Source organism: Phyllobates terribilis, unplaced genomic scaffold, assembly GCF_046119375.1.
Source record: "Phyllobates terribilis strain yellow unplaced genomic scaffold, ASM4611937v1 Scaffold_3__8_contigs__length_932513732, whole genome shotgun sequence".
NCBI classification, from domain to species: Eukaryota; Metazoa; Chordata; class Amphibia; order Anura; family Dendrobatidae; genus Phyllobates; species Phyllobates terribilis.
This window is the reverse complement of record NW_027362763.1, coordinates 101,172,125-101,244,213: the sequence shown is the minus strand read 5'-3', so window position 1 is coordinate 101,244,213 and position 72,089 is coordinate 101,172,125. Positions and strand designations below refer to the sequence as shown.

The 72,089-nt window shown below is 44.4% G+C and overlaps 1 protein-coding gene and 1 pseudogene across 1 annotated transcript; both read right to left on the bottom strand.

Annotated features, from left to right (window-relative positions):
- Positions 1 to 18,522: 18,522 nt before the first annotated feature.
- LOC141258472 (serine/threonine-protein kinase SBK1-like) lies at positions 18,523 to 22,982 on the bottom strand (annotated as a pseudogene).
- A 24,156-nt stretch (positions 22,983 to 47,138) lies between these two features.
- On the bottom strand, positions 47,139 to 49,455 carry LOC141258471 (serine/threonine-protein kinase SBK1-like). The gene is made up of 3 exons (XM_073673466.1): positions 49,341 to 49,455; positions 48,095 to 48,297; positions 47,139 to 47,744 (listed from the first exon to the last, which is right to left on the bottom strand). The coding sequence occupies exons 1-3, from the start codon at positions 49,453 to 49,455 to the stop codon at positions 47,139 to 47,141; spliced, it is 924 nt and encodes a 307-aa protein (XP_073529567.1).
- Between the last annotated feature and the right edge of the window lie 22,634 nt (positions 49,456 to 72,089).

Genomic DNA, 72,089 nt, shown 5'->3' with positions numbered 1-72,089 from the left:
ATTAATAATTATAATATATATATTTTATTTTGAATGGGGCGAAAGGGGGGTGACTTAAACTTTTATATACTTTTTTATTTTTTTTAAAAACTTTTTTTTTACACTTTCTGCTTGCTTCTATAGTCTCCAGAGGAGACTAGAAGCAGCAGTTGTCTGATTGCTTCTACTGCATACAAGCGATGAGCAGATCGCTTGTATGCAGGAGAAATGCTCACTTGCTATGAGCGCTGACCACTAGGTGGCGCTCATAGCAATTGATACATGACAACCACAGGCGTCTGCTGCAGACCCTGAGTTGTCATGCCCACCCATTGGTGACCCGCGATCACGTGACGGGGTCACTGATGGGCGGGGCTTGGGACTCCCGGAAGCGCGAGTTAAATGCCACTGTCAGAGATTTAACATGTTAACAGCCGCGGGTGGATTGCGATTCCAATAATCAGCTGACATGTGCTCGCTTCAGTGCGGGCTCACCGCCGGAGCCCCCGCTGAACCGGCCTTCCCGACCTGGTGCGTACTATTACTGACCAGGTCGGAAAGGGGTTAAGGAACATCCTTTCCAGGGTAAAGACTTGTGTATAAGGTAAAATAAATAACCAAAAACAAAAATACTCCTCCACACCTTGGGCTATGTTCACAGGTAGCATTTTTTATGCGTTTTTGCACTTTTATATTGCTTTCAACCGTGACAAATGCGTTCACCGGAAAATGTCATTTTAACATTTTACAACCTTATCTGGCCTTGTGCTGTGTGACACATGCATACAGTGCTAAAAAGACATGGGAACAGCATGGGGAAGACCCCTGGAAGCATCTCTGACACCCAGGTCACTGCCTAAAAGTGTGCCCATCAGAAGTGATCCTTGCCGCATCAGAAGATGCAGACTTGCAACTTTCCCCGTGCAAGTCCTTGTCCCAGGGCAGTGTTCAATTGTACCTCCCCCATAACTTGCAATACAAGCGCAAGTATGCAGCCTGCCACCCACCCACCCCCAGGCTGCAATACCATACTGCTAGCTTGCTTGCACTTGAAATTGGGTCTTTTAGACATGTGGAGGTGGAATCTGGCCACCACGTCATGGCTGCGTCGGTAGCCTGGTATTCATACTCGGTCCCCAGCCGCCCGGCGGCCGGGTGTCCACGCTTGGTCCCCAGCCGCCAGGGGGCGGCCCGGTGTCCATACTCGGTCCCCAGCCGCCCCGCGGCTGGGTGCCCACACAGTCCCCAGCCGCGTGGGGGTGGCCGGGTGTCCATAAACGGTCCCCAGCCGCCCCTATTTGTCCCGGTGCGCCTTATACACAAGGGCGCTTACAAAAACATTACCTGTGCCCTCCCCAGTGCATTTAGTGGGAAGGACAGCCTAACCACAAACACGTGGACAAGTGAATGTGGCGAGGATGGTCCATCTCACTGACGCCTTCCCACTGGGTTAATATTGTGGAAGCCGGGACACAGTTGGACACTGAGATGCAACACGTCCTCCAGACATAGAGGATTGCGGGTCCTGGGTCAATCAGGCTTCAACACAAAGTTCAGAAGGTAGACAGCAGCAGTGGTCGGCCTCCTACACAACGAGTAAATTATTCATGATCATGAGGCCATCCACCTCCTTAGCTTTCTGTTCCTTGGAATGCAAGTGCATGTATATAGTAGCAGCTAGGCCTGAGGTGGTCAGCATTTTGGCGCATATTCTACCTCCTTCGAGGATTGCTGGATGTTTTCCTGCTACTATCCCAGTTCTATGACTCCCCTTAAAACAAAGCTTCAGGTGATGAATGATGGATGAGGTGGTGGCAAAGGAGAAAGAGCAGGAGGAACAGGGACCATTCACATCAATATCAGGCCAGCCAACCACACATGTCTTGTAGGATATGTTTCTGTACCAAAAGGAGCGGTTCAGCTACACAGTTAAAAGGCATACAGTGAATGCAATGCCTACCAAAAATTTTCGAGGCATTCCAATGCCCCTTGGAAGTGACATGGAGGTCAGAGGGCCTTAACTAAACCGTTTTTTCCATTTATAGCAACTGGGTCTCCTGTACACTGTTGGCCTAAGCAGGGAATGGAAGGCTTTCCAAAAATTATTAGGCACTGCAATGCCCCTTGAAACAGACGTGGATTACAGCGTATTAAAAACCTTCTACCCATTATTGGGGAGTGGGTCTCCCTTAGTGTTCGCCTATGCATTGAAAAGCAAAAGCTGACAAAAATTAGGAGGAAATGCAATGCCCGTTGCAAGAGTCGTGGAGGTTAGAGGTAATTAAAAACAACATGTCAATGCCCCTTGGAAGAGCTGTGGAGTTCAGAGTGGTTTAACAAGACAGTTTTAATGCCCCTTGGAAGAGATGTGGAGGTCGCAGTGGAATAAAAAGACAATGTCAATGCCCCTTGGAAGAGTGGTGGAGGTTACAGTGGAATAAAATGACAATATTAACGACCCTTGGAAGAGACGTGGAGGTCACAGTAGCTTAACAAGACTATTTTAATGCCCCTTACAAGAGCCATGCAGGACAGCATATTAAAAACATTATTCCCATTATTGGGGAGTGGGTCTCCCATAGTCTCTGCCTATGCCTTCCAAGCAAAAGCTGCCAAAAATTAGGACAGAGGAACTTGAAATGCTGGCAACATGGACCAGGGTCACCCTGGTGGTATAGTGGTCGTGGAGGCTGAGGATAAGGAGAAGAGCAAAAAACAGCCGAAGGAAGCGTATACCCATGTGTGGGTGTGAAGCGATGCATGGGAATACACCTCCCGAAATAACACAGTGGATTTTACTTTGTTACTCTGCTGTCATTTGGTGGTGATGAGAAGTCTGGCCCAATCCAGCCCTTGTTCATTTTGATAAGGGTCAGCTTGTCAGCATTGTCAGTTGACAGGCGAGTGCGCTTATCAGTTCTAATTCCCCCAGCGGCACTAAAAACACGCTCCGATAACACGCTAGCGGCAGGGCAGGCCAGGACCTCCAAGGCGTACAGAGCGAGTAAATTCCAAGTGTCCAGCTTGGATACCCAATAATTAAAAGGCACAGAGGAATCACGGAGGACGCTGGTACTCCCTCACCATCTTTTGAAACTTTCCACTCCTTGTGAGAGTACCCTGCGCCTCAGGGCCTGTAAGCTGGGCAGGTCTCAGAAAACTGTCCTAGAACATTGAGCGTGTTCCCCTGCCTCTGCTGGATTGGAGTTGCGTCTCTCTCGCCTGTATGCCTTAGTTGGGCAGCGAACTGAGATCTCTGCCGCTACCGTGTTCAGATGGGAATTTTTTTAATAGTTCTGCAGCAAGGGCCTTCTGGTACTGCCCCATTTTTGTAGACCTCTCCAACTCAGGAATAAGAGAGTGAAAGTTCTCCTTGTAGAGGGGGTCTAAAAGTGTCATCAACCAGTAATGACTGTCACCCAACATTTTGACAATGCGAGGGTCACGGTTAAGGCAGCGTAACATAAAGTCAGCCATGGGTGCCAGACTGGAAACGGGCAAGACTTCCGTGTCCTCACCAAGATGACGACTGATAGTGTTGAGCGATCACTAAAATGCTCGGGTGCTCGAAGCTCGGGCCGAGCTTACCGTGATACTCGGGTGCTCGACCCGAGCAACGAGCCCAATGTTAGTTTATGAGAGACCCGAGCATTTTTGCGGCAGCACCCCCGGCAGTCTGTAAGCCTAAAAAGTGCCCAAAACGATAGTGACAGTGCTCAAAAAACATGGGGGCAGCATGGGGATCGCCCCTGGAAGCATTTCTGACCCCCAGGTCACTGCTGTCAACAATGTGGTCAGAGGTATTAAGCCACTTTTGCGGGCTCACAATAAAACGTTCAAAAACGAAACTGAAACGGTTTTCCTGTGAAATATGTTAAGGAATTTCCTTTCCAGGGTAAAAACTTGTGTATAAGGTAAAATAAATAACCAAAAACAAAAATACTCCTCCACACCTTGGGCTATGTTCACAAGTAGCATTTTTCATGCGTTTTTGCACTTTTTGTATTGCTTTCAACCATGACAAATGCGTTAACCGGGAAATGTCATTTTAACATTTTACAACCTTATCTGGCCATGTGCTGTGACACATGCATACAGTGCTGAAAAGACAAGGGATCAGCATGGGGAAGACCCCTGGAAGCATCTCCGACCCCCAGGTCACTGTCTAAAAGTGTGCCCATCAGAAGTGATCCTTGCCGCATCAGAAGATGCAGACTTGCAACTATCCCCGTGCAAGTCCTTGTCCCAGGGCAGTGTTCAATTGTACCTCCCCCATTCCTTGCAATGCAAGCGAAAATATGCAGCCACCCGCCCACCCGCAGGCTGCAATAACATACTGCGAGCTTTCACTTGAAATGGGGCCTTTTAGTTTGGAGGAGGCCGATGCTGGCCACTACCTCATGGCCGCTTCGGCAGCGAGGTATCCATACTCTGTCCCCAGCCGCCCGGCGGCCAGGTGTCCACGCTCGGTCCCCAGCCGCCAGGTGGCGGCCAGGTGTCCATACTCTGTCCCCAGCTGCCCTGATTTCTCCTGTCACCTTCCCCCACACTTTTCTTAGCCTGGCCTGCTTTAGGGCAGCATTGGACGAGCCCACCAGAGAACCAGACTCCTCCGGTGGGCCCTGGCTTCTCCATCAGGGGAGTTGAGAGTGCCTAGATGAGGAGGATGATGATGATGATGATGATGATAGAAGCTAGCATCTGCTTTGTTTTGTTGTAATGCAAGCGCATGTATGTAGTAGCGGCTAGGCCTGAGGTGGTCCGCATTTTGGCGCATATCCTACCTCCTCCGAGGATTGCTGGATGTTTTCCTGCTACTATCCCAGTTCTATGACTCCCGTTAAAACAAAGCTTCAGGTGATGAATGATGGATGAGGTAGTGGCAAAGGAGAAAGAGCAGGAGGAACAGGGACCATTCACATCAATATCAGGCCAGTCAACCAGATATGTCTTGTAGGATATGTTTCTGTAACAAAAGGAGCGGTTCGGCTACACAGTTATAGGGCATACAGTGAGTGCAATGCCTACCAAAAATTTCGAGCCACTCCAATGCCCCTTGGAAATGACATGGAGGTCAGAGGGCGTTAACTTAACCTTTTTTTCGATTAATAGCACCTGGGTCTCCCGTGCACAGTTGGCCTAAGCAGTGAATGGAAGGCTTTCCAAAAATTATGAGGAACTGCAATGCCCCTTACAAGAGCCATGTGTGGCACCCCAGGGGTCTGGTCACCACAGTAATAGAGATATTACGTCGGAGAGCAAGTGGGAGGTTTCCTGGTCAGGATCCCTTAAACATGCAACATCCTCTTGCCCCAGTCCTGGGAGGGGAGAATTCTGCCCTTATAAACTGGATCTGGGGCGGGGTTGAGTGAGTCGGAGAACAGTCGGTCAGAGTGAGAGCAAGGGAAAGTAACAGCAAGGAGCTCTGTAGGAGCTAGGAGCTAAAGACCAGGGGCTGGAAGCTGAGCAGAGCTCGTCCTGGCAGAAGACAATAGGAACTGGACACAGGAGTCCGAAGCTGTGAGGACTTATATATCCAGCAGCAGAAACCAGCCGGCAGGGTATTTCAGGTCCTCTGGCCATAGAAGCCCGGAGGCTCAGTCACAAGGAAGGGACCAGCACCGCCGTCGTGGAGCGGAGGCTAACAGAAGGCCCCAAGTCACCAGCCATACGGGTGAGCACTACACGGTACCCTCAGGGACGTGGGCTACTTCTACCCGCTTACAGCAAGGTAGCCAGGAAGAGTGCAGACAGACGGGGAGGCCTACAACTCCACCTGGCCAGGGGAACTCCTGCTTGCTCACAGACTGACCAGGCCTCTTATGCTAGCCAGTACTCCAGGGAGGATCTACCTTATAATCATCAGTAAAGACCCTGAACTGCACTGCAAAGACTGAGTCGTTCCTGCTGCGCTCGTGCACCATCACCTCCATCATCCACACTCACTGCCCTGAGGCTATACTCCTCCCGAGGGGAGTTATCCCATTCTATGCTGCGCACACAACACCAGCCTCAGCGGTCTGCCTCGCAGCGGTGGTACTCCCTTACCGCAATCCACGGGTGGCGCAGTAGGACAATTAACCTCAAAACCTAAGAAAGACTGCCACTGGTTTGACCAGTCTGAGCCACGGGACCGGGTCACCGCCACGGAGACTACAGACCCCAGAGACCCGGCACCGGGTATCCCACACACGTGTACACACGGCCCAGGGGGCCCATCACATGCAGTACAGCATATTACAAACATAAGTCCCATTATTGGGGAGTAGTATTTGCTTATGCCTTGCAAGCAAAAGCTGCCAAAAATTAGGACGGAGCAACTTGCAATGCCCCTTACAAGAGCCATGCAGTACAGCATATTACACACACAAGTCCCATTATTGGGGAGTGGGTCTCCCATAGTATTTGCTTATGCTTTCCCAGCAAAAGCTGCCAAAAATTAGGACGGAGCAACTTGCAATGCTGGCACCCTGGTGGTATAGTGGTGGTGGAGGCTGAGGATAAGGAGAAGATTAAACAGCCAAAACGAGGAAGCGTATACCCATGTGTGGGTGTGAAGCGGTGCATGTGAATACACCTCCCGAAATAACACAGTGGATTTGACTTTGTTACTCTGCTGTCATTTGGTGGTGATGAGAAGTCTGGCCCAATCCAGCCCTTGTTCATTTTGATAAGGGTCAGCTTGTCAGCATTGTCAGTTGACAGGCGAGTGCGCTTATCAGTTCTAATTCCCCCAGCGGCACTAAAAACACGCTCCGATAACACGCTAGCGGCAGGGCAGGCCAGGACCTCCAAGGCGTACAGAGCGAGTAAATTCCAAGTGTCCAGCTTGGATACCCAATAATTAAAAGGCACAGAGGAATCACGGAGGACGCTGGTACGATCGGCAAGGTACTCCCTCACCATCTTTTGAAACTTTCCACTCCTTGTGAGAGTACCCCGTGCCTCAGGGCCTGTTTGCTGGGCGGGTGTCAGAAAACTGTCCCAGAACGTTGACAGTGTTCCCCTGCCTCTGCTGGATTGGAGTTGCATCTCTCTCGCCTGTACGCCTTGGTTGGGCAACGAACTGTGACCTCTGCCGCTAGCGTGTTCAGATGGGAATTTTTTTAAGAGTTCTGCAGCAAGGGCCTTCTGGTATTGCCCCATTTTTGTAGACCTCTCCACCTCAGGAATAAGAAAGTGAAAGTTCTCCTTGTAGCGGGGGTCTACAAGTGTCACCAACCAGTAATGACTGTCACCCAACATTTTGACAACGCGAGGGTCACGGTTAAGGCAGCGTAACATAAAGTCAGCCATGCGTGCCAGACTGGTAACGGGCAAGATTTCCGTGTCCTCACCAAGATAACGACTGACCATGCTCTCCTCCCTTCCTTCCTTCCTTCCCCCCCTCTTCCCAATGCACGTTGGGATGAGATGAGGCTGGGCTGTGTGTAATCGCCCGCTACGGCTTCTTGATCCATCTCCTCATACTCTGGCTGCAATGCCTCCTCTTTAATTCTCTGCAGAGAGCATTGCAAAAGACAGACAAGTGGGATGCTGACACTAATGATGGCGTCATCGCCACTCACCATTACTGTTGAGCCACCCCCGTAGTGTTCGAGTTCGGTTCGTCGAACACCGTTAAAACCAATGGCAGGCAAACAAAAACACATAGAAACACATAGAAAACACCTTCAAAGGTGTCCAAAAGAAGACACAACTAACACATGGAAAAGTGACAAGTACATATAGTCATGCGAAAAGAAAAGGGGTGGAGGAGTAAAAGGAGGGGGAGACACAGATATAGGCATGTCATGCCCTTCTAAAATCCAAAAAGTGAGAAGCCGACACGTTCAGTCCGCTCCTGCTCGTGCCACCTCCGTGTCGCCGGGTTTGTGCAAGAGCCGCGGTGAACCCTGACGGCCAGCCCCCCTCTCCCAATACTGGTGCCTGCCCGCTGGTGGGTCGAGCGAGCCCCCCTGTGGTGGAGGCAGCTCTAAGCTTTTTAATTTAAATTGTCTCTCTAATTTGAATGAATACACTTTAAATCCATTTACAAGGATCAATTGGAGGGCAAGTCTCATGCCAGCAGCCGCGTAATTCCAGCTCCAGTAGCGTCCACTAAAGCTGCTGCAGTTAAAAAGCTTTTATAAGGATTGAGCTCGGCTGTCCACCGCAAGGCATCCTACTGCCAGTCCCAGCCCCTATGCCTTGGGGTGCCTCCTGATGCTCTTCACTGAGTATCCCGTGGTCCCGAAGCATTTCCTTTGAAAAAATTAAGTGTCCAAACTACAGGTGGTGTAGCATGCTTAACAGCCGGGATAATCCGCTGACTAGCAGACACTGCTGCTAGGCACAAAGTATTTCCTGGGCTAGATGCAGTTAAAAATTTGTAATTAGATACTCTCGTTGGATGCTGAGAAAGCATTCCATAGAGTCTCCTGGCACGCCATATATGATTCTATTAAAAAGCTTGGGGTAGGGGTCTAGGGGACCCTTTTATAGCCAAAATCACGGCCCTGTATCACAATACGTCACCTAGGCTGAAGATAAATGGAACTGTAGCACCCTGAGGGCTCGGTTGCTACAGAGCTATTGCACCTCACCCAGAGGTGTGATATCTCACTCTCAGGTAAGGATGGAGTGTGGATCAGGACCTGACACCTGCATGCATTACACCACATTGCCGTGGGGCTGGGCGACCAATATGCCTCTGAGATGGGCACGACAGTCCCTGTCCCTGGCTGGAGTGGGGGGAGGGAACACTGAGGAAGGGGAACCCTGTAGTGCAGGAGCAGGGAGGAAGCAGTTCCTGGGTGCATTGAGAAGGGAGTATAAAAGGTGGGCACCATCTTAGTTCAGTGCAGAGAAGTCTGAGCAGAAGTGGCAGGTAGCAGGGGCTCTGCATGAGCTCTGCTCCGGAGGCGGGCCTAGTAACAGAGGCCCAGGCCTGGAAGAGGGAGAAGGAAGGAAGAGGAGCGGAGAAGGCTCCAGGAACGAGGAATGAAGGGATCCCAGGGGTGCGGACAGGCGAGTCGCCACCGCATGCCCGAATCCACCTGCGTGGAGGGGTCAGGCCAAAGGGGGAGACTGGTCCCCGAAACTAGTGGAGGCAGGAAACGACCCTCAGCTAGAAACCGGAGGCTGTGACATTTTATGTGGCGCAGCCCCTTGCTACACCCGCTAGGAAGGCACCACATAGGGTCAGGGAAACTGGCGCCAAGTTTACCAAGAGGAGGCCCGAGGCAGCCGGACAGAAGGGTTGGTAAGAAAGGCCAGACAAAGGACACACAAAGGGGGTCCTGTGAAGCGCTCCAAAGTTATCTGGGAGTTGTCTGAGCCCCTCACCTGGTGAGCACAGTACGACGGGGGCAGCCTTTACTTGCAGACGTGGTCTGGATAATAAGAACTGTGAGTAAAGGCCCTGAACTGCATCACTGACTCCGTGTCGTTACTGCTGCTGCCCTGCACCATGACCCCCATCCTCCGCATACACTGCCCTGAGGCTATACTCCTCCCGTGGGGAGTTATGCTACGCTCTGCTGCACCCACAACACCAGCCTCAGCGGTCTGCCCTGCAGCGGCGGTTCACTCTGACCGCAATCCACGGGTGGCGTAGTCGGACATTTTAAACATCAAAACCACATAAATAGTTCCGCCACTGGTTTGACCACCCTGAGCCACGGAACCGGGTCGCCGCCACGAAGACTACAACCACCAGCATCCACCAAAAAGGGTCCGGCTCCGGGTGTCCCAAGGCCCAGGGGGTGCATCAGAACATTTTCATCACCTTTCACAATCACCAATGGGACAAGGCAGGGATGTCCTCTGTCCCCTCTCTTATACATCCTAGTGACGGAGCACCTGCTCTCATCTATTCGCCATAACCCCAATATTAGGTGGATTGAGGCGGGAGGCACCGAGTACAAGTGCTCTCTATTTGCTGATGATGTCCTAGTATATATCACTCAATCACATATATCCATCCATGCTGTTATGGCTGAAATAGATCACTTTGTTACATGGTAAAATTTTAAAATCAATGCAGCGAAGTCTGAGGCCCTCGATGTCTCCCTCCCCAAATCCATATAGGATTCCATCCAGTCCAACTTTCCCTTTGCCTGGCCCTCACAGGGTATCAAATACTTAGGAATTCCTATTCATAGAGACCTCTCCCATCTATGTTATCTTAATTTTGGGCCCTTTATTGAACAACTCCATACAGACCACGGTTAGCAAGTTAGAACTGTAAGATTCACTACGTGAACCACTGGTGTTTTGTGGAAAAGCACATGTACACTGTGTTCCAAATTATTATGCAAAAAGTGTTTAGGAGTGATAAGGGAAGAATTTGTTTGTTTGTCAGTTAAACTCATTGATGGTGATGTGTGTCAGGGCTCTTTATATCACTGTAAGCAATTGCAGACACCTGTGCTAATTAGTTTGGCAGGTGTGTCCAATGAAAGGCAAGACTACTTAAGAAGGCTGTCTCACATTATTAAGCAGCCTACATTTTCTGCCAAAATGGGAAAGAAAAAGGATGTGTCGGCTGCTGAGAAGCAACAAATTGTGGAGTGTTTAGGTCAAGGCATGACTACAATCAACATTGTGCGATGATCAGGATGAAGTGTCTTGGCAATCAAGAAGTATGTAGCTGATTCACAGTACACACGTGTGCGTGCTGATAAGAGCAAATTGAGGACTCTTTCCTACAGGCAATTACGTCAGGTTAAAAGGGCAGCGGCAAAAAAGCCTTGTCATAGCAGCAGACAAGTTTTTGAAGCTGCTGGTGCCTCCAACGTCCCCCGAACAACAAGATGCAGGGTCCTTCAGAGGTTTGCAGCTGTGCATACGCCATCCTGTCGACCTCCTCTATCCACTTCACACAAGCAGAAACGGCTCCAGTGGGCCAAACATTACATGAAGACTGATTTCAAAACTGTTTTGTTCACGGATGAGTGCCGTGCAGCGCTCGATGGTCCAGATGGATGGAGTGGAGGATGGCTGGTTGATGGACACCCCACGCAAACACGGCTACAGCGCCAACAAGGATGAGGTGGAGTAATGTTTTAGGCTGGAATCATGGGGAGAGAGATTGTCGGCCCCTTTAGGATCCCTGAAGGCGCTAAAGATGAACTCCATAATGTATGTGGATTTTCTCAAACAGCACTTCCTGCCATGGTTCAAGAAGAAGAACCGTGTATTTCACAGCAAGATCATTTTTCTGCATGATAATGCACCATCTCATGCTGCACATAAAACATCTGCATCTCTGGCTGATATGGGCATAAAAGGGGACAAACTTATGGTGTGACCCCCATGCTCCCCTGACCTCTACCCCATTCAGAACCTTTGGAGCATCATTAAAAGGAGTGTCTATGATGGCGGGAGGCAGTTCACATCTAAGCAACAGCTCTGGGAGGGTATTCTGTCCTCATGCAAAACAATTGAAGCAGAAACCATCCAAAACCTGACAAATTCAATGGACGAGAGAGTTCAGAAGCTCCTTTCGAACAAGGGGTCCTATGTGAAAATGTAACATCACCTACAATAAAGTTTTGAGTTGAAAACTGTTTGATTTCCGTTTCTAACAACCTGCTAATGCTTATAATTTCAAAAATGAACATTTTTTTGGTCTTTATTAAAATGAAAAGGTTGATCGAAAAGTTTGGGGGATCTAAGAGTGTGGCAACCCAGTAGTCATGATTACTTCGAATTCTGACAATATGAGGGTCATGCTGCAGGTAGTGCAGCAAGAAGGCACTTATGTGTCTTGCGCATCTCGGAGCCCCAAAATTATTTTCCGGGCTAGATGCAGCTAAAAATTATTATTAATTTTAAATCTGGTGAAGCTTTAGTATAGATGGGCTAATAGGATCAGTGCTGCACACTGCTGCAAAGCCCAAATTATTTTCCAGTCAAGATACAGATAAACATGATTAGTAATTTGTAAGCTTAAAACGGTTGGTAGGGTGATTTTAACCAATCATCAAGCTTTTACTCTCCCCAGGATGACACAGGGGTAGAAAAGTCGTTTCGGATCCATGATTTGTTCATCTTTATGAACGTGAGTCTGTCTACATTATCAGTGGAGAGCCGCGTGCGCTTATCTGTCAGCACACCACCAGCAGCGCTGAACACACGTTCAGACAGAACGCTGGCTGCGGGGCATGACAAGATCTCCAAGGCATAAGTGGCTAGCTCCGGCCATTTATCCAGATTGGAAGCCCAAAAAGAGCAAGGGTCCAGTGACACAGTCATGGCTTCAATGTTTACTTGGAGATACTCCTGTACCATCGTCTCTAGGCGTTGACTATGTGTCAGACTTGTTGTCTCCTGTGGCCTTGCAAAGGATGGGCTAAAAAAGTGGTGAAATGATTCCGCAAAATTGATGTTACCAGCAGATACTGTGGTTCTGTTACGGTTTGAGTGCTGAACACTTGACGGTCCCACGGTTGGCAAGTTGGAACTGTGAGATTCACTACGTGCACCACTGGTATTTTGTGGAAAAGCACATGTAAGATTCTGCAACAGTCTCTGCTGATACTCCTGCATGCGTGCATCCCTTTCTATGGCAGGAATAATTTCTGCAAATTTACTTTTGTACCGGGGATGTAACAGTGTGGCAACCCAGTAGTCAGGATTATTTCTAATTCTCACAATTCGAGGGTCATGTTGCAGGTAGTGCAGCAAGAAGGCACTCATGTGTGTTGCGCATCCAGGAGCACCAAGTCCCTGTTGTGTTGGTGGCGAGGTAACAATCATGCTTCCTTCCTCTGTCCTCTCCCCCCAACCTCGCACAACAGAAATGTGATCAAGGTCTCCCTCATCTGATGAGTCTTCCATCAGTTTGTCCTCCACTTCTTCCTGGGCTCCTGCACCTTCCTCACTAGTTTGGCTGCTACCATGCGCCCTGGTAAAATCATCTCCCCCACCCTCACATGCCTGCCGCCTTGGTGCTGCCGACCGTCTGGACCTTGCAGATGTTAGCCCTTCCGCATACAACTCCTCCTCCTCTACTTCCTCCACCTCCTCTTGTGCCACCACCTGACTCCGAATTCTGTTTAACATGTGCTCCAGCATGTAAATCACCGGAATAGTCATGCTGATAATGGCATCGTCAGCACTAAACATCTTCGTCGCCATTTCAAAACTGTGCAGAAGGGTGCATAGGTCCCTGATCTGAGACCACTCCTCCAGCGTGATTTGCCCCACCTCTGGATCTCGTTGGCCCAGGCTATACGTCAGAACAAATTGCACCAGGGCTTGTCGGTGCTGCCACAGTCGCTGCAACATGTGCAGAGTTGAATTCCACCGGGTAGGCACATCACATTTTAGCCGGTGAAGTGGCAGGCCCAACGACTTCTGTAGAGATGTAAGTCGCTGAGCTGCGGGATGCGAACGGCGAAAGTGAGCACACAGCGACCGTGCCCTCTGCAGAAGGCCATCTAGTCTGGGATAGTGGGCTAAAAATTGCTGGACAACCATGTTCAACACGTGAGCCATACAAGGCACGTGTGTGACATTGCCCCGGCGAAGGGCCACACCCAGGTTTGCAGCATTGTCGCACACGGCCTTCCCTGGTTTCAGGTCCAGTGGAGACAACCATTCATGAAATTGGTTCTCCAGAGCTGACCACAACTCCTCAGCTGTGTGACTCACATTTCCCAGACATTTCAATGTAAAAACCGCCTGATGACGTTGAGCCCTACTGCCAGCATAGTAAGGAGGTGTGCAGGATCCCTTCTGCGCAGTTAGAAAGCTTGTGGCATGACCAGACAGGCTTTGGGTGCAGGTGGAAGACCGAGAGGAGGTTGAGGAGGCAGAAGCAGTGGAGGAACTTTGACATAAAGAGGATTGACGCACAACTCGTGGGGACGGCAAGACTTGGACAGCAGCCCCTTGTCCTGCTGTCACCATAGTTACCCAGTGCCCAGTCAGCGACATGTAACGCCCTTGTCCATGCCTACTCGTCCAAGTTTCTGTGGTGAAATGCACCCTGTCACACACAGAGTTTCTCAAAGAAGCGGTGATGTTGTGTGCGACATGCTGGCGGAGCGCAGGCACACCTTTCTTTGAGAAGTAGTGCCGACTGGGCATCTGGTACTGGGGCACTGCGACGGACATAAGGTCTCGAAAATCCTCTGTGTCCACCAGGCTGAAAGGCAGCATTTCTGTAGCCAAGAACTTGCAGATGGTGAAATTCAACCTCTTAGCTTTCTCATGGCTAGGAGGAAATGGTCTTTTACTTGTCCACATCTGAGGGACCGAGGGCTGGCTATTGTGCTTAGACGGGGTTGATAAGGGTGTCCCCGGCAAACTGACTGTCTGTGAGGAAGATGCAGGCGGACATGTTAGGTTGCCTTGATCCAAAGGTGGTGCTATCGATGTCGGACAGCGCTCAACACCAGCTGGTTTTACCACCTCCAAAGAAAATGATGACCTGCCAATCACGCTGGCTGTTGCGGGTAAAGAGGTGGCAGGTCTGCGCCCCAAAACAGGTGTGATTGCTGTCCCCCCAGTCACAGAGGATGAAGAGGCCGCGGATGCACAAGATATGGCAGACGGTGGTTGGCCCGGCCGGCTAGGCCGCATTGTAGCACACTGAGCTTCCCACTGCAACTTTATGCTTCATGTCCATGTGCCGGTTCATGCATGAAGTACTCAAACTATGTATTTTTTGGCCTCTACTTAGCTTTTGCTGACAAATGTTACAGATAACACGAGTTGGGTCATCTTTATCGATCTGAAAAAATGCCCAGGCTATGCAAGGCTTAGCACCCATGCGACCTGAAGAGCCACCACGACTTGTGGTGAGAGGCAGAGTTGTGTTTGAGGATGCAGTTGTTGACGTGCTTCCAGTACTACGTCTCTGTCCAGTAAGGCGCAACCTGACCTCGTCGTCACTAGCATCTTCCTCCACCTCCTTTGCTGACCTCATCTCTTGGCTGACTGTGGGTTGACAGTAAGTGGGATCTCCAACCTCATCATCATCACCCTGTGCGTTATCACACCCGTCGTCCTCAGAGCCAACCTGTTCCTGCCCTGACAAAAAACTAAAGTTGTCGCTCCAATCAGGTATTTGAGTCTTATCATCGTCTTCCTCATTGTCTCCACCAACAGGAGTTACAGTTTGGGAATGAGGGTCTACATTATGGTCAGAACCTTCTGCGTCTGGTCCTGGATCCAACTCATAAAGATTCTGGGCATCAGTGCAGATCATTTCCTCGTCTGGATTCACAGAAGCGCTGGAGTCGACCTCTGATTCCCAGGCTATAGTATGAGTAAACAGCTCTGCAGACTCAACCATCTGTTCTACCTCATACTCAGACGGGCAGCTGGAGATTTGGGAGCTGTGAGGAAGCAAGTGCGATTGGGGTGACACCTTTGAGGACTGGAGTATTTGTGATGTTGAAGTTGATGTGGAGGAGAGCCCACTTAAAGGAGCACTTGATATCCGTTGAAGCACCTGCTGTTTTTGTGCCTCATCTGGAATTTGTAGCGATTGGCGTGGCCGTAAGAAAGGGATCTTATCACATTGTCCGCTAAAAGAAGTAGACATTTTAGTTTGGCTGGAAGATGGTCTTTCTTCTGCAGATGTTACTGTTGCTTTAACACCTACCCCACGGACACAACCTTTTTTCCCCTTCCCAACACGCCTATTCCCCTTTCCACCAGCAGCAGGCCTTTTTCCACTCATTTTGGTGGTTAACTAATTCACAACTCTGGAGTTGTTTGCACAAAAAAACAATGGATGGTAACCGAGCAGAGCTGAGTTGCCAAACTGTGGTATTAGGCCAAAACTATTGGCTGGGTTAGATGCAGAAAAAAATTATATTCAATTTGCAACCTGATGGAGGTCAGTATAGATGGACTAATAGAGAAAGTCCGACACACTGCTAGAAGGCCAAATATTTTTTCAGAGCTAGATGCAGAAAAAAATTATTTTTAATTTGCAACCTGATGGAGGTCAGTATAGATGGACTAATAGAACAAGTCCCACACACTGCTAGAAGGCCAAATATTTTTTCAGAGGTAGATGCAGAAAAAAATATATTCAGTTTGCAACCTGATGGAGGTCAGTTTAGATGGACTAATACAACAAGTCCCACACACAGCTAGAAGCCCAATATTTTTTCAGAGCTAGATGCAGAAAAAAATATATTCAGTTTGCAACCTGATGGAGGTCAGTTTAGATGGACTAATACAACAAGTCCCACACACAGCTAGAAGTCCAATATTTTTTCAGAGCTAGATGCAGAAAAAAATTATATTCAATTTGCAACCTGATGGAGGTCAGTATAGATGGACTAATAGAATGAGGCTATGCCCAAAAGATTTTACTTCACTAGGTGCAGGAAAAAAATTGGTATTCTATACACAGGTAGTATATCTTGCAACACAGATAGGCTACTCCATTGACTAACACACTCTGCAATAGGCCAAAAAGGATTAGCTTTGCTAGATTCAGCCAAATGCTGTGAAAAAAACTTGCACAGCACTGACACAGACCTGCCTGGCAAAAACTGATAGGAACTGATGTAACCTAGTCCTGAAAAGGACTGCAATTACAATTAGTCTTTACTCCCACAATCTATCTATTTAAGAGCACAGACCTCCCTGATAAAAGTCGTAGGAAATGCTGTAACCTAGTCCTTAAAAGGACTGCAATCACAACTATTCCCTACTCCCAAGCTATCTGTAGATTTGTGCGAAAATTGGCTTGAAATTAACAAGGTATAGCGCACACAGCAACAGCGGTGCCGTCTAACACGCAGCTGCAGCAGTGAGAAAATGGTGGCGACGGGGAAAATGGCTTGGTCTTATAGGGCAAGGACATGTGACATACACTGCCAATGACACATGCCCTTGCTTGTGTGAAAAAAAAGCACTTCGCTCCGTGTGTGCGCTGCTGATAGGCTGAAAGATTGCACCTCCCCACTGTAAATGCGGGAAAGAGAAAAAAAAAAAAAGGAGATCTTCATTGTTCCTGCAGAGATCCATCCCTTGCCCCTCCCCCCGCCCCGCTGTACACTCAAACTGCGTATTAACATTAATTTTCATCATTACTGAGAAAAAATCCAATTATGATTTTGGTGCACGAACAGTTATCGAACATAACCTCGAACAGCCGAATTTTTCTCAAATTGTTCGTGTTCGCCGAACGGCTCGAACACCGCCCAAAACAGCTCGAATTTGAGATTGGCGAACAGTTCGAGTAGAACGCTCATCTCTATTCAAGACCTTAATTTTCCAAGGAAATTTAAGGTAATTGAAATGGAGAACTGACTGTTGAGGAGAGGGACATTGAGTGAGGAGATTGTCAAACGTGTATTGGCTTCTCTCGACATCTCCCAACAAGCAGGTGAAGTGCAGTCTGGACTGTGTCTCCAGTTAATGTAGACTTGGTACATTGGATCGTTTTCCATTGCTTCACACCAGGGGAAATATCCAGTCAAAGCAATGAAGAGAAGAACTCCAAAAGCCCAGGAATATATATATAGTAGGGCTCAAGATTAAATATTCTTTCAAGTCACACAACTCTGGAGACATGTACGGGATTATGTGACATGGATAACGCATAGGTACCCACAGGTTGGGTTGAACCAAAGTCGCTTAGCTTGATTTGGTAACAGTCTTTGTCCATGAGCAACACATTGTCCGGCTTCAGGTCCCTGTGCACCAACTCTTTATCATATAGTCGTGTATAACAGTCGAGTGCTGTCCAATGTTATATAGGATAGTGCTCTGCCCAATGTTATACAATGCGACAGTGCAGATCTGCAATGATTTTCTCGTGTCGATTCGGCATGCTGCGATTGCATCTGAGAATCTGCTGACACACACCCATACAAGTCTCTGGTTACGTGTGAAACATTCGACTGCACTCGGATGTCATCCAAGTGAAGTACAATATACGCCGAGACAGGCAATGGAGGAAACAAAGAAATTACTTTGTCTCCTCTGCACCTGTGCTGGAGATTTTCATTTGAGGATTGGAGCACAGTATTGGCGTATTATATGCAATACTCACTTGTTAACGGTTCCTCTACTTTGCATAATTGCAGACCCCTCAGATGTTTTGAATACAAAGACGTGGTAGGAATGATCACCCCACCATATCCCTCCATAAAGTCTTAATGAATTTCCACTTCGGATCCAAGAGTCAGTGCGATACTTTCTGTGTGGATCAATATAAATGGATTGCAGGCTTTGGTAATAAGACGTAATACAGAACCCGGAAAGCAGCACATTATAATAAACTCAAGCTGTTACATAACCACTATAGAGCAAACCCAGAGGCAAAAATAGTAAAAATGTGTAATTTATTAAGTTTGGCAATCAATAGAATATACAACAGAAAACATATATTATGGTGGAAAAAAAACAGTAAAAAACCAATGCCCTACCACAGAAGCAATCTATAAACTCAAACTCAAGCTGTCAATTGTCCCCTACGTCTATTACCAATTCATCTTCATCAACTGCCAAGTTGGAACCATACTCCAAGATGTTTAATTTCCAGGGAATATTTAGGGAATCTAAGACCGAGAGAACTGGATGTCAAGAAAAGGGACATGGAGTGAGGAGATTGCAAAACATGTTCATGGTGTCTCTTGAAAATCTCTCCCAATGAGCAGATGGAGGAGAACAGTCTGGACTTTGTCTCCAGTTTATGTAGACTTGGTACATTACATCAGTTTTCATTGCTTCTAGCCAGGGGAAATATCCAGTCAAAGCAACAAAAAGAACAACCCCAAAAGCCCAGATATCTATAGTAGGGCCCAAGATTAGATATTCCTCTTTTTTCAAGTCACACAACTCTGGAGACATGTACTGAATAATATGTGACATGGACGACACACAGGTTCCCACAGGTTGGGTCAAACCAAAGTCACGCAGCTTGATTTGGTAAGTCTCTGTCCATGATCCACACATTGTCCGGCTTCAGGTCCCTGTGCATCAACCCTCTACCATGCATATAGTCCAGAGCTGATGATAACTGTAATGAGCACCTCCTTGACTGCATCCTCAGGAATTCCAGCCTGCAGAAAACAGATAAGACACTGCACAAGAAAATCTCATGATATTTATCTAAAGCAAAAATACTAAACTTTGAACATTTTGCTGCTGCTGGGACAGAGGATGCTGCAGTAGGTGAAACTGCTACTGTGATGGTCATGTGGCATAAAATTGTGCCTTAGGAAATCCTCTTCCACCCTTTGACAGGGACAATGTATTCACAAAGACCCCTACACAAATTTAGTTAATTGGCTATGATTAATGGGGGGGGGTATATAGATTCTCCCCCTGACTGGTGTATTACCAGCCCTTGATGTTTCACAATAAAGTATGGGTATATTGTATGGAGCCGGCCTTACCTCACTTTGGATAAGATGATGCTAAACGCTGGATAAGATGATGCAAGGTGCCCGCCGTTGCCAACTCCTGAGTCAGTACATAGTGGTCCATTGTGCTAATAAAGATGGGATATGTGCTGATGTCAGAAAGGGTGATAGACAACGACAACTCCATCAGAAAGGTTTGCAGTGGAGTTCTGTCCTTCCTCACGAATTTTACAGTCACTGCGCCTCCTAAAGAGAAAAAAAAATTTTCATAAATTTTAAGATTTCAAACTTTATATTCGAACACATTCCCATCACCACTAGCAATAGACACGAGCTGTTTGCTGGTGGCTATCAATCCTTAATCCTCAAGCTCACTTCTGAAGCAGCCCAAATATGCTAGTTTGGGGACAGTTTGGATTTACACCATTTTAATCCCTTATTTGCCACAATAAATCTGATGCCAGATGTGTTTGGTGGTCACTAGTGTTGAGCGAGTATGTTCTGTCAGAGTATGCTCGGGCCGAGCTCTGACTATTTATAGCTGCTCGGTGATATGGTTGAATCACTCCCGTGTGCATGATTTGCAACTGTTTGACAGTTTTATTACATGTGAGGAATGTGTAAGAAATAGGCATTCCTCCCATGTAATAAAGCAGTCTAACAGTTGCAAATCATGCACACGGGAGTGATTCAACCATATCACCGAGCAGCTATAAACACTCAGAGCTCGGCCCGAGCATACTCGCGAAAGGGTTAATAGAACATACTCGCTCAACACTAGTGGTCACTTATCCCTTTTTATTTAAAAATGAAATGCACATTTGATTAAACCATGCAGTTAATTTAGAGGAAAATAAGAGAAACCGTGTGAGGCTGCTGTGCACATTAGAACTAAGTTGGCCGAACCAGCGAATTAGTGCAGGATTGACTATGTGAGGTGTTTGGCATCCTTCTGACTCTCCAGTCAGATGTTGAGGAACAAAGATCAGGAAGATAGAAACTTATTGCACAATTGTTTGTATTTTGGAGCTTAAAAATCACTATCCTAAGTAATACACATGTAATGCACACGCCCGGGCTGAGCGGCGTGTGCGTGTGATTCCACTGGACCGTGCCGGAGAGTGAATGCCTGGAGGGGCGTAACTAGGTATTCACCCGATCCGACCAGGGTCGCATGACGGCATACGACGCCAGTGCACCAAGGAGGAACCGAGCAGAGGGACCAGGTGCTACTCCAGGACAGACCCCGGACACGGCTGTTGACCCACACAGGGGAATACAGGAACAGACTGGTAGGCTGGCACACAGACTGGTGGGAATAGGCAGGCACGACTGGTATGCAGGCAGGCCTGTATGCAGGCAGGGGGGTACAGGCAAGCACGGCTAGAGTGCAGACAGGAAGGCACTAGCAGGTAGGAACACAGGCGCGATAGGACCCAGTACACACTGGGACTCTGGAACAGAACCACAGACGTGGCGGACAAACACAGCAGAGTGAGGCCGCCCAGAGAGGTGAGCGAGAGCAGGACAGGACGAGACCGCCCGGAGCGGTGAGCAAGAGCAGGGCAGGACGAGACCGCCTGGAGCGGAGAGCAAGAGCAGAGCAGGACGAGACCGCCTGGAGCGGTGAGCAAGAACAGAGCAGGACGAGACCGCCTGGAGCGGTGAGCAAAGGGTCAGAGCTGAGCGAGACTGCCGGAGCAGTGAGCAAGGAGTCAGAGCAGGACGAGGCCGCCTGGAGCAGTGAGCAAGGAGTCAGAGCAAGACGAGACCGCCTGGAGCGGTGAGCAAAAGGATAAGAGCGGAGCGAGTCTGCCGGAGCAGTGAGCAAAAGGATAAGAGCGGAGCAAGTCAAAGCAGGACGGACAGGGCTCTGTTCACACGGAACAGACAGTAAGGGAAAGGCAGAGCCAGACACCCACAGGACACCCGCAGAGAAGCAGCGAGTGGACCACAAACTCACAAACGGGAGAACAGAGACAACAAGCAGGAGTTAGGTACGAGTTCAGACTCTGCAGAAAAAGGAAAGGAACGGACATAGAGGCAAAACAGGTAAAGGATAGGAGAGAGTTCAGACTGGAACTGAGTGTACGGAAGAGACAGACACTGCAGCGGGATACAGGAGCGGGTCTGGGAATACGGCCCCTAGAAGGCGGGGGGGAACAGGCTAGGAGCGTGTTCAGACAGGACAGACAAGATACAGGAGCGGGTCTAGGTAATCGGCCCCTAGAAAGCGGGAGGAACAGGCTAGGAGCGTGTTCAGACAGGACAGACAAGATACAGGAGCGGGTCTAGGTAATCGGCCCCTAAAAGGCGGGAGGAACAGGCTAGGAGCGTGTTCAGACAGGACAGACAAGATACAGGAGCAGGTCTAGGTAATCGGCCCCTAGAAGGCGGGGGGGAACAGGATAGGAGCGTGTTCAGACAGGCCTGGAAACACAGCCTCCAGGACAGGCAGACAAGAGAAACACAGAACGGGACCTGGCACCTTCAGCGTGCAAGCACACACTGAATGAAGCACAATGCTCAGGCAGGGATTGATTGGAGCAGCTGGGTTATATACCAGGTGACAGACAGCAATAGGCTGAGGACGCACAAGGGGTGTGACCCACAGCAGGTACAAAAAGCAGGAAGTGATCGGGCGCCGCCCTTAAGCAGCAGAAACAGACACAAACAGACAGCATGGAGGGAAGCCAGAGAGACATTCTGGACTGGAGATCAAGTGCGCGCTCTTGCACAGTGGGAGATGGACCACCATGCAAGGGCGCCGCCAGGTATGTTACAACACAAAAGAACTGTCAGCCACATGATATCTCTTCTAACTAACCCGTACAAAGGAATGTCTGGCTCTGATGGGGACATAAAAATTCAGTTGTTTGGGTTCAATCTCATGATGTATTTTTCCTTCATAGAGAATTTTGACAGCGGCTATCTAACATTAAACCCAGGACCTCTCTCAAGCATTCATGTGTTCTCTATGATAGAGCCACTGCTGGAATAATCTAGTGGCCACTTATCTCCAGTGAGATAAAAAGTATTGAGAGGCTGAACTCCCAACTTTTTCATCCTTTTTGTCACCTGATGTCTTCTGTCAGGTACACATTTGATGGCGCAGCCTATAGATATATTTAGATGGCCATTTGTATGGTCTGAGAGTAAAATTGGCCACACAAATGGATATTTTTCTACAGACCTTTGGCAGATCCAGCTGAATTTGTTGTAAACTGTTGACAAGCAGATGCTCATACACAGAAGTATCAAGGTCTCCATATGCTAAAAATCGCTATCAAGCTAAGACCTATTTCTCCCGATCTCCCTATTGTCATATGATACTTATTTAACCCAGCATCATGTGTCTGGAAAGAGTTGACCATTGCTGCTATGCATATGGGCTTTTTTATATCTGAAGTAGCTAAATATAATTTGGATCTGTCTGTGATCTACATATAAATATCCCAGCTCTATGGCCAGATAAACTCATTTCATTTTTATACATAATTACCACTTTTATTTCATCAATCTACATTACTGACCATATTTTGTGTTTTGCCTTGACATACCTGTTAATTTGTTCTGTGCCAGTAGAACTTTTCCGTATGATCCCTGGCCCAGATCCTTGATGACGTTATAGCATTCAGAAATTTCCTGAATCTCCGAGATTTGGAAGGCGGCCATTGCTGCTTGGAAGTAGCTTTGGGCTAAGCAACAGAAACTCAGTAGGACTCTAAATGAAAATATAAGGAATATGATTAATAAAGCATCGTACAGTGATTACATTTGAGTTCTGTGGGCACTCATCATAATTAAGCCCCATGATCATTTAGAAACCCATCATAAAAAGATGTGCCAGTCTGGGAAAGGATGGTTGACAACCCTTGTAAGAAGTTACTTGGTGGGCATATTGGTGGTCACTAACCTTTTCATAAAGCAATTGTGATCATAGACAAAATTAGGATAAATCTAAATGGTTCTACAGTAGAACAGAAGTGTTTTGTATCTAGAGATTAGTTTTTATATTTTTGAGAATTGGAACAAGTAAGAAAATTAATCTGTGCCCGGTGTAATGTTACTAGAAATGAGAGTGGTTGGTTGTTTGATCATATGGCAAGAATACATCATCAGCATAATAAATAAGCGGATATACCTTTGAAAAGTAGTCGTACCTGGGTTGGGTTTTTGGTGAAGTTGATAATAAATTGGGTTCTGCTCCAAAAAGCTGAGTGATCTCACTTTCTTATGGTTTCGTCTGAGAGGTCCTATCTCCACAGAAAAGTTCTCAGGAATAAATGAACAAGACCTATGTACTTCTAGCTTTTATAGGGAAGCAGCTACCTGGCATTGAGGAATGTGTCACCTAGAACAAGGGCATTCATGTAGACCCTATTGTCATTTAATTAGTAAACAGTCTGTCTAAGGAGCTGGTTGTGCCACAATGTTACCAGGGAGGCGACCATCTTAGTATTGTTTGTATTTCTAGTAAATTGCAAATGTTCTGAATTTATTCCACCACCCTACATTCACGTCACACCTTCCCGATCTCCTGCTGCTTACATCAAAAGAGAAACATTACACTTCTTTTGTATTTTTGGTACTTTTAGAATAGTCTTGTCTCAACTGACCTTAACTCCTTCGCAACCCTGGGATTTTCCGTTTTTGCATTTTCATTTTTTTGCTCCCCTTGTTCCCAGAGCCATAGCGTTTTTTTATTTTCTGGTCAATATGGCCGTGTGTGAAAAAAAAATAAAAAATAGCGCCATTTTCTAAGACTTGAAGCATCTCCATTTTTCAGGTTCTGGGGCCAGGTGAGGGCTTATTTTTTGCGCACCGAGCTGAAGTTTTTATTGAAACCATTTTGGGGTAGATCCGATGTTTTGATCGCCCGTTATTGCATTTTATTGCCTAGTTGCGGCGACCACAAAACGTAATTCTGACGTTTAGAATTTTCTCTTTACGCCTTTTACCGATCGGATTAATTCTTTTTTTATATTGATAGGGAGATTCTGAATGTGGCGATGCCAAATGTGTATGTAGCTTTTTTTTTTTATATTTTATTTTGAATGGGGCGAAAGGGGAGTGATTTAAACTTTTATATTTTAATTTTTTTAATATTTTTAAAAACCTTTTTTCACTTTTTGCTTGCTTCTATTGTCTCCATAGGAGACTAGAAGCAGCACTTGTCTGATCGCCTCTGCTACATTCAGATGATCAGCAGATCACCTGTATGTAGCAGAAATGGTCCTGTGCTATGAGCGCCGACCACTAGGTGGCGCTCATAGCGACCAGCTCATGACAACCACTGGTTATGACCATGCATCGGTGACCTGCGATCACATGACGGGGTCACTGATGGGTGGGGTAAGTGACGCGCTTCTGGCGCGGCGCTGTTAAATGCCGCTGTCAGAGATTGACAGCGGCGTTTAATATGTTAACAGCCGCGGGTGGATCGCGATTCCACCCGTGGCTGTTGCGGGCACATGTCAGCTGTAATAATCGGCTGACATGTGCCCGGTTCAGTGCGGGCTCACAGCCGGAGCCCTCACTGAACCGGGGATTACAGCCTGTGCTTACTAATGCGGCACAGGCTGTAAAGTGGTTATTATTACATGGAAATAATATTACTGTCTATTTGTCTTCTAGTAAAGCTGCTAATGCAACTAAGGGTAAAGGCTCCATACACATTAGATGAAAATGTGGAAACAACCAATCGTACAGTGATTGCCCCAAACACATTATAGAATATATCAGACTATATTCATTTTTTTGCGTAGTAAAAACTCCTAATCTGCCGAAAAAAATCCAACTCTCTGAACCAGTGTGTTCAACAATTTTAAATGTTCATCTTCATTTATCGAAATCCACAATCGTTCCTTTGCACCACACAGACAAGTCGTTCATTATGGTTGAGGTCATTCTTGATAGATCTAATGTGTAGAGGCTTCCGATGTTTGTTTATCCCCCATCAGTGGTGCATCTGGTTTTCTTATCCAAAAAAAAAAAATTCCAAGCATCTTCTACCTATTAAATAGTAAAAATGGAAAGCACTTGGTGCACTCATGTTGTCCATGTCATCTGTTTTTTTTTTCTTTTACTAAACTTGTGAACGTGGCCTTACAGATGTGCTCACAATTTGGAGCTGTCTCTGATCAATGATCTCGTTGGCAGATGACTTTCACACAGAAGGGATCACCTGTGGAGACCACCATAGATCTACAGCTTCTAGAATTACATGTTGTGCAATAAAATGTTATATTGTGGTACCGTGTTAGCCAGAAAAATCGATGTAAATACTTTTATGGCCAAAAATGACAAAAGTATTATCGGACTGATCCCTTTTTTAGGATAACCAGAAAAATATATATCTTTCTGAGCTTTCAGAGCACAGGGGCTCTTTCAGGCAGGATTTTTGTAATATTGCCTGAAGGAGCCTCTGTGCTCTGAAAGCTTGCAAATATATATATTTTTCTGGTTACCCAATAAAGGTATCACTCCAAGAATTCGTTTGTCAACTTTGGGCATTAAAGAATTACATGTGGATGTTCTGAGAGGCTTTACTTGTAGCCATTAGCATCACATTAGCCCCTCATTGCTGCTCCTAAGTACAATCAGGTGTTTCCCATAGCCTCAGGTGTCTCCTTCTCCCCAGAAGCCAAGTTTCCATTTGGTACATTTATATCATTAATAAAATGTATTTAACATTATTTAAAAAAAAAAATCTAATTAAATTCTATTCATGTTTAACTAGTTTTAGACTTCTGTGGTCTGATCACAGCTGCTATCGGTGGAGATCTCATCAGTAAGTTCTCCATTATGATATTACATAACTCATTACTTAGAGAAATTAAATAATGAAAATTTGAAATACAACCAATACGATAATAGTGGATACATTCTTTTTCCACAGTATAAATTAAATTGACAAATTCTCCTATTTAAAATCTTCCTGATCGTATCACAAAATTTAAGCTTAGCAGACTTTACTCTTAATGATCTAAAAATTATTTCTGAGAAAACTTTTAACGCTGGGAAACAAGCTCCTGACATCCATCAAACGTCTCCATCTGGAACCGCAAATATACTGTCCCCATTTTCCCAATATTTCCTCTGAGATGTATGACGAAGATGTCGGGGTCTGTGAACCTATCACTCATCATGAAGGTTTGATCAATCAGGCCATCCCATCATTGACCTCGGAGCCCCAGCCAGCAGACCCTTACTCCAGCGCTGGATTTTTTGTTTCATAATTTTGTCAATAAAACATGTCAAAGAGATTTCCAAATCACCATATTCTTTTTTTACACTTTACACATTGTCTTTTGGAATTGGGGTTGCACATTATTTGTCTTTCTTACTCCACTAACAGAACAAGTTTTAATCAAATAAAGACACAAGTTTTCCCAATTGTGCTGAGGAGGAAGCAAACAACCTTACATGTGCTGTGGAGCTGTCCGGAGTTATCGGTAACAATATTTTGGGATGATAGAAAATGTGGTATATACTGTAACAGGAGATTGGGACAGAAGTGATGTTACTCTAATATGGTAGAAAATGATTATGTAAAATATGGATTATTAAGATAACCTATAATTAATGAACAAATGTTTCAGCTGAATATTGTATGAAGAAATTATCTGTATTTTATCTATCGATCTTGTATAACTATCGCATATCTACTTATAATTTTCTCCAATATCCCTAGCTAAACACATCTATAATATACAGTACAGACCAAAAGTTTGGACACACCTTATTTAAAGATTTTTCTGTATTTTCAGGACTATGAAAATTGTACATTCACACTGAAGGCATCAAAACTATGAATTAACACATCTGGAATTATATACTTAACAAAAAAGTGTGAAACAACTGAAAATAGGTCTTATATTCTAGGTTCTTCAAAGTAGCCACCTTTTGCTTTGATGACTGCATTGCACACTCTTGGCATTTTCTTGATGAGCTTCAAGAGGTAGTCACCGGAAATGGTCTTCCAATAATCTTGAAGGAGTTCCCAGAGATGCTTAGCACTTGTTGGCCCTTTTGCTTTCACTCTGCGGTCCAGCTCACCCCAAACCATCTCGATCGGGTTCAGGTCTGGTGACTATGGAGGCCAGGTCATCTGGTGTAGCACCCCATCACTCTCCTTCTTCGTCAAATAGACCTTACACAGTGCTGCTCTATTTAGTCTTTTTGCAAATAGGTAGGTGGATGGATTCATGGAAAGGTAGACACAGCGGGTGAAATAAGCATTGAACTTATCTCCAATTTTGGTTCGAAGGGTAAAAAATTTAATCAATTTTGCATTTTTACAGCAAATTTACAAAACATTTTTTTAGGGACCACATCACATATGAAGTGACTTTGAGGGACCTGTATGACAAATACCCAAAAGTGACACCATTCTAAAAACTGCACACCTAAAATTTCTCCAAACCATGTTCAAGACGTTTATTAACCTTTCAGCAATGTGGAAGAAAAAAATATAAAAAAATATAAAATTTAACGCTAAAGCAACATTTTTGTGGGAAAAAGTAAAATTTTAATTTTTGGGCATACAGCAGGGCTTGGAAGGGAAGGAGCACCATTTGACTTTTGGAAAGCAAACTTGTCTGGAACAGATAGTGGACACCATGTCATGTTTGTGGAGCCCCTGATGTGCCTAAATGGTGGAAAACTGCCACAGGAGACCCCATTTTGAAAACTATACTTCTGAAGGAACTATGAGGTGTGGTGAGCACCTTGAATCCACAGGTGTTTCACAGAATTTTATGAGCTGTGAAAATGAAAAAATAATACATTATTCCAACAAAACTAAAAATTGGGGCTGAATCAACAATTTTCACAAGGTTAACCAAAGAAAATGGAATACATTTTTTTTTTTTTATGCAATTTTTCCTGAGTACGTCGATGCCCCATAGGTGGTAGAAAATAACTAACTACTTTTCAAGCAGAGTGCAAAGCTCAAAAGGGAAGAAGCGCCATAGTGGTGCTCAGAATTAGCTGGAATGGTTTGAGGGTGCCATGTCATATTGGCAGAACCCCAAAGTTGCCAGAACAGCCGAACTCCCATAAGTGACCCCATTTTACAAACTACTCCCCCCCCCCCCCCCCCCACACACAAATGAATTCATTCAGGGGTGCAATGAGCATGTTGACACCACGGGTGGGTCACAGTATGTCATACCATTGGACAGTGAAGAAAAAATAATTAGATTTTCTTCTAAGAATGACAATACCCTATATGTAATCAGGAAATACTTTTTAGGCAAAATGGAAACCTCAGCAGGGTAGGAGCTAGCACTAAAATGCTCAAGTACTCGTTACCCAGGTCGAGTAAATCATAATGCTCGGGTATTCAACCCGAGTAACGAGTACAATGTAAGCCAATGGGAAACTCTAGCATTTTTCTGGTGCCCCCCCCCCCCCCAGAGGACTTAAGGGGGTTTAAAAATTGGTCAGATCTAGCCTGCTGTATCACTTTTGTCATAGAACAAAATAGATTTTTTACTCTGCATAAGCAGTGCATACAGCTGAATTTCACCGCCACAAAATTACAAGCGGAGATATGGCTTGGTGTATGACATTAGCAACTGAAAAAATGTAGGGTTTTTTTTTTTTTTTTCTGCAACAGCTCTGCACACAACTGAATTTCAGCATCACTATATGAAAAAGTGAGATATGGTTTGATGTATCATATTAGTCACAGAAGTTTTTTGTTTTTTTTTACTGTTCATACAGCTGAATTTCAACCCCACAAAATAACAAGGTGGACTACTATGGCTTGCTGTTCACATTAGTAGGTGAAAAAAAAGATTTTTAATGGTGTACTCGTGCATGGAGCACAACAGCGTTCTATGAAATGGGCCCTGCTGTCTTTGTGTGGACTTCAGTAATGGCACAAGAAAAAAAAATCTGCTGGAAGTTTGATTTCACAGCCACACAAGGCACTAGATTATCTGACTTAGAAGCAACCGCCTATTTAACTAGCTAAAATCTCTCAGTATACAGGAGCAGCATCAGCAGCAGCCTCTGTGACATGCTTTAATTGGGAAATGGCGCTAACACAGCATTTCCACTCTTTACATGGAGAGGACATGTGATTTCAGCAGCCAATGGCACAAGCCCTAGTGTCTGGACAGTGGGGATGCTTCCTTCACCCTGATTGGCTAGCTGCGAATTGTACACACAAAGTTAGGGAAAAAAAAAAAATTACAAGTACATCACTCCTCTGAGCTCTCACAAGCCCCTCCCTGCAACAAACAGGTCCCCCCTCACTCATCATACACCACCACTATGCTAGCCGAAGTATTAAAAATACTTCAGTTGCAACGCATTAATTTCCAGCACTTTTTCACCGAATTTTACTGATTTTTGACGATATTAATATAAAATGCTTGTTTCCGATAACGAATCTGAATGTGCCATATTCGTACCGAATTTGAAACTTGCGATTTTGTTTTTCGAACATATTCGCTCATTAGTCCTCACTTCTCAGATGTCTACAGACTGATGGTAATGACATATCCCAAAATATGTATAACCCCCCCCCCCTCTACTTTTTACACCAATTTCTAAATGCGTTAATTTTTTCAAATGAGACAAAAACCAGTCCAACATTAACCTTCTAATCTGTGTCCTATAGTATGTTGTAAAGAAATTATTTAAGAAATTTCCGACTCATTGCATACTTGTTCTCTATAAATTTTATGCAGCGTTCCAATTGATTTGGAATTGGTGTTTTATTATATAATAATGGGAGCCGTGCTGTGTCTGGCAGATAATCAATTTAAGGAATGACTTGCATATTTGTATCCATTTACAAGCCCCAAGAGAGCCAATGTTCTCACAAATCCACTGGGTGCTGTATGTATGGAAGGGAAGACAACTGAGAATGAAGATTAAATCCTAACTCTATAAATAACACAGGTTTGGGACTAAAAAGCTGTTTTATTATTTTCATATAATTTCCATGTATTTTGGTGTTTTGATAATGGAAAAAAATATTGAAAAAAATCCAAAGCATCAGGACTTGCCACAAACCTATAGGTTCTTATGCTAACTCTGGTGTGAATCATTGGCAGGCAGCTTATATTCTTTCCCCATTAACAACAATAGGAACTGCGGGATTGGCTGGTGGCAGCACTGGTTAGTGATATAATGAAAGGTCCTTGTGCTTTCAAGAAACTTGCATTGGAATTTCATTCATCAACCTTGTTTCCCCAAAAGTTATGGCTTTGCGGAAGTGTATTAATTCGTCTGACCGTTTGTTTCATTTGTGGTGAATATACAGTGTTGAATCAACAGCTGAATATTACAGACTTTGTGAAAAAAGTATACTTTGCATATGACTCGCCCCCATGGCCGTGGGGCACGCGGATCTGGGAAATAGGGAAACGGTGGGAGTAGTAGTGGCAACCCGATTCCGTGGCTCAGGGTGGTCAGACCAGTGGTAGTCCGTTATGTGCTGATGATTATGTCTGACTACGCCACCCGTGGATTGCAGTTATTAGGAACCGTCGCTGCATGCAGACCGCTGGGGCTGATGAGGTGTGCAGCTAGGGTAGTGTGACTCCCCACGGGAAGAGTGCGGCCCCAGGGCAGTATAATGGACGGTGGGAGTGATGGAGGTGAGAGTCCCAATACTGGTAGTGCTGGAGGCGCGAAGGAGCACACAGACAACAAGTTACAGTCCAGGGTCTTTACTCACAGTTCATGTGCTCCGGGTCACTTCGGCACCGGTAGTGACTGCCCGAGCCGTGCTACGTCCACCAGGTGTGGGGCTCGGTCAACTCCCAGGCAGTTCAGAAGTATGGCTCAGGACCCCCTTTTGTCCTTTCTCTGGCCTGCCTCACCAGTGACCCACTTTTGTCCAGCTGCCGCGAACTTGTGCGGGTAAACGTGGGCCCCGTCCTCCGCTGTCCTATATGGTGCCTTCCTAGCAGGTTCGATGAGGTGTCGCACCAATAAATGATTACGACGACCGGTCTTTGGCTGAGGGTAGTTTCTTCTCCACCAACTTGGGATCCAGTACCCCAAATCTGCCTGACCCTTCACCCTGGATTCTCGTGGGTTCTTAGGGTCCCTTCCACCTTCTTGTTCCTGAGCCCTTCTGTTTCTCTGTCTCTTCTTCTCCTTTTCTGTTCCTTCCTGTTCCTTCCTGTTCCTTTCTCTTGGAGCTGGGATGAGACGCAATCTCAGCTCCACTTCACCTCCTCCTCAGCCTCTCACTAGGCCCTCCTGGAGTAGAGCTCCTACAGAGCCTCTACTCCAGGTCTTCTCCTCACTGGACAGAACGAACTTCTCTCTCCTAGAACTAAGATGGTGCCCACCTTTTTATACCTCCCTCTGACCATGAGCCCAGGTGACCAGCAACCAATGGGCTCCTTCCTACGCTCAGGAACCAACCCCTATCTGCCCCTACAGCACTGGGTGTTCCACCCCCCTCCCCACTTCAGACAGGGACATAGTCGGTCGTGCCTGCACTTCTGTCTAGTGGGAGCACCGTTGAGCTGTCCCTCGGAAATGGGGTGTGTGTGCTGTATGCAGCTAACTGAGCCCTGGTCCATACTCCATCCTTACCCGGGAGTGGAATACCACACCTCTGGCAGAGGTGCAATACCCCTGTAGCGGCCGAACCCTCGGGGCGCTACACATACTTCGAACTAAAACTTGGAGATCAAGATAAAGTTTGGGCACCTCAAAGTGTGCAAATGGTGTGTTGAGAACCTCCGAAATTGGTTCAAGGGTAAGAAAAAAGCTTTCCATTATGGGATTCCTATGGTATGGTGAGAGCAACAGAACCATAGTGACAACTGTTACTTTTGTTCATGCAATGTGAAAGGGTATTATTCCAAATGCAAGCATTCCATTTCATGCCCCAATATTCACTCAGCAATTTGTCCCACCCCCATGGCACAGATATACCAGTACCCAAGGCCCCTGCTACCTTGTAAGAGATACCCAGCTCTGATGAAGGTGGAATCATACCTAAACCAGATGACTAAACAAGTTCTGCCTTTGACGATGATACAAAACCAATTTTTCAGCAGCAGAAGGGAAGGAAGGGAGACACAGATTCTCTACTTCGTGGGTAGGCGGAGCCCCATAGGATAGTCACCTCAGATTGGAAAATGACGACCGGCCCCTCCAGTATATAGGCTCCTCCTACTCCCATGTTCATCAGTCTTTTTATCTGAGGTCTCAGAGGATAGTCGCTGCTTCGGCAGCTCCTCAGAAGAGTTTATTTTATATCCAGCGAGTCCTGGACCCCCCGTGGTCTAGAGGTCTCTAGGGGTCTCGGTGCTGCTGAGACCCCTGACCCTCCCCTGGCAGCTCTGTGTACCCCTTGAGGAGGTTCCCACTTATGCCTGCCGGCCCCGGGGGATACAGGGCGCTCCCTGGCGGAGGCGCACACCACACATCTGAGAGGGTCCCTGCGTGCTCCGCCATAGGGGGGAGCAAAGGGCCATGGCGCCACACATCCCTGAGGATCCCTGTGGCGTTCAGCCGGGTAAGTGCTCTTTGGTCTAAAGAGTATCTTTGACGGCTACGGCAAGTGTACTGCCTGTGTGTTTCTTGTCTATTTCAGACGCTGCCTTGACTGGGGAGCAGAGACTGAGGCCAGTAATTTTTATTTTTTATTTGCGCATGCTTTTTCATTTTTGCTTCCTGCCTTCATTGAGGCAGGAAGCTCCCTGTATTTGCGCGCTTTTCCTTGCTTTTATTGATTAGCTTCCTGCCTTCATAGAGGTAGGAAGTTTTCTGCCCTCGTTTTTTGAATAAGCGTGGGCTTTGGCGGGGGCGTGGCCTAGTGGGGGCGTGGCTTAGCGTCTCCTGGCTTCCTGACGTCATTTCTTAGACAGGAAGTGCTTGGTTGAGCACGCGCTGGCAGTCCCTGCTTCTCCCTCCCGCATCCAGCGGCATCTCCTGCTCTCTGCTCCCCGTCCGTCCGTCCACACACTCAGGAGGAGCGGTCGCCGCAGTACCGGTGAGTCCCCTCTGCCTCTGGCAGAGGTTCGTTGTCAGTGCTGTCACTTCGGCTACCTATTAGGAGTCCTCGTGAGCACTGCCGCTTTCCCTCCTAAAGCTATTTACTCCACTGACCTTTTGTTATGTTCTGCTACCAGAGCTAAGGAAAGAGGAGATCTGTCCCTACGATAGAACTCAGCTGAATCCCTACGATGTAACAGGGAACCTGATCCTGCGATCAGACCTGCTAAAGTCCTAAGCTAGTCTGTACGGAGACCTATAGATGTGGGGAAGGAATCCCTACAAGTACTAAGGACTGGGAGGAAAATGGGACACCTCCTAACAGAATTAGTAGCAGACAGACGAACAAACAAAATATATAGAACATAGAGGTCCGTAGACCAAGCAAACTAACAGAGTTAGATACAGAGCACAGGCTAGCTAGAAAGTAGTTATACAATGAAGTCCAGCAAAGCCAGAAGGGCGGAGCAGGATTAAATAGGCCAACAAGGTCATGTGACCAGTAATAGAAAAAACCTAAGAGCAAGGTTCTAACAGTCCCCCCCCCCCCTTCTAAGAGGATCCTCCGGATCCCTTAGGACCAGGCTTATCAGGAAATCTCCTGTGAAACGCTCTGATAAGTCTGGACGCGGAAACATCATCTGACCTCACCCAAGAGTTATCCTCGGGTCCGAAACCTTTCCAGGCTACAAGATATTGCAAACTACCTCTATACCGTCTAGAGTTAAGGATGCGAGAAATTTCATATTCCCTGTCCTCCACCACCGGAGGAACAGAGGCAGAGGCGTCACCATCCGACACAACAGCTTTTTTTAATAGAGAGACATGAAATACCGGATTAATTCTCCAGGAGGTAGGAACCTCCAACCTAACAGCAGATTGGTTGACAACCTGAAGCACCTTAAAGGGCCCTACAAACTTGGGACCCAATTTCTTAGAAGGAATCCTCAACCGCAGATTCCTAAAGGACAACCAGACCATGTCACCAACAGCGAACAAAACCTCCTGTCGTTTCCTATCAAAGTAGTCTTTAGATTTTCTGTTGGCCTCCTGAAGATTACCACGCACATCCGTCCAAACTCTCTCCAAATCACCGGAAAAATTCTCCTCCTCAGGCACGGCAGATCCCATCTTGGAGAACGACCCAAACGACGGATGTCTCCCAGAACAACAAAAAAAAGGCGAACAACCAGCAGAAGATGATGTATGATTGTTCAGAGCAAATTCAGCAAGTGGCAGAAACTCAGACCACCCCTCTTGATTGTCTGCCACAAAACAACGCAAGAACTGCTCAACATCCTGGTTTTTCCTTTCTGTCTGGCCATTAGATTCAGGATGATATCCGGACGAGAACGACAAATGAACTCCCAACCTGTCACAAAAGGCACGCCAAAAACGAGCCACGAACTGAGGACCACTATCAGAAACAATGTCAGTAGGAACGCCATGAAGTCTGACAATTTCCTTGACAAAGGCCTTAGCGAGAGTTTTAGCGCAGGGCAGTTTGACGAAGGGAACCAAGTGACACATCTTGCTAAAACGGTCCACTACCACCCAGATGACGGTAAAACCCTCAGAGGGGGGAAGGTCAGTTATAAAGTCCATAGCCAAATGTGTCCAAGGAGCACTGGGAACCTCCAAAGGACAAAGCAACCCCGCAGCAGGAGTATGTGAGGACTTAGATCTAGCACATATAGTACATTGACGCACCCACTTAATGACTTCCTTCTGCCATCCAGGCCACCAAAAACTGCGACCCACCAGTCTCTTGGTCTCAGAGATTCCGGGATGACCTGCCAACCGAGATTCGTGACACTCAACAAACAAATCTCTCCTAAAGGTCCCAGGCACAAACAACCTCCCATGAGGAGTGTTAGATGGGGCATTCTCCTGTGCTTTAAGAATCTCATCTTCCAAAACGGAGTCCAAAGCAGCTATCACAACACCTTCTTGTAAAATGTTTTCCTCTTTCTCAGCACCGACTATGGGAGAAAAACTGCGAGACAAGGCATCCGCCTTAACATTCTTAGTACCAGGGATGTAAGTAACGGAGAAATTAAACCGCGAGAAAAACAGTGCCCACCTAGCCTGACGGGCATTCAGGCGCTTGGCAGCATCAAGATATATCAGATTTTTATGATCCGTAAGAACCTGAACGGGAACTTCCGCACCTTCCAAGAAGTGGCGCCAGTGTTCAAATGCGAGTTTAATAGCCAATAATTCCCGATTACCAATATCGTAATTCAGTTCAGTCTCCGAAAAATTTTTTTGAAAAAAAGGCACAGGGATGTAATCCATCCCCGTTATCCTGAGACAATACTGCGCCAACCCCCACAGAGGAAGCATCAACCTCAACCAAAAACGGCTTAGTCACATCAGGCTGCATAAGGATGGGAGCAGAGGTGAACCTCTCCTTGAGATACACAAAAGCTTCAATGGCCTCAGAAGACCACTGAACCGCATCAGCACCTTTCCTGGTGAGATCGGTCAGAGGTTTGACAATACTAGAAAAATTTTTTATGAATTTTCTGTAATTGGCGAAACCTAAAAACCTCTGTATCGATTTCAAACCAATAGGCCTAGGCCATTCCTGTACAGCTTGAACTTTAACCGGGTCCATCTCAAAACCTTCGCTGGAGATAATGTAACCCAAAAAACTAATTCTCTGTACAGCGAACTCACATTTCTCCAGCTTAGCAAAAAGCGAATTGTCCATTAACAACTGTAATACCTCACGTACGCTCCGCCAATGAGACTCCAGATCCGGCGAATAAATCAAAATGTCATCCAAATACACAACCACATTTTTGCCGATCAAAGGTCTAAGGATGTCATTAATAAGATTCTGAAAAAATGCAGGAGCATTAGTAAGACCAAAAGGCATAACCAGATTCTCAAAATGACCCACAGGAGTGTTAAAAGCAGTCTTCCATTCGTCACCCTCCTTCATGCGCAACAGATTGTATGCCCCCTTAAGGTCAATTTTAGAGAACCACTTGGCCCCCATTAACTGGTTAAACAGATCAGGAATTAATGGCAGTGGGTAAGGATTGCGTACAGTAATTTTGTTAATCTCACGAAAATCCAGACAAGGACGTAAACCGCCGTCCTTTTTTTTTTACAAAAAAAAATCCAACCGCCACAGGAGACTTAGAGGGCCTAATGTGACCGGCGGCCAAACTTGTCTGTATGTATTCCTCCAAAGCCTTCCTCTCAGGAATAGTAAAGTTAAATAAACGACTTTTAGGAAGAGTCGCTCCAGGGACAAATTCAATAGAACAATCATAGTCTCTATGGAGAGGCAAAACCTGCGATTCCTTCTCAGAAAAAACTCTCCAAAAATCCTGAATAGGAACAGGCAATTCTCCCCTATCCAAAGCTGCAATATGCCCGTTACAACACTTGTCATAACATTTATGGCTCCAGGATTTAATTTCACTGGTAGACCAATCCAGTACAGGATTGTGAAATTTTAACCAGGGCAATCCCAATATTACTGGAGAAGGCAAGTTATTCAAAACTACCAAATCCAATTTCTCATAGTGAACACCATTAATAGTGAGAGGAAATTCACAGACCTTGAGAGTAATATTCTTCAAAGGGGAACCATCCACAGAAACCACAGCAATGGGGGATGATAAAGGTTCGGGTTTTAAATTGAGTCTTTCCAAGAATCCCCCATCAATTACATTCAGAGTAGACCCACAATCAACAAACACCCGAAATTCCATTAATTTTTCCTGAGCAATCGTGGAAGCAGCTAAAAATACACCCTTGGAATTTAAACAGGCAATACGGGCATGACTGACCATTTTTTTTTCTTTCTTCATACGAAGCTCACAGCCTTGAATCAAATGACCAGATTTTCCGCAATAGAAACACAAGCCTTCAGAAAATCTACGGTCTTTTTCTTGAGAGCAAGGTGCCACCGATCCAATCTCCATCGGTTCACCACTGTTAGTACACAGATTCTCATAACCAGAAACTGACATAGCAGAGGATTTGCTCTCATTAACCCTTGCACGCAGTCTCCTATCCACCCGTATAGCTAATTGCATAACCTGTTGCAAATCTTCAGGTGTAGGATAAGCAATTAGCAGGTCTTTAACCCTTTCATTGAGCCCAGCAAGAAATAGACTTTTCAGAGCAGAATCGTTCCACCCTGTTTGAGTAGACCAACGACGGAAATGAGTACAATATTTTTCCACATTACCTGATCCCTGTTTCAAACGTCTCAACTCAGTCTCAGCTGATGCGACATGGTCAGGATCATCATATAATAGTCCCAAAGCAGAAAAAAAACTATCCACTGATCTGAAGCATGTATCACTAGGTTGCAAAGAAAAGGCCCACTCCTGAGGCTCTTTGCGCAAAAGTGACATTATGAACCCTACGCGCTGGGATTCATCCCCAGAGGACTTGGGTCTCAAACGAAAATACAATAAGCAAGCATTTTTAAATGAAAAAAATTCTCGGTGTTCACCAAAAAATAAATCCGGCAAACATACCTTAGGCTCCAAGAAATGTGCTCCAGGACAGTTACTCACGTGCTGACGGAGCTCGGCCACCTCCAGAGAGAGTCCCTGCAGGCGATGAGCCAAATCCTGAACCGACACCATGATGGAACAGAAAAATCTTTCCTTAGTGAATTTGCAGGCTGGACTTACTGTTATGTTCTGCTACCAGAGCTAAGGAAAGAGAGGAGATCTGTCCCTACGATAGAACTCGGCTGAATCCCTACGATGTAACAGGGAACCTGATCCTGCGATCAGACCTGCTAAAGTCCTAAGCTAGTCTGTACGGAGACCTATAGATGTGGGGAAGGAATCCCTACAAGTACTAAGGACTGGGAGGAAAATGGGACACCTCCTAACAGAAATAGTAGCAGACAGACGAACAAACAAAATATATAGAACATAGAGGTCCGTAGACCAAGCAAACTAACAGAGTTAGATACAGAGCACAGGCTAGCTAGAAAGTAGTTATACAATGAAGTCCAGCAAAGCCAGAAGGGCGGAGCAGGATTAAATAGGCCAACAAGGTCATGTGACCAGTAATAGAAAAAACCTAAGAGCAAGGTTCTAACACCTTTTTAGGCAGCGTAGTATTATAGTTGCTGTGATGTTAACCCCTTCTGAACAAGTGGAGCTTTAGGGGAAACACATGGTGTTTAAGGGAATTTCTTCCTTTGATTTTTTGCTCGGCATTTCTGGGGTAGCTCTTTTCTAAGAGTGAGCTTTAACCCTTCAGAGCCTGACGCATATATATATATAAAAAAAAAAAAAAAGTGAAGCGACACACTTAGGAGGAGCGGTCGCCGCAGTACCCCCTCTGCCTCTGGCAGGGGTTCTTTGTCAGTGCTGTGACTTCGGCTACATATTAGGAGTCCTCGTGAGCACTGCCGCTTTCTCTCCTAAAGCTATTTACTTCACTGACCTTTTAGGCAGCGTAGTATTATAGTTGCTGTGATGTTAACCCCTTCTGAAAAAGTGGAACATTAGGGGAAACACATGGTGTTTAAGGGAGTTTCCCCCTATTGATTTTTGCTCGGCTTTCTGGGGTAGCTCTTTTCTAAGGGTGAGCTTTAACCCCTCAGAGCCTGACGTATAAAAAAAAAAAAGAGTGAGTTTTGAAAACAGGCTGTGCAGCTTTTACACTTTTTTGCCATCCTTGTTGTACATCCTGGCATCTGGTGTGGGTGGCATGTCAGATCAGGGGCCTGGGAGTGCGGATCGGTCTCCTGATCCGTTTCAGGTTCAGTCGCACGCCTCTGATACACTCAGGCCTTCTACTACATCAAGTTCAACGCTCAGTGATGTTAAAGTGGAGGTGCTCACTCGCTCCATTGATAGTCTCTCTAGTCTCCTGGGACAGTGGGTGTCAGCTAGATCACACCCAATGCCACGAGGTAAAAAGCGCCACAAGACTATGGTGGCGTTGTCTCCCTCGCAGAGCGCATCAGAGGCTTCGGATTCACCAACAGATTCGGTTGATGAAATTTCTGAGTCCGAAGAGGAGGATCAACAGGATCGCTCTGTTTCTCTTTCAGGTCATGTAGATGGGCTTATTAAGGACATGCGGGAAGTATTAGAGCTGTCTGAAGAGCCGACAAGACCGTCTAGGTCGGCCCGTCTGTATCAGAAGACGCGCCGTGTTCGTTCTACATTACCTGCGCATGAGGAACTTAACGAAGCGGTGGAGAAGGAGCGTCAGTGTCCGGATAAACGCTTCTGAGGAACGCGTTTTTTTTTATGCCCTATATCCCTGTGCCAAGGAGATGGTTATTAATTGGGTTCCCTCTCCTGAGGTGGATATATCTCGGTCTCAGCTGACCAAGTCTTCCCTGCTTCCTGTTAAAGGGAGAGCCAATCTTCAGGATCCTTTGGACAGAAGATCGGAGTCAGCGGCGAAATCCATCTATGAAGCCGCAGGTCATGGTTTCCAAGCGGCCTTGGGGGCCATGTGGGCCGGTGAGGCTTCTCTGCGGTGGTTGGATCAGCTGCGTGCGGCGTGGCAGGATGGGACTTCGCGTTCAGAAGTGGAAAAGCTTTTTCAGCGAATGGAAGAAGCTATGTGTTATGGCAGAGATGCAGTACTGGACACTGCTTCAATTCTATCCAGGGCTCAGGCTTTGGCAGTCACGATTAGAAGAGCTCTGTGGCTTAAACAGTGGACCGGAGATGCGGTATCTAAACAGGGATTGCTTAGTCTGGCATATAAGGGCGGTCAGCTCTTTGGTTCAGATCTTTCGGAACTAATTGCCAAAGCTAAAGCTAAGGATGTTACTCTGCCTGGGAAAAAGGCAGTGGCATCCACAGCCAGCAGGACAGGGCCCGGCAGAGGTCTTCGGTCCTTTCGGGCCAGGGGACGATTCAGTCAGCCTTCTTGGAGATTGGGTCGTCCCTCATCCTCCGGCAGATCCGCCCAGAAATCTCGTACTCCCTGGAAGCAACGGTCCCGTCAGGACAGACGGGAGGTTGATAAAAAGTCCGCTAAGGCTGACGGACGCCAGGGATCCCCCCGAGGGCTGTCGGGTGGGAGGTCGTCTGTTACAATTCATGTCGATCTGGGCATCCCACATAGCAGATGCCTGGGTGACACGGGTTATGTCGGCAGGCTATTTCATAGAGTTTCATTCTCTACCTCCAGACAGGTTTCGTCTGACGGGCATTCCGTCCGTGCCAAGACTGGCTGCCGCACTGTTTCAGGAGGTCGACTCTCTCCTACAGCAGGGTGTGGTGGTTCAGGTTCCTCCGGAAGACCAGGGAAAGGGTTTTTATTCCAACCTTTTTGTGGTCCCCAAAAAGGACAAGTTTCGTCCGGTGCTGGATCTCAGGGATTTGAATATTTACGTCCAGACACGGAAGTTCCGCATGGAGTCTCTCCGATCGGTGATAGCGACCCTGTCGCAGTACGATTTCTTGGTGTCGATAGACATCCGCGACGCCTATTTGCATATCCCTATCGGCAGGGCTCACCAGCGTTTCTTGCGTTTCGCTATAGGTCAAGCCCATTACCAGTTTGTGGCCCTACCCTTCGGGTTGGCCTCAGCTCCCAGGGTTTTTACAAAAATTCTGGCTCCTCTCATGGCGCTTCTTCGAAGACAGGGGGTTACAATCCTCCCCTACCTGGACGACCTGTTCATAGTGTCACCCACAGCAGAGGAGGCAATAACGGCTCGCGATCTCTCCCTTCAGTACCTGATGGACTTCGGGTGGCTGATCAATTGGAAGAAATCGTCATTGGAGCCAGCACAGTCCATTCTTTTCCTGGGGATGCAGTTCGATACAGTTCGGGCAGTTGTGTCCCTGCCTCCTGTCAAACAGACGAACCTTCGTCTTCTGGTCCAGGCTATGAGGTCGGCGCTGTCAATGTCCCTTCGGGAATGCATGCGCCTTCTGGGTCAAATGGTGGCAACTATGGAAGCAGTACCGTTTGCACAATTTCATTCCCGGGATCTCCAAAACCTTATTCTGACCCATTGGGATCGATCGCTAACTTCTCTGGATCGCTCGGTCATTATCTCCCGCAGGGTGCGAGAGTCTCTTGGATGGTGGTTACGTCCGGAGACTCTATCCGTGGGGAAATCCTTCCTTCCCCCGAGATGGTCGGTGGTGACAACCGATGCCAGCCGGACAGGCTGGGGGGGAGTTTGGAACGACCTCTGGATTCAGGGGGTCTGGTCGCCAAAGGAGTCGTCTCTCCCGATCAACATTTTGGAGTTGAGAGCAATATTTCTCTGCCTCCAACATTGGACGGTCTTATTAAGCGGTCTACCGGTCCGGATCCAGTCGGACAACGCTACGGCTGTCGCGTACATCAACCACCAAGGCGGGACGAGGAGTTCCAGTCTCATGTCGGAGGTCTCTCGGATCCTGGTCTGGGCCGAGTCCAAAGTTCCAGCAATTTCTGCAATTCACATTCCAGGAGTGTTGAATATCTCGGCGGACTTCCTCAGTCGCGAGCAAGTGGACCCTGGGGAATGGAGTCTCCATCCAGAAGTGTTTTCTCTGCTGTGTTCCCGTTGGGGGACTCCTCAGGTGGACTTGATGGCATCCAGGCTGAACGCCAGGGTTCCGACGTTCATGTCCAGGTACAGGGACCCGGATTCGGTGGCGGTGGATGCTTTAGTGGCCCCGTGGGGTCAGTTCAAGCTGATCTATGCGTTTCCACCGATATCCTTACTGCCTCTGGTGATCCGACGGATCAAACTCGAAGGGGTATCAATAATTCTGATAGCACCAGACTGGCCGCGGAGAACATGGTATTCGACGCTGGTGTCTCTTCAGGCGGCACCTCCGTTTCCGCTGCCCCTTCGCCCGGACTTGCTCACTCAGGGGCCCATTCGTCATCCGGACCTGAGGTCCCTTCGTTTGACGGCGTGGCTCTTGAGACCGAGATCTTGACCCGTCGCGGTTTTTCGCCCGAGGTCATTGCTACCTTGCGGGCAGCCCGGAGTCCAGCTACGTCCAGGATTTATCACAGAACTTGGGAGTCTTTCTATTCATGGTGTTCTGGATCCTCAAGAAACCAGAGGGTTTTTTCCATCCCCAACTTCTTGGCCTTTCTGCAATCTAGTCTGGCCAGGGGTTTGGCAGTAAGTACGGTGCGGGGACAGGCTTCTGCTCTTTCCGCACTTATTAGGAAGGCTATTGCCTCTCGCAGGGATGTTCGTTCTTTTTTTCGCGGAGTCGCACGTCAGTTTCCGCCACGGAGGGCAGTTGTGGCTCCATGGCGGCTTAATCTAGTCCTGGAAGCTCTCAGCATAGGCCTTTTGAGCCTATGGATTCTGCTAAACTTTTACTACTTTCTTGGAAGGTGACCTTCTTTGTGGCAGTCACCTCTTTGAGAAGGGTATCGGAATTGGCAGCACTTTCTTGCTTACCTCCTTTTCTGGAATTTTTTCCGGATCGCGTGGTGCTTCGTACTCGTGAAGATTTTTTGCCTAAGGTAGTGTCACAATTCCACATTAATCAGGACATCGTGTTGCCTTCGCTTTGTCCAGGACCTAAGAATCCAAGGGAGCGGGCCTTGCACTCGTTGGACTTAGTGCGGGCATTGAAGTTCTATCTTACGATCACTCAAGGTTTTCGGAAGTCGGACTCTCTTTTTGTAATTCCGGCAGGTCGTCGGTGTGGTCAACGTGCTTCCAAAGACACGATAGCTCGGTGGATCCGTTCAGCTATCCTGGAAGCGTACCGGCTCAAGGGCGAGCCTTGTCCGGTTAAAGTTAAAGCTCATTCCACGAGAGCCATTGGCTCATCGTGGGCTTTTTGTCAGGGGGCCTCGGCAGCGCAGCTCTGCCGGGCGGCCACCTGGCACTCCGTTCACACTTTTACTAAGTTTTATAAGGTGGACGTAAGTGCTTCAGCCGATGCGGCCCTGGGACGCAGGGTCCTGCAGGCGGCGGTAATTTAAGTTATCCCTTTATTTAGTTTTTCATTATTTAGCGCGGTTTGCGCTCTTGCCTAAGTTTTGGGGTATGGAAGCTTCTGCCTCTATTTCCCACCCTTAAGTAGGTACTGCTTTAGGACGTCCCACGAAGTAGAGAATCTGTGTCTCCCTTCCTTCCCTTCTGCTGCTGAAAGACGGATTTTGGTAAGAACTTACCTGTAAAATCCTTTTCAGCGAAGGAAGGAAGGGAGACCCAGCACCCTCCCAGGGCAGAAGTGTGTTGTTGTGTTTCTAGATGCAGCGCGTCTCCTTCCTGATGTCGATCTTCTGGACTGGGTTTAGCGCTCTACGGCTCTCCTTCCAGTTTCGCCAGCTCTACACAGTTGTCAGGTCCAATGGGGTATGCCTAAGACTGTGTGTTTCTATTACATAACCTGTTTTCTCTCATTTCTGAAATTTCAGAAGGGGATATGTTGTTCTGCTGGTTGGTCTGCTCTTCCTTAGCTTGTGTACGGACTGATGAACATGGGAGTAGGAGGAGCCTATATACTGGAGGGGCCGGTCGTCATTTTCCAATCTGAGGTGACTATCCTATGGGGCTCCGCCTACCCACGAAGTAGAGAATCTGTGTCTCCCTTCCTTCCTTCGCTGAAAAGGATTTTACAGGTAAGTTCTTACCAAAATCCGTCTTTTTTTTTTTCCAGGTGGAGATGATTGATTTAGTAAGAGACTTGAATCTTCCCAAAGATGCCGCTGAGTTACTCTGATCAAGGCTCAAAAGCAGGAATTTATTGTTACCAGGAGTGTCTTTTTCATGGTTCAGATATCGTGAAAAGGAGTTTGTTCCTTACTTTTCTCAGGAAGACAAGTTAGTTTATTACATAGATTTTGAAGGTTTGATGGGTCAATTCAAAATCCAATATGATTCAGCACAATGGCATCTTTTTGTAGATTCTTCAAAAATAAGTCCCTAAGCAGTTTTACTCCACAATGGCAGTTTTTACTCTTCAATCTCTGTAGGTCATTCCGTACACTTGAAGACAACCTACAAGAACTTGGAATTGGTTCTTCGAAACATTAAATATGAAGACCCCGGTTGGCAAGTGTGTGGGTTTTTGAAGGTCTTGTGCATGCTACTCGAGCACCTAGGTGGGTATACCAAATACCCTTGTTTTCTTTGTCTATGGGACAGTAGAGACCGGCAAAATCACTGGACCAAGAAGAGTTTTCAGCTGATGGTGTTCGGTGAAAAAAATGTCCTCTGAGAAACTTTGGAACCTTCCTATAAAGATCTTCTACCACCTCTCCACACAAAATTGGGCTTGATAAAGCAATTTGTAAAATCACTTCCAAGAGATGGGGAATGCTTCAAATACTTGGTCACCAAGTTTCCAAGTCTCTCGGAGGCGAAGTTGAAGGAAGGTGTGCTGATTGGACCAGACATTAGAAGGCTTATAGCTGATAGCTTGTCAATACCGTGACGGATGCTCAAAAAGAAGGGTGGATTGCATTTAAAGAGGTTGTAGAGAAATTTTTTAGGCTATAAAAATATCCTGACTACAAAAAGATCGTCGGATGAATGCTGAAAGCATTTCAAGCTTTACGTTGCCTGATGAGTTTGAAACTGCATTTCCTCCATTCCCATCTTGACTAATTTCCTGAAAATTTGGGAGCTGTGAGTGAAGAGCAGGATGAACGATTCCACCAGGACGTTAGAGATGGAAAGAAGATACCAGGAAAAATGGAGCATTACAATGATGGCAGACTACTGTTGGATGCTTCAGAGAAACATTCCAGATGCTACTCACAAGCATAAATGTACTAAAAGGAGCCTCACAGGGAAAAAAAAACAATTTTAGTGAGTGTTGGTGAGCTCATTTCAGTTCAAAAATGATTTTCATAAAGTGTATTAAAAAAACATTTTTATAAGTCTATTTTCATTTATTTTGCTGTATTTCCTTATTTAACATACTTAACTAAATTGTCAGGGAGCGTGAAGTCCTATAACAAAAATGAGGTCCTTTTCGGATTCAGCGCACCAAAAAACAATGATTATGTGGAATAACCAGAACAGCTCTTGAAATATTTTTTGCAGACCTATCCATGCAAAATATTGAATTTTCTAGGGACCATTTTAGGGAATACAAGATAGTGTATAGAATGAAGGAGAGAAGGCAGATAGTGATTGATACAATTCTACCCAACATGGAAAGTTCCATTCTTTTCCACATTTACTTTTCTTATAAGCTCTCTCCCCCTCCCCCCAAGACCAAATATTAAACCTTATAATGTCCTCAATACAGGGTGAAACATTGATCCCCAGATATTTTAACCAAAATTCCTCAGCTACAGACGGTCTGTTAAAGGATGTTAAAGGTTTCAGCAATATTGCAAATATACAGAAAAGTAACACTCCAGGCATGTAGCCCATTGTAAACTTTAGGGGATTAGATACACAATATTGTGGAAAAGTTTTAGGCAGGTGTGAAAAAAAAAATTGCTTGATAGTAAGAAGCTTCCAAAAACAGAAATGTAAATTATTTGTTTTTATCAATTCATAAAATACAAAATGAATGAACAAAACATAAATCTGAATTGCATAAATATTTGGTGACCACCTTTTGCCTTCATCAGTTTATCTAGGTACTTGTATTTGCACAAAGTAGTTGAAGGAACTTTGCAAGGAGGTTTTTCCTAATATTTGGTAGTTGAGGAATAGATTGTCAGTTCTCAATTTATTGCTTTACTTCAAGACCTTTAATTTTCCAAGGAAATTGAAGATGGAGAACGGACTGCTGAGAAAAGGGACATTGAGTGAGGAGATTGTCAAACATGTTACGGCTTCACTCGACATCTCCCCACAAGCAGGTGAAGTGCAGTCTGGACTGTGTCTCCAGTTAATGTCTACTTGGTACATTGGATATTTCCCCTGCTTTGAAGCAATGGAAAACGATCCAGTCAAAGCAATGAAGAGAAGAACACCTAAAGCCCAGGTATCTATAGTAGGGCTCAAGACTAAATATTGTTCTTCTTTCAAGTCACACAGCTCTGAAGACATGTATGGAATAATATGTGACATGGATGACACATTGGTTTGACCCAACCTGTGGTAACCTAAGTCGCTCAGCTTGATTTGATAAGTCTTTGCCCATGAGCAACACATTGTCCGGCTTCAGGTCCCTGTGCACCAACCTTTTATCAAGCATATATTCGTGTATAACACAGCCGGGTGCTATCCGATGTTTTACTGGATAGCACTCAGCCCAATGTTATACAATGCGACAGTGCAGATCTGCAATGATTTTCTCGTGTCGATTCGGCATGCTGCGATTGCATCTGAGAATCTGCTGACACACACCCATACAAGTCTATGATTAGTTGTGAAACCTCAAACTGTACTCGGATGTCATTCAGGTGAAGTCCAATATACGTAGAGACAAGCAATAGAGGAGACGAAGAAATTACTTTGTCAGTCTCCTCTGCACTTGTGCTGTGATTTTCATATCAGAGGCTAGGAGCACAGTATTGGAGTATTACATGCAATACTCACACATGTTAAAGGTTCCTCTACTTCGCATAATTGTGGACCCCTCAGAAGTTTGGAATACCAGGACCTTGTGGGAATGATTGCCCCACCATATCTCTCCATAAAGTCTTAATGAATTTCCACTTCGGATCCAAGAGTCAGTGCGATACTTTCTGTATGGATCACTATAAATGGATTGCAGGCTTTGGTAATAAGACGTAATACAGAACCCGGAAAGCAGCACATTATAATAAACTCAAGCTGTTACATAACCACTATAGAGCAAACCCAGAAGCAAAAATAGTAAAATGTGTAATTTATTAAGTTTGGCAATCAATAGAATATACAACATAAAACATATATTATGGTGGAAAAAAACAGTAAAAAAACAATGCCCTACTACAGAAGGAATCGATAAACTCAAGCTGTTAATTGTCCCCTACAATGTCTATGACCAATTCATCTTCATCAACTGCCGAGTTGGTGCCATACTCCAAGATGTTTAATTTCCAGGGAATATTTAGATAATCGAAGACCGAGAGAACTGGATGTCGAGAAGAAGGACATGGAGTGAGGAGATTGCAAAACATGTCTATGGCGTCTCTTGATAATCTCTCCCAATGAGCAGGTGGAGGAGAACAGTCTGGACTTTGTCTCCAGTTTATGTAGACTTGGTACCTTACATCAGTTTTCATTGCTTCAAGCCAGGGAAAATATCCAGACAAAGCAACAAAAAGAAGAACCCCAAAAGCCCAGGTATCAATAGTAGGGCCCAATATTAGAAATTCCTCTTCCTTCAAGTCACACAACTCTGGAGACATGTATGGAATAATATGTGACATGGACGACACATAGGTTCCCACAGGTTGGGTCAAACCAAAGTCACTGAGCTTGATTTGGTAACAGTCTTTGTCCTTGAGCAACACGTTATCCGGCTTCAGGTCCCTGTGCACCAACCCTCTACCATGCATATAGTCCAGAGCCCAAGAAATCTGTAACGCACACCTCTTGACTGCATCCTCAGGAATTCCAACCTGTGGAAAACAGATAAATATCATGAGATTTACTTGTGTAGTGTCTTATCTAAAGCAAAAATACTAAACTTTGAACATTTTGCTGATGTTGGAACAGACGATACTGCAGTAGGTAAAACTGCTACTGTGATGGTCATGTGGCATAAAATAGTGCCTTGGGAAACCCTCTTCCACCCTTTGACAGGGTCAATGTATTCCCAAAGACCCCCACACAAATTAATTAGTTAATTGTCTATGATTTATGGGGGCTATATAGATTCTTCCCCTGACTGATCTATCACCAGCATTTGATGATTCACAATAAAGTATGGGTATATTGTAGGAGAACATATGGAGCCGGCCTTACTTACCTCACTTTGGATGAGATGATGCAGGGTTCCTGCTGTTGCCAACTCCTGAGTCAGTACATAGTGGTCCATCGTGCTAATAAAGATGGGATATGTGCTGATGATGTCAGGGTGGTCAGAAAGGGTGATTGACAACGACAACTCCATCAGAAAGGTTTTCAGTTGAGTTCTGTCCTTTCTCACCAATTTAACAGCCACTGCGCCTCCTAAAGAGAAAAAAAGATCTCAAACTTTATATTCGAACACATTCCCATCACCACTAGCAATAGACATCAGCAGTTTGCTGGTGGATATCAATCCTTAATCCTCAAGCTCACTTCTTTAAGGTAGCACAAATATGCTAGTTTGGGGACAGCTTGGATTTACAGCAGTTAAATCCCAATTTTACCACTATAAATCTGATGCCAGATGTGTTTAATGGCCACTTATCTCCTTTATAAAAAAAATAAAAATAAAAATAAAAAAATGAAATGCACATTTGATTTAAACCAAACAATTTAGATGAAAGTAGGGGAAACCGTGTGAGGCTGCTGTGCACATTAGAACAAAGTTGGCCGAACCAGCGAATATTTGCAGTATTGACTATCTGATGTGTTTGGCATCCTTCCAACTCTCCAGATAGATGTCAGGGAACAGAAAGATCAGGAAGATAGAAACTTATTGCACAATTGTTTGTTTTTTGGAGCTTTAAAAATCACTATCATAAGTAATACACAAAAGAACTGTCAGCCTCATGATATCTTGTCTGACTAACCCATACAAAGGAATGTTTGGCTCGGATGGGGATATAAAAATTCAGTGGTTTGAGTTCAATTTCTGATGCATTTTTCCTCCATAGAGATAATTTTGACAGTTGCTGTGTAACATTAAACTCAGGAACTCTCTCAAGTATTCATGTGTTCTCGGAGGGAGCCACCGATGGAATAATCTGGTGGCCACTTATCTCCAGTGAGGAAAAAAAAGTATTGGGAAACTGAACTCCAACTTTTTCATCCGTTTGTCACCTTGGGCATCCCCTATATACATTAGATGGTGATCAAGACCCCAAAAATTTGGCAGGTTTGGATGACCTTTGCTCCTGTATGGACATTTGTACAGCTGATGTAACTAAAATAATTTGGATCTGTCTATAAATATCTAGTGTCTATGGCCAGATAAACTCATTATTTCATTTTTATATATAAATTACCACTTTTATTTCATTGATTTACATAATTGACCATGTTTTGTTTTTGTCTTGTTCACATACCTGTCGATTTGTTCTGTGCCAGTAGAACTTTTCCGTATGACCCCTGGCCCAGCTCCTTGATGATGTTGTAGCATTCAGAAATTTCCTTAATCTCCAAGATTTGGAAGGTGGCCATTGCTGCTTGGAAGTAACTTTGTGCTAAGCAACAATCTCAATAGGACTCTAAAGGAAAATATAAGGAATATGATTAATACATCATCATGCAGTGATTACATTCCTGAGTTGTGGTCACTCATCATAATTAAGCCCCATGATCATTTAGAAACCAATCATAAACAGATGTGCCAGTCTGTGAAAGGATGGTTGACAACCCTTGTAAGAGGTATCTTGGTGGGCATATTGGTTGTTGTTAACCTTTTTATAGAGCTATTGTAATCCTAGACAAAATTAGGATAAATTTAAATGGTTTTACTGTAGAATATAAGTGTTTGTATCTAGAGATTAGTTTTTATAGTTTTGCGGATTAGGACAAGTATGAAAATAAGAATCTGCGCTGGGTGTAATGTTACTGGAAATGAGTGATAGTTGTATGATCATTTGGCAAGAAGACATCATATCTGATAGTAAATAACAATAATGGATATATCATTGAAAAATAGTTTTACCTGGGTTGGGTTTTTGGTGAAGTTGATGATAAATGAGGTTCTGCTCCAAAACGTTGAGTGATCTCACTTTCTTATGGTTTCGTCAGAGAGGTCCTATCTCCACAGAGAAGTTCTCAGGAATAAATGAACAAGACCCATGTACTTCTAGCTTTTATAGGGAAGCAGCTAACCAACATTGAGGTCCATCTTCCTCCTTTGCCAATTGGATGTCAAAAACCTCCACAGGATTACAGAGAAATGTGTCACCTAGAACATGGGCATTCATGTAGACCCTATTGTCATTTAATTAGTAAACAGTCTTTCTAAGGAGCTGGTTGTCCCATAGTGGTATCAGGGAGGCGCCCACCTTAGTATTGTTTGTATTGCTAGTAAATTGCAAATGTAATTAGTTCTGAATTTATTCTGCCACCTATATTCTCGTCACACCTTCCCGACCTCCTGCTGCTTTCATCAAAAGAGAAACTGGACCTTTTTTTGTTTGTCATGCGTGGTTCTTGTTCATGTATCCAGTATTCATTGCCATAAAGTGACTCAACATATCTTGTAGAACAGTCTTGCCCCAACTGACATTATTATTACATGGAAATAACAGAATTGTCTATTTGTCTTATAGTAAAGCAGGTAGTACAACAAAGGGCAAAGGCACATTAGATGAAAATAGGGCAACGATCGATCGTTCAATGATTGCCCCAAACAAATCACAGGATATATTGGCCAATATTTATTTTTCATCTGCTGAAAAAATCCAACTCTCTGAACCAGTATGTTCAACAATTATAAATGTTCATCTGTCGAAATCCACAATTGTTTCTTTCCACCACACAGACAACAGTCGCTCATTATGGTTGAGGTCAGACATTTCATTCTAGATATATCTAATGTGTAGGGGTTTCTGATGTTCCACACCCAGCTCAGAGTTGGTGGATTTGTAAGGTTTTTGTTTTTTTAACCAAATATGAGAAATATCTGCTGGAAAACTAGCAAATCACATCTGCACCAAATTGTGTGGATAATGATGGACGCAAAGAAATAATTCACTTACAAAATATTTTACTTGCAATATTTTGCATGGATTTTATTTCAAATTTCATTTAGGATTACTTCTTCCCCATTCAAACTAATTTGTTCGAATTCATTTGTAAATCCAGATTCTGCAACTGATTCTTCTCTGGAAATTTAAGTAGCATTTGGGTGAGATTTGTAAAATATCAGCCTCTTATCTGCTGCAGTAATACACTGTCGACATTACCTGCGCAGACTCAGAACATTTGAATGAGGCTTTCCTGGAAATTATTTCTTTTATTCTAATTAAAATAATGTTTTTTACCAGCGTACTTAATCTGATTTTCACCCATTTTATGTCCGTGTCCATTTTTCCCATCAGTGGTGCATCTGGTTTTCTTATGCAAAAAAAAATTCAAGCTTCTACCTATTAAATAGTAAAAATGGAAAGCACTAAGACAGCGCTCTCATGTTGTCCATGTCATCATTTTTTTTTTTTCTTTTTTTGGACCCTTTCTCTTGAATGAGCGAGTTTTAATCTGCAAAAGGGATCAAAAATGGAGAAGTCATAACTTTTTTTTTTTGCGCAATTCCACAATAAATAGACATGTGAACAGTCCCATAGCCTGATATCTATCTATTCTTGTCTCACATCTATCTCAGATCTTTCAGCTGACCATTATCTCATGTGTATGGGGGAGGCTCCACAGTATTTGGTCTTGTCTCTTAGGCCGCATTCACACATTCAGTATTTGGTCAGTATTTTACATCAGTATTTGTAAGCCTAAACCAGGAGTGCGTGAAAAATGCCGAAGTGATGCACACTGTTACGGATCCGGGTGGTGGAACCTCTGTGCTGCGGTGCAAGGAGGGACCAGAGGGGCGTAACTAGGTATCAACTCGGACCGACCAAGGTCGTACGGCGGCTCAATCGACTCCGTGACCCGGGAAGGACCGAACAGAGGGACCAGGTGCTACTCTGGGGACCGACCTTGTATGAGAGCAGGTGACTCCCATGGGTCAGAAGGCAGGGACTGACCGGTACAGCAGATGAGCACAGCAGGCAGGCTGACGGGTAATCCGGGCAGACGGACTGGCAGGCACGGCAGGTAACAAGCAGGAGCCTCCAGGTAGGCTGGCTGGTAGGCACGGCAGGTAACAGGCAGATGCTTCTAGGTAAGCGAGCTGGCAGGCATGGCAGGTAACAGGCAGGAGCCTCCTGGTTGGCTGCCTGGTAGGCACAGCAGGTAACAGGCAGGTGCTTCTAGGTAAGCGAGCTGGCAGGCATGGCAGGTAACAGGCAGGTTTTTCCAGGTAAGCAAGCGGACAGAGCCCATAGACAGACTGTCGGGCTGGAGAGAGTAGACTGGCTGGCGGACTGGACTTGTAGTCAGGCTGGCGGGCTGGACTTGTAGTCTGGCTGGCGGGCTGGACCTTAGGGCTGAAGCAGAGTAAAACACACAAAGCTACAACCTTGCACGGGCACCTCCATATTGGAGGAGGTGCCTTTTATAGGGGAAGTCCTCGGGCCATTGCCTTTTTAGGATGGCGCGCGTGGCCCCTTTAATAGGGAGGGAGAGAGCGCGCGCCCCCTAAGCACAGAGCCGGGGAGGCTGCGTGCACCAGCAGCAGCTGCAGGTAGGCCAGAAGACGCCGGAGCAGGACCGCGGCGTTAAGGGGGAGAGACGCCGATGCTACACACGTGTTTCTATTATACTTTTTCCTCTGATATTTGGCTTACAGATACTGAGGTAAAAAAAACACACACCAACTACTGAACTTGTGAATGTGCCTTACAGATGTGCTCACAATTAAGAGCCAGCTCTGATCGATTATTTTGGTGGCAGATGACTTTCACACAGAACAGATCACTTCTGGAGACCACCATAGATCTACAGCTTCTAGAATTACATGTTGCACAATGAAAAGTTATATTGCGGTACCGTGTTAGCCAGAAAAATCAATATAAATACTTTTATGGCCAAAAATGACAAAAGTATTCTCGGAATGATACCTTTATTGGCTAAACAGAAAAATTTATATCACTCCGAAAATCCTTTTGTCATTTTTGGGCATAAAAGAATTACAAGTGGATGTTCTCAGAGCCATTAGCATCACATTAGCCCCTCGGTACTGCTCCTATGTGATCACTGGTTATGCAGCTCATTAGTACAATCAGGTGTTTCACATAGCCTCAGGTGTCTCCTTCTCCCCAGTAGCCAAGTTTCCATTTGGTACATTTATATAATTAATAAAATGTATTTAACATTATTTAAAAAAAAAAAAATTATTAAATTCTATTCATGTTTAACTAGTTTCAGACTTCTGTGACCTGATCACAGCTGCAATCTGTGGAGATATCATCAGTAAGTTCTCCATTATGATATTACATAACTCATTACTTAGAGAAATTCAAATTTGAAATACAACCGATACGATAATGGTGGATAATTTTTTTTTCCCACAATATAAATTAAATTGACAAATTCTCCTATTTAAAATTTTTCTGATCTTATCATAAAATTTAAGCTCAGCAGACTTTACCCTTAATAAAACAAAAAATATATCTGAGAAAACTTTTAATGCTGGGAAACAAGCTCCGGACATCCAGTAAACTTCTCTTCATCAGGAACTGCAAATATACTGTCCCTATTTTCCCAATATTTCCTCTGAGGTTCCCAGACTCAATCGTCTTCGTCATACATCTATCGTTCATCATGAAGGTTTGATCGATCAGGCCATCCCATCATTGACCTCCGAGCCCCAGCCAGCAGACCCTTACTCGAGCGTTGGATTTTTTGTTTCATAATTTTGTGAATAAAACATGTCTGAAATTTCCAAATCATCACATTCTTCTTTACACTTTACACATTGTCTTTTGGAATTGGGGTTGCACTTTATCTTTCTTACTCCACAAACAAAACAAGTTTTAATCAAATAAAGACACAAGTTTTCCCAATTGTGGTGAGGAGGCGGCAGACAACACACATGTGCTGTGGAGCTGTCCGGGGTTATCGGTAACAATATTTTTGGATGATAGAAAATGTGGTGTATATAATGTGGTGCAGAAGATTGGGACAGAAGTGATGTTACTCTAATATGGTAAAAAATAATTATGCAAAATATGGATTATTATAATAACCTATAATTGAATGAGTACCCGAGCATTTTAATGCTCGCTCATCACTGAGTCAAACAAATTGGAATACTCGAGTGATCGGACCGAGTAACGAGCCCAATGTAAGTCTATGGGAAACTCGACCATTATTCAGGTGGCTCCCCCCGGCAGTCTGCAGAGAGCCTAAAAATTTCCCAAATCGATGGGAACATTGCTCAAATGACGTGGGATCAGCATGGGGAAGACCCCTGGAAGCATTTCTGACTCCCAGGTCACTGTTGTCAACAACGTTTTCAGAGGTATTACGCCACTTTTTTGGACTCACAATAAAACATAAAAAAAATGGATTTTCCTGGGCAATATGTTAAGGAACATCCTTTCCAGGGTAAATAAAGAGTAAGTCTGCACCGCCTTCTGAATGCATAATGACAGCACCTGAATCTTAATGGCAAATACATATCACATGCCATCTTTAAAATGCAGAAACAATAGTCCAATTGAAAGGAGATGATGAAAAAGCTGCACTCACAGTTTATGTAAAAATAGGAATCCTTTATTTCATATTTGGATAAAATGAATGGAAAACAGGGAGTGTGGGGAGGAGGTGGACGAGAGCTGTTTCGTGCTCTAACTAGCGCTTCTGCGGGTCCATGTGATTATTTCATATTCGGATAAAATTAATGGAATCAAGGACTCTTATTTTTACATAAACGGTGAGTGCAGCTTTTTCATCATCTCCTTTCAATTGGACTTTCCAGGGTAATGACTTGTATATAAGGCAAAATAAATAACCAAAAACAACCCAAGGTGTGGAGAAGCTTTTTTATGTCCACACGTAGCGTTTTTGATGCTTTTTTTACAATACTTTCAACCAAGACTTATCTGGCCATGTGGTGTGTTATACATCAGACACATCCTGTTTCAATTATGATGGAGGGACTATGAAAGTCACAAAGACTATTTTTATAGGACCATCAGGTGGCCCTTACTATTATTAAATGGCCAGCATTTGGCTATGCTTTGTTGTTCCCATTATTAACGAGTGGGTCTCCTATACTGTTATTTCATATGTAGTGATGGCAAGGGCTGCCAAAAATTTAGACGCAACCCAATACCCCTTTGAAGAGACATAGAGGAGGGTTTCAGTAAAAAAAAATGTTCCCATTAGTTGTAATGCCCATGCTGTGACTGCAAGGGCTGCCAACATTTGGAAAAAACTCCACTAACAATTTAAAGACGCATACAGCTGGGCCACAGTAATGAGTACGACATGTTCCCATTAGAAAGAGGGTCTGCTATTCAGTTTTAGGGTATGCAGTGAAGCAACAGCTGCCAAAAATTTGGAGGAACCCCCAATGCCCCTTGCAAGAGACATATATATGTATGTATGTATGTATGTATGTATGTATGTATGTATATGTGGTGGAGGAGGATGCGGAGAAGGAGGACCAGAGCAAATAGACAAAATCAGGATGCGTATACCCATGTCTGGGTATGAAGACAGAGGTGCATGGGAAAAGTTAGACTTCCCCAAAAAAAAGATACTGTATATGAGTTTGTTATGCTTCTATCATTCATTGGTGTTGAGAAGTCTGGCCCAATCCAGCCCTTGTTCATTTTTATGAGAGTCAGCCTGTCAGCATTTTCATTTGACAGGCGGATGCGCCTATTGGTTATAATTCGACCGGCGGCACCAAAAACCCGCTCTGACAAAATGCTAGTGGCAGGGCAGGCCAGGACCTCCAAGACAAAGAGAGCCAAATCATGCCACGTGTCCAGCTTGGATACCCAATAATTATAAGGCACAGATGAATCACGGAGGATGTTGGTATGGTCGGCAAGGTACTCCGTCACCATCTTCCGGAATGCTGCACTCCTTGTGAGAGTACCCCCCCCGCCTCAGGACCTGTGCTATGGGAGAGTCTGAGAACTTTGACAGTGCTCCCCATCCTCTGCTGGATTGCATTTGTTGCTCTCTCCCCTGTACTCCTTGGTTGTCCAGCAAACTCTGACCTCTGCCGCCAGCGTTTTCAGATGGCAATTTTTTAAATGGCTCTCCTTCTCCTTGGGTCTTGAAGTGTCACCTACCAGTAATGACTGTCACCCAAAATTTGGACTACGCGAGGGTCCCGGGAAACGCAGCGTAACATAAACTCAGCCATGTGTGCCAGACTACAAAGAGTCAAGACTTCCGTGTCCTCACCAAGAGGATGACTGACCATGCTCTTCTCCTCCTCATCCTCCTCCTCTTTCTCCCTGTCCTCAGGCCATTCACGCTGAACAGACGGTATGACAGTTGTGCAGGTAGTACCGACTATAGCGCAGGAAACTAGATCCTGTTCTTCCTCCTCCTCCTTATCTTCCTCATTATCACCCAATCCACGTTGGGATGAGATGAGGCTGGACTGTGTGGAATCTCCCTGTATGGTTCCTTGCTCCATCTCATCATGCAATGAATCCTCTTTAATTGTGAGCAGAGAGCGTTTTAGAAGGCAGAGAAGCGGGATGGTGATGCTAATTATGGCGTGATTCATGGTTCAGTGATTTCTCAAATCCTACCTGGAGCTGCCGGATCTGCTTGTCAAAGTACCCCTACTGTGTGCCCATTTTAGAAAGTCAGCTACAGCTTCCGCCGCCCTTGCCGTGCTTCAGCAGCGTTTGCAGCTTATGGCTCACAGACTGGTATGTGATGTCCCCACGCATTGGAACTCTACACTGCAGATGTTGGGAAGGATTTGTGAGCAGAAGAGGGCAGTTGTTAAGTACCAGCGTCAACAAGGCCATCTGTATTCAGTTCAGACTCCACACACAAGACCTCAGGAGTGGACATGGATGTCAGACATATGTACCATCCTCCAAAACTATGAGGACTCTCCCAAGATGGTGAGCGGTGATTACATCATAATTAGCATCACCATCCCGCTTCTGTCTTCTGAAACCCTCTCTGCTCACAATCAGAGGATGCATTGCAGGCAGAGCACGATAAGATGGAGCAAGGAACCATACCGGGTGATTACACACAGCCCAGCCTCATCTCATCCCAATGTGGATTGGGTGACAATGAGGAAGAGGAGGAGGAGGAAGAACAGGAGCTAGTTTCTTGTGTTATAGATGGTACTATCTGCACAACTGTCATATCGTCTGTTCAGCGTGGATGGCCTGAGGACAGAGAGGAGGAGGAGGAGAGCATGGTCACTCGTCCTCTTGGTGAGGACCCGGAATTCTTACCTGTTAGCAGTCTGGCACGCATGGCTGAGTTAGTTACTCTGCATTTCCCATGACCCTCGCGTTTTTAAAATTTTGGGTGACATTCATTACTGGTTGGTGATACTTATAGACCCAAGCTACAAGGAGAACTTTATATCTTATTCCTGAGGTGGACAGGTCTAAAAATGGGGCAGTACCAGAAAGCCCTTGTTGTGGAACTATTAAAAAAAAATTCCTATCTGAAAACCCTGGCGTCAGAGTTCATAGTTAGTTGGACAACCAAGGACTACAGGCGAGAGAGACACAACTCTAATCCAGCAGAGGCAGAGGAACACTGTCAAAGTTCTGGGAGAATTTTCTCAGCCCCTCCCATCGCACAAGCCTTGAGGTGCGGGGTACTCTCACAAGGAGTGCCAAGCTTGGGAAGATGCCGAGGGAGTTCCTTGCCGACCGTAACAACGTCCTCCGTGATTCCTCTGTGCCTTATAATTACTGGGTATCCAACAGGATACGTGGAATGAACTGGCTCTCTACACCTTGGAGGGCTTGGCCTGCCCTGCCACCAGCATTTTATCAGAGCCGGTTTTTAGTGTCTCTCAATGAAAGGGGGCGCGGTGGATGCTAGGTGTGATCATAGAATCATAGAATGGTAGAGTTGGAAGGGACCTCCTGGGTCATCTGGTCCAACCCCCTGCTCAAAGCAGGATTCACTAAATCATCTGACAGATGTCTGTCCAGCCTCTGTTTGAAGACGTCCATTGAAGGGGAACTCACCACCTCTCGTGGGAGCCTGTTCCACTCATTGATCACCCTAACTGTCAAAAAGTTTTTTCTAATATCTAATCTGTGTCTCCTCCCATTTAGTTTCATCCCATTGCTTCTAGTCTTTCCTTGTGCAAATGAGAATAAAGATGATCCTTCTACAATGTGACAGCCCTTGACATATTTGTAGACAGCTATTAAGTCTCCTCTCAGTCTTCTTTTTTGCAAGTTAAATATTCCCAAATCCTGCAACCGTTCCTCATAGGACATGGTTTGCAGACCAGTCACCATTCTGGGCACTCTTCTCTGAACTTGCTCCAGTTTGTCTATGTCTTTTTTAAAATGTGGTGCCCAAAACTGTACACAGTATTCCAGATGAGGTCTGACCAAAGAGGAGTAAAGACCGATAATGACTTCACGTGATCTAGACTGTATGCTTCTGTTAATACATCCCAGAATTGTATTTGCCTTTTTTGCTGCTGCATCACACTGTTGACTCATGTTCAGTCTATGATCTATTAGTATGCCTAAGTCTTTTTCACATGTACTGTTGCTTAGCTCTATTCCTCCCATTTTGTATATGCTTTTTTCATTTTTATTGCCCAGATGTAGTACTTTGCATTTTTCCCTGTTAAAAACCATTCTGTTAGTTGCTGCCCACTGCTCCAGTTTATTTAGGTCTTTTTGAATCCTCTCTCTCTCTTCTCTAGTATTAGCTATCCCTCCTAGCTTTGTGTCATCAGCAAATTTAATCAGTTTACCCTCAATTCCTTCATCTAAATCATAGATAAAGATGTTGAACAATACAGGTCCCAGGACGGAGCCCTGTGGTACCCCACTTGAGACATTCATCCAACTGGATGTGAAGCCATTTACAACCACCCTTTGAGTCCGATCACTAAGCCAGTTATGAATCCACCTAACAGTTGCCTGGTCCATTGCATACTTGGTCATTTTTTCAATAAGGATGGTGTGAGATACTTTGTCAAATGCTTTGCTGAAGTCAAGATATACTATATCCACAGCATTTCCCTGATCCACCCAGTCAGTAATTCTGTCATAGAAGGAAATTAAGTTAGTCTGACATGACTTGTTAGTTACAAACCCATGCTGACTCTGGTTAATCACTTCATTCTTATCCATGTACTTACATACATGTTGTTTAATAATTTGTTCAAAGATCTTTCCTGGTATAGAAGTCAGACTCACCGGCCTATAGTTCCCTGGGTCCACCTTCTTCCCCTTTTTGAAGATAGGAACAACATTTGCTCTTCTCCAGTCTTCTGGGACTTCTCCTGTTCTCCAAGAATTTTCAAAGATTATGGAGAGTGATTCTAAAATTTCTTCTACGATCTCCTTCAGTACTCTGGGGTGTAATTCATCTGGACCTGGAGACTTGAACTCATTTATGTTAGCTAAATATTCCCTCACAATCTTTCTGTTTACAGATAACTTGGATTCCTCTATTCCTTTAAAAGGACAGTAAAGATCAGTTGAGGTTACATTTTCTTTCTGAGAGAAAACAGATGCAAAATAGGAGTTAAAAAGTTCGGCCTTCTCAACATCCTCTCTTACCATTTCTCCATTTTCATCCTGTAAAAATCCTATAGCATCTTTGACTTTTCTTTTACTTTTGACATACCCCCAAAATCCTTTTTTATTGCTTTTGACATCTCTTGCAAGCCTTAATTCATTGTCAGCTTTAGCTAGCCTGATACATGCCCTGCAGGATCTGCAGACTGCATTATAATCTTCTTTAGATATGCCTCCCTCTTTCCATTTAATAAACATTAAACATGCGATGGGGGATAACCCTGCCCACAACCTGTCACTCACCGCGGAACAGGAGACCCCTGGCTGCAGCCGCAAATAGTCGCGACGTAAGCGGAAGCCAGAGCTGGCTGCAGGGGGGGGGTCACGTGCTGCCTTTGCGCGGTCAGCGATAGCGCTGTGCACAGGGAGTATTGGCAACATGAGGTATTTACGAAATTCATTAGGGGCCCCGGGGGATACTTTGGGGGCTTAATTTAAAGTAGTGGACAACCCCTTTAAACCCCGCTTTGCTGATTGGTTGTGCCCAATCAGATATTGGCGCAGAATGTAACCCCCAGTCACAGCGTGGCATAGTTCTCTCACGTTTACTGAACAAGTTCTGTCAGTCACAGTGCCACGTAGTTCACTCACGTTTACTGAACACCTTCTGTCAGTCACAGAGCGCTGAACAAATACTTCTTTACTGTACGCTATCACGATTTACGCTTCCTGTCTTCCAATTGGTCGTAAGCGAAAATACTCCAATGAGTATGACAGAAAAGCAGCAAGGCAACGACAACGTCGAGAGCAAGAGACACTTCACCAAACTGCCGCCAGTCAAGCCCAGGATGCGGAATCTCACAGACCATGTCACAAACAGGAAACACCACAACAAACAGCCACACGACAGGTACAAGTAGCTGATTCACAGACAACGTTGGGAACAGGAGACACCACAACACACTGCTGCTAGGCAGGAACACGATGCAAAATCCCACAGACCAAGTTGAGTGAATGAATTTAATGATAATGTAAATATTTTACCCGGAAAATCCTGTTTATTCATTGCATTATTCTCAAATCTTCATAAATAAACTACATACATATTCTAGAATACCCGATGTTGGAATCGGGCCATCATCTAGTTTAATATAACTGTCACTGCAGTGGAACAAATTCCTGCTAATTGTTTAAATAGAGTTGAAAAATTAAATTGCAAGGAATCGTTTTGGATTTTCCGATTGGGGACATTGTACTCTGATGGGCTAAATGATGTCATAGAAGGAATATGAAGAATGCACGATAAATAATTCCAGGGTTTATCAGATTTAAATGTTTCGGACTCATTAAAATTATATTTATTTATATAAGATTTTATTTGTGTTTTATGTACAAGAAAAATATTTATCTGCATATTGATGTTGGTGCTTTAATATGAATATTACCATAGGCTGCTATATATATATATATATATATATATATATATATATATATATATATATATATATATATATATATATATATATATATATATATATATATATATATATATATAATAATATAGTTTATAAGGCCGAAAAAAGACAAGCGTCCATCCAGTTCAGCCTATTTCTTGTGCACTGCAGCTATTCTGCAGCGTTGATCCAGGGGAAGGCAAAAAAAAACCCATGCGGTATAGGCCAATTTACATCATTGAGGAAAAATTCACTTCCCGACTCCAATCTGGGAGTCAGATTAAATCCCTGGATTAATTAACTATCACTAAGCATAAGATGTAATTTTATTGTTCTCAAGAAAGGCGTCCAGGCCTCTCATGAACTCATTAAGTGAGTTGGACATCACCACTTCCTCTCCCAGAGAGTTCCAGAGTCTCACGGCTCTGACCGTAAAGAATCCCCTTCTATGCTGGTGCAGGAACCTCCTTTCCTCCAGACGCATAGTGTGCCCCTTCGTCTTTGTCACCATCCTTGGTATAAACAGGTCATGGGAGAGATCTCTGTACTGCCCCCTGATGTATTTATACATGTTTATGAGGTCTCCCCTAAGCCTTCTATTTTCCAACGTAAATAGGCCTAATTTTGACAACCTCTCTGGGTATTCTAGTCCCTCCATTCCCTTTATTACCTTAGTCGCCCTCCTTTGTACCCTCTCTAGCTCCAATATGTCTTCCCTGAGCACCGGAGCCCAGAACTGTGCACAATATTCTAAGTGCGGCCTTACCAGTGCTTTATACAGAGGAAGAACAATGTTCTCATCATATGCCCCTATTCCTCTTCTGATGCATGCCATGACTCTATTTGCCTTCGCAGCTGCTGCCTGACACTGGGCACTCCAATTTAATTTGCTGTTAACCAAGACGCCCAGGTCCTTCTCCATGTCAGATTTTCCCAACGGTTTCCCATTTAATATGTATGGGTGACTGCTGTTTTTCTTTCCCATGTGCATGACCTTACATTTATCGGCATTGAACCCCATTTGCCATTTTTTGGCCCAAGTCCCCAATTTATCTAAATTCTCCTGTAGCTGTGCCCTATCCTCATCTGTATTAACTACTTTACAAAGTTTAGTATCATCTGCAAATATTGCTATTTTACTATGCAACCCTTCCACTAGATCATTAATAAATATATTAAATAATATAGGGCCCAAGACAGACCCTTGAGGCACCCCGCTAGTAACCCTGACACCCCCTGAGCTTACTCCATTGATAACCACCCTCTGCTTTCTATCACTCAGCCAGCTATGTACCCACTTGCACACATTATCCCCCAGACCAAGCATTCTCATTTTATATACTAACCTTTTGTGTGGCACGGTATCAAACGCTTTGGAGAAGTCAAGGTATACAACATCTACTGACTCTCCCCGGTCCAGCTGTGAGCTCACCTCCTCGTAGAAGGCCATCAGGTTTGTTTGGCAGGAGCGATCCCTCATGAATCCATGTTGATATGGAGTTAGACAGTTATTATCATTAAGATATTCTACAATAGCATCTCTAAGAAATCCTTCAAACAATTTACCCACAACAGACGTTAAGCTGACTGGTCTATATTATCATTTTTTCCCCCCTTTTAAAAATTATTTATATAAAGATATGGAGTTTTTTGGGACTCTATTACCTATGTAAGGGGGATTTTAAATGAGTGTGCTTTAATTTGCTAAACACAGCCTCCGCCCTAACTGACATGTTTCTGCTTTCTATATAAAGCAATCATGGCTTTTGTTCATTTAGATAAAATTGTCTTCATCAGGTATATTTATGTCGAAACGCATTGTATGGTGAAATAAAGATCGTTCAGGAAATATTTGCCTATATTTATCTGTATTATCAATTATTGGGAGAGCACTTGGCCTGGAGAGAAATCGATGTCCATTACATTCCTATGACAACTCTGAAGGGGTTCTCAATAGCTACCAGGAACATGCAGCAGACCAGCAGGGAAGGAAAACTCACTATTGTGATCCTTAAGGATCGATATGCAAGACTGCAAGATCCATAAATAGGTGAGTACAATATTGATTTGTATGCACCCATCTTAGTGAAGCATCTACATTTAGATCTGTGTGCTCTGTTTCGGTCTCTTTTTTTTACAGAAAAACAAAACATTGTCATGATGGGCCATTGAATAGAATTTTTTTTCACTTTGAATGTTGTGCTGCCTCCAATTTTTTGAACTATATTGAAAGTTTGACACCCAGACACTACATGTTGGTGCTGCTTCTGTTTTTTAGATAGACAGACATAAGTTTATGTCTACCACAAGTTTGACATCGCCCAACAGGCACAAACACAGAATATCTGTTTTGGGTGAGATGTGCCCTGAACAGAGTTATTTCCACTATGGGCATATCCAAAGCACATGGTTACTCCATCAGATGATCACATGACATATGCTCACATGGTTAATTTCCATACCAGTAGATGACCAGAGGCTGCTAAAGCAAAGAGTTAAAGAAATCCTTAGTTCTGGCATCAGCTGATCATCAGAGGGGTGCCGGACCTATTCAGCTGTACAGGAGCAAGAACCTTTCTTGTGTAATGAGTCAGTTGGTAATAAACCAGTTGATCCATTCTCTGCTTTCACCTTTAGAAAACAAAGGTACATCATGGCTGACAGGGATGAGGTGCATACATGTAGTCAGTGTTTAAAAACATAAGTAATCTCCTACACCTGCGAAGCGCACTCCCCCATTTCTGCTGGGATCAAATCGCCTACAGTAGTATTTTGTCCCTGAATTTGTTTTGCTGAAAGAAACAGGCTCAAAACTTTATAAACAATTATTTTAATATGAACGGAATCAAATAGATACATTTTTCATATAAAGAGGCCTTTGGTAGTTTTGTATTAAAAATATAACACACAATTTAAACAAACAATATACATTAAAATATAACTATATATTTTGGCCTTTAAAAATGTTAACTTTTAAAATGACTTATAGTGAGGGGTCGGGTTGGTGGTTTTCCCAAAATGTAGAGTTTTGTTGAAGTTGAATGCTGAAGTTTATTGAGGTCTTTTAAGATTGATATTGCATCAGGTAGGAGAAAATTCTAACGCCTTTCATATTGATAAAATTTGTCATATTGTATGCCAAATCCAATCCATCTTCCAGTCAAACATTTTTCCACTTTAGAACTTTTTTTTTTTTGCAGTAATCTCCAATATTTGGTAAATTAGGCGATTCTGTCTTTGATACATTGCCCATCTTAATGTACCGGGGGCTTCAGGTGCGGGACTATAAAGTAACCAAACATATCCGGTTCCACCATCCCACACAAATCCACTGAGTGCTGTAAGTATGGAAGGGAAGATAGCAGAGAATGAAGAATAAATTCTAACTCTATAAATAATAATGCAAGATATTGAAGAATTTTCTATGGACCATTTTGGGGAATACAAGATATTGCATAGAACGAGGGGGAGAAGACAGATGGTGATTGATACAATTCTACCCAACGTGGAAAGATTCATTTTTTTCCACATTTATGCTTTTCTTCTACCTTTTTTCTTTTTTTTATTATTTTTTTTTACCAGTGACCATATATTTAACCTAATAATGTCCTCAACACAGGGTGAAACATTGATCCCCAGATATTTTAAACAAAATTTCTTAGCGATAACTTGCCTCTGTTAAAGGTTACTAAATGTTTTTGCCATATTGCAAATAATATGGAAAAATGAAACCCCCAGCTTGTAGGCCATTGTATATTAAAGGGGTTAGACATACAGTATTGTAAAAAAAATGCTGCAAAGTAAGAAGTTTCCAAAAACAAGTGTTACTCATTTGTTTTTTATCAATTAATAAAATCCAACTGAATGAACAACACAAATCTAAAGTGCATTAATATTTGGTGACCGCCCTTTGACTTCATCAGTTCTTCTAGGTACTAATACTTGCACACAGTTTTTGAAGGAACTCAGCAGGGAGGTTTCTCCAAATATCTTGAACTGACCACCTCTTCCTCAACTGCAAAGTTTGTTCCATTCTCAAAGACCTTTATTTTCCAGCGAAAATTAAGGTAACTGAAAATAGAGAGAACTGACTGCCGAGAAAAGGGACATTGAGCAAGGAGATTGTCAAACATGTATATGGCTTCTCTCGACAACATCTGCCAACAAAAAGCGGGTGATGTGAAGTCTGGACTTTGTCTCCAGTCGTTGTAAACTTGATACATGGTGTCAGATTCTGTTGTTTCAATCCAGGGGAAGTATCCGGTCATAACAACAAAGAGAAGAACCCCAAAAGCCCAGGTATCTATAGTAGGGCTTAAGATCAAATATTCTCCTCCATTCAAGTCACACAACTCTGGAGACATGTACGGAATGATATGTGACATGGACGACCCATAGTTTCCCATAGGTTGGGTCAAACCAAAATCACTCAATTTGATTTGGTAACAGTTTTTGTCCATGAGTAACACGTTGTCCGGCTTCAGGTCCCTGTGAACCAACCCTCTACCATGCATATAGTCCAGAGCTGATGATATCTGTTTGGCACACCTCTTCACTGTGTCATCGGGAATTCCAACCTGCAGAAAACCGATCAGGTTCATGAGATTTAGTTTTATTTGTGTAGTTCTTTATCCAAAGCAAAAATACTAAACATTGAAGATGTTGCTGTTGTTGGGACAGCGGATGTTATAGTGGATAAAACTGCTGCTGTGATGGTCATGAGGCATCAAACAGTGCATTGTTATGGAAACCGCTTCCACCTATGGAAATGTTTGAAGTATTCGCAAAGACCCCCATATGTAATAGTTAGCTAACTGGCTACCATATACAGGGGTATCTAGCTTTTCCTCTGACTGTTGATGTGTATCTCCTGCCTCTGGTGTTTCAGAAATTAAATAATTGTACATTGTAGGAGAACATATGGAGACGGCCTTACTTACCTCACTTTGTATGATATGATGCAAGGTGCCTGCCGTTGCCAACTCCTGAGTAAGTGCATAGTGGTCCATTGTGCCAAAAAAGATGGGATATGTGGTAATAACATGAGGGGGGTCAGAGAGAGTGATTAACAAAGACAGCTCCTTAAGAATGGTTTTCAGTAGACCTCCAAGATCTCACATAGAAACTTTATATTCAAACACATAATTATCACCACTGGCATGGGATGTGTGCTGGTGGATATCACTCCCTAATCCTCAATCTCATATCTATGAGGAGGCCTGACTTTGCTAAATTGGGGGCAGCTTGGATTTAAAACAGCTTAATCCCAAATTTATTCATTTATTTTACTCACTGATATTACCATAGTAAAATTGTTAGATGCTTTGCGGCCATTTATCTCCAGTGAGAAAAAAGATATTGGGAGATTGACCTTTAACAGCTTCATTCTTTTGCCTCCTGATATCTTCTGTCAGACAGATAATCAATGGTGCAACTTATAGATATTTTTAGATGGCCATTTTTATGACCTAACAGAGTAAAGTTGGCCACACACATGGATATTTGTCTGCAGCCCGCTGGTAGATCCAGCTGAATGTGGTGAAAATCCAGATAAAAAGCTATTGACCCAATGCTTAATTTGGACAACACTTCTTTTTCCCGAACCTTCATTTTCATATGCTCCTTCGATAACCCAACATGTCTGGAAAGAATTAGGCGCCCCTCATACACATAAGATATTGAACAAGACTCACCAAATTTGGCAAATAGGGATGCCTTTACACCTATGTGTATGAGCTGACGTTACTAAAATAATCAAGATTTTCTAATGGTCTACAAATATATATCTCCTCTCTATGGCCGGTTAAAATCATTATCACATTTTGTTACATAATTTACCACCTTTCTTTAATCAATTTTAGGTAAATTATCATCTTTGTTTTTGCCTTGTTCACATACCTGTCAATTTGTTCTGTGCCAGTAGAACTTTTCCATATGATCCTTGGCCCAGTTTCTTGATTACGTTGTAGCATTCACAAATCTCCTGAATCCAAAAGATCTGGGAGGCGGCCATTGCTGCTTGGAAGTTATTGATTCTTGGGCTAAACAACAAACTGTATTTGACTCTAGAAGAAAATATAAGGAATATGATTAATGAAACATCTTGTAGTGATCATATTCATGGGTTCTGTGGGCATTTATCATAATTAAGCTCAATCATAATTTAGAAACCCATCATAAACAAAGATGTGCCAGTCCGATAAAGGATGGCTGACAACCCTTGTAAAAGGTATGTTGGTGGGCATATTGGTGGTAATCAACCTTTCCATGACGACATTGTAATCAAAGAGGCAAAATTATGATAATTCTAAATGGTTCTACAATAATACAGAAGTGTTTGTATCTAGAGATTATTTTTTGATTTTTTGTCATTAAAACACACATGAAAATTAGACTCTATGCCTGGTGAAATGTGACTAGAAAGAGTAATGATTGTTTAATGGTCATATGGCAAGGAGACCCAAACAAATAATAAATAACCCCAGTGGACATACTATTGAAGAGTAGTCTTACCTGGGTTGGGATTCTGGTGATGTTGATGATTAGCTGGGTTCTGCTCCAAAAAATGTTGAGTGTCGCTTTCTTATGGTTCTGTCTGGGAGGTCCTATCATCACAAAGAAGTTCTCAGGAATAATTCAACAAGACTACCTGACGTTGAGGTCAACCTTCTCTTTGGCCAATTGGGTGTCAAAAACCTCCTTTGAATTACAGATTAAAGTGACTCCTAGATGTTGGACATTCACGAAGACCTAATTGTTTTTTATTAACTGTTTAAGGAGCTGGTGGTGCCACAATGGTATCCGGGAGGCGCCCACCTTAGTATTGTTAGTATTTGTAGTAAATTGCTAATGTAATCAGTTCTGAATTTATTTTGCCCCCTATGGTCACATCTCACCTTCCCGACGTCCTGCTGCTTTCACCAAAGGAGAAACTGGACCCATGTTTTAATATAAATATACATTTGTCATGCACGGTTCTTTTATCCAGTGTTTATGGCCAGAAACTGACTTAACATAACTTGTAGAATAGTCTTGTCCCAACTGACATTATAATTAGATGGAAATAACCGAATTGTCTATATGTTCTATAGTAAAGCTGTAAATAGAACTAAGGGTAAAGGCCCATACACATTAGATGAAAATGGAGCAACAAACCATTGTTCAGTGATTGGCTGATATATTCTGTGAGGTGTTTGGGGAAATAATTTTTTTTTTTTCGAGCATTAGATCTGATCATCTGCCGAGAAAACGTGCGGGACCAGTGTTTTGGAAGATTATAAATGTTCATTCTTTTCCACCGCGCAGATAACGATCGCTCATTATGGTTGAGATTAAACACTTCATTCTGGATATCTCTGTGTCAGAGTTACTGAAGTTCACACGTACCTCGTATTGACAGATTTTTAAGAATTTTTTGCTGGTAATTTGAAAAAAATCTACAGTAAAGTTATCAAATAAAATCTGCTCTGAATTGTTTAGCTATGAAGGAAGCAAAGAAATAATTCACTTTGAATAAAATATTTTTTTCAGATTTGATTTGAGATTATTTCTTCCTCTTTCAAACAAATTAATATCTGTCAGAATTTATCTAAAAATCCAAACTCCATGGCAGATTTCACGTTGAATATTTATGGAACATCTGGGTGAGATTTGTAAAATGTCAGCGCCTTGTCTGCTACAATAATACATTACCTGCGGAAACTCAGACTATTTCCAGGAAATCCTATTTCGCATATTCTGATTTTAATCTCAATAATAAATGCATGTTTTTCTCTGAAGCGCTCAATCTGATTTTTACAATTTTTTTTTTTTCTTTTGCAAAAAAAACCTTCCAAGCTTCCCCACCAATAAATGGGAAAATGAGTAACACTTAGACAGCGCTTGTATGGTGTCCATGTGCTATCCATTTTTTTAGTTTTTGTTTTTTTAAGGACTCTTAATCTTAATTAAGCGAGTTTTTATCTGCAACAAAGATCAAAAATGGAGATGTCACAAATTAGGAGTTACTGCCTTATTAATAACTAGGAGGCTCTATCTAATTTCTTGTATCAATCTCAGATTGTTGGGCTGACCGTTATCTAATGTGTATGGAGGTCTTCCCCATATTTGGCCTTGTCTCTAATACAGATGTGCTCACAATTAGGAGCAGTCTCTGATCGATGATCTCGGTATCAGGCGACTTTCCCACAGAACAGATCACCTGTGGAGACCACCATAGATCTACAGATTCTAGAATTACATGTGGATGTTCTCAGAGGGGCTTCACTTGTAGCCATTAGCGTCACATTAGCCCCTCAGTGCTGCTCCTATGTGATCACTGGTTATTGTGCAGCTCATTAGTACAATCATGTGCTTCCCATAGCCTCAGGTGTCTCCTTCTCCCTGGAAGTCAAGTGTCCATACTGTACATTTATATCATTTTAATTGTTTTTTGCTTTTTTTTTAAATTTTAGTAAATAAAAATTAATAGAATTAAATTACAATTTAACTAGTTTTTCATTTATTTCAGTGACCTGATCACAGCTGCAATCTGTGGAGATACAGTATCTGCAGGAAGTTCTCCATTATGATATTACATAACTCACTACTTACAGAAATTAAAGAAATCAAAAATTGAAATACAACCGACAAGGTGATGGTGGATAAAAATTTGTCCACAGTTTTAATTAAATTTACAAATACTTCAAACGCTGCTTGATCTTATCACAATTTAACCTCCACAGAATTTACCCACAATGATCTAAAAAAATTTTCAGAGAAAACTACTTTAACACTGGGGAAACAACCTCCTGACATCCAGCAAACTTCTCTTCATCAAGAACGACAAATCTATTGTTCCCCATTTTCCCAATATTGTTTCCTCCAAGATGTATGATGAAGACCTCTGGGTCCAGGAACCTATTGCTCATCATGAAGCTTTGGTCAATCATGCTATCCCATCATTGACCTCTGAGCCAGCAGACCTGTGGCGCCCTGCTACACATTGGTGCCACAGAACCCAGAAGGGTGCATGGATGGACTTCTCCACAAGAGGCCCTCACACATTCACACACCTCCACCCTACCACCTCAGACCAGCAGAGGGAGCCCGTTAGGGATATATATAGGGAGGCTGGAGCGAGGCAGATCAGTCTAGAGATCAGTGTTCAGAGACAGAGAGGAACACAGCTCAGAGTTGAGCAGAGAGCATGCTGACGATCAGAGAGGAGTGAAGAGGCAGCGAGCTGGCTGCTGTGCTTAGGCGAGCCAAGGCCTACAGCACTTGTGAAAGCCTAGTGAGGGCCTTGAGTGGGCCAAAGGAGAGAGGAGAAGGAAGAAGTAGTGAGGGGGCAGAGGAGCGGCTCACCCCGATATATATACCGGACACCGGGTCCGCGCCTACAGAGACTCTTTATACTCAGTAGGAACCACTGGAACCCCTGGAGGACTACAGGTCCCAGGTTCACCAAAAACGCTGACTACAGTACCAGGGCTAGGAGTCACGGAGGTCACAGTGTCCAGGAAGAGTGATCTCCAAAGAGAAGGCCCTATCACCAGGTCAGCAGGTGCAAAGAGAGACAGTAACCAAGCTAGGCCTAGCTGCAGGAAGGTCAGAAGCTTAGAGAACAAAGCAACGGATCAGGAGGCCCTATACCCGCTCACTGGGGAGAGTCCAAAAGTGCACCTTCACCTGGAGTACCCTGGACCGTGCCTGCAGCATCACCAGTAAAGGTACTGAAGCTTACCCCCGTGTGAGTGTCTCTTTCCTCCGGGACTGTGCTGCCGTCTCTCTTGCATCACCATCCATTACACCCCCCACGCTGCCCTGGAGCAAGCTCTACCTTTGGAGAGCCACACCATCCCTGCTGCCATAACACCAGCTCCAGAGGACTGCTCCGCAGCGGCGGCACCCTCTAGCCGCAATCCACAGGTGGCGTCATGAACTGTCCAAATTCCCCATATCTATCCCCCCTTTTACTGACCGCCCTGGGTCACGGACCGGGCCAGCTACCGTGATATCCCCCAGCAACCAGAGGCCCAGCTGCTGAGTACCCCACGGCCCAGGGGGCGCGTCAGACCCTTACTCTATTGTCAGATTTTTTGTTTCATAATTTTGTGAACAAAAGATGTCTGTGATTTCCAAATCATCGCATTCTTGTTACACATCGTCCCAATTGTTTTGGAATTGGGGTTGCACATCATTTACATTTCTTACCTCACATACGGGACAACTTATTTAGATTAAAACTTGTTTTACGTGTGGTGAGAAAGAGGCCGACAACACACACGTGCTGTGGAGCTGTCCGCGGGTCTGGAGTTATTGGGAACAAATGTTTGTGATGATAGAAAATGCGGTATATATACTGTAATATAAGATTGAGACAGAAGTGACGTTACTCTAATATGGCAGAAAATAATTATACGTTTCTCTTTTAAAAATCCATTTTTTGTATAATTACTAAGGGTCTGTGCACACGACGAGGATTAGCTCAGTGTTTGCTCAGGCTTTCACGCAGGTGAAATCTGCACCTGAGGTCACTGTCAGGTCACCTGCGTTTTTCCTTGGGTTTTTGATGCGTTTTTTCCACAATTGTTTTTAAATTAGTTTTTTTTTATGCATTCGCTTCTTGTATGTTCAATTTAAATTAAGCCAGCTAAAAGTTGGTTTCTGGAAACGAATAAAAAATAATAATTTCCTGTTTGCAGACATCTTGCTGAAATGGCTCCCAGGATACTGGCAATACAACCAAAGAGCATTCTACTCCGCTTGCTAATTCTCATTCTAAGAATTTTTATGCTGTAAAAAGTAAGTAAATATATAATTTTTTTAAATCTATTAGTTTGAACATCAAATATTATATTTTTAATCAGTTACAAGCACCTTGCAGTTGTCGCTTCTGGGTTCACCTCTTACTTGAGGAGCGTATTGAAAAGGGACAGTTTAGTAATCTGTTCCCTGACTTGCGCAGGTTTATTTTTTTTACCTTTCTTTGAACACAATGTGACTTTTTTAATTTTAATTAATTTTTCTTTTGCAGATATCCTGATAATTTTGCCAGCTTCCCATCAATGCCTTTAACAATTTGGTA

Excerpts from the sequence above, each read along its gene's own strand:
- LOC141258471 (XM_073673466.1), bottom strand. The coding sequence starts at position 49,455 with ATGGCCACCTTCCAAATCTTGGAGATTAAGGAAATTTCTGAATGCTAC. Across the intron at positions 48,298-49,340 it reads GGCACAGAACAAATCGACAG|GAGGCGCAGTGGCTGTTAAA; the intron begins GTATGTGAACAA and ends TTTTCTCTTTAG. Across the intron at positions 47,745-48,094 it reads ATCATCTCATCCAAAGTGAG|GTTGGAATTCCTGAGGATGC; the intron begins GTAAGTAAGGCC and ends TGTTTTCCACAG.